Source organism: Schistocerca piceifrons, chromosome 1 (assembly GCF_021461385.2).
Source record: "Schistocerca piceifrons isolate TAMUIC-IGC-003096 chromosome 1, iqSchPice1.1, whole genome shotgun sequence".
NCBI classification, from domain to species: Eukaryota; Metazoa; Arthropoda; class Insecta; order Orthoptera; family Acrididae; genus Schistocerca; species Schistocerca piceifrons.
Window position 1 is genome coordinate 7,925,719 of NC_060138.1, and position 72,089 is coordinate 7,997,807.

At 41.6% G+C, this 72,089-nt stretch overlaps 2 long non-coding RNA genes across 2 annotated transcripts; both read left to right on the top strand.

Annotated features, from left to right (window-relative positions):
• The first annotated feature begins 1,546 nt into the window (after positions 1–1,546).
• LOC124796288 lies at positions 1,547–27,943 on the top strand. Its single transcript, XR_007016738.1, has 3 exons — positions 1,547–1,622; positions 26,014–26,167; positions 27,883–27,943. It is a non-coding gene; the product is annotated as an uncharacterized LOC124796288 (long non-coding RNA).
• On the top strand, positions 1,629–10,824 carry LOC124796294. Its single transcript, XR_007016740.1, has 3 exons — positions 1,629–1,926; positions 6,304–6,443; positions 10,764–10,824. It is a non-coding gene; the product is annotated as an uncharacterized LOC124796294 (long non-coding RNA).
• Positions 27,944–72,089: the final 44,146 nt, after the last annotated feature.

The window sequence follows — 72,089 nt, forward strand, 5'->3', positions numbered from 1 at the left end:
CCGCTACACCAACAAAAATCTGCAGGAATCGGACACTTCCCTTGAACAATATAGGTCAACTATAGGTGACCATACCAAAACACCAATACCCACAACTAACAGTACGAAAATTGGAATCAGACATTTCCCTTGACCTACATAGGTCAACCTCAGATGACGATACTAAAACATCAACACACACAACTATGAAAATGGGAATCGGTCATTTCCGGTGACCTATATAGGTCCATCACAGCTACTGATGCCAAAAAAACAACACCTACAACTGCGAAAAATAAAACCACAATCCCAAAAGTCCACAAATCAATCATCCCTACATAAATTAAATCACATTCAATACTTCATAAATACACAAAACATCACAGCTAGAAAAAAAAAATATTAATTACCACCAGCAAATTCCGGCACTGCAACCTAGATCGACAGCCCCCCCCCCCCCCCCCCCACACACACACACACACACAGACACACAAAAACCAACTCATAAACACCGTGCCGTAATGACATTCACACACCACAACACCTTTACGTCGAAGCAGACGGGTGGAATCAGACGCTTCCACTGACCCCTCCTTCTACTCTGTAGATGAATATCGTAACAGAGACTGATAGACCAGCTTAGGTAAAAATTCTGCTATATTTCAGTTTTGACAGCACTTGGTTGCAACAGTCAAGATCGGGTATTCTGTGCACGATAAATTTATTAAAAGTACGTAACTGTGTTTTATTCTGTCAGTGTACCAATTCTGTAAATATTAGCAGTTACTGTGATATATTCACATATTTTGACAATCTCCTGACAAATGATGAGGATAATAATTATTATATTCCACTGTATTATGTTATACTTTCTGACATGTTATTTGTCATTCGCGATGGCCAGCGGCCATTTCCGTAGCAGTACGAAAATATTTGTTCGCTCCAGTTACTATCCTCTCTGGAAATATCACCTGGAACTACGACCTTTAACTGGAGTCACCGAGTCAGGAACGTCTACACACACAGTTATTCCGTTACCAGCTGCCAGGTTATCTGTGGTGGTAGCCCGATAACTACCAGAGAACTAGAACTACGAGCCAATAACGATAACTGCCAGAGGAGAATACTGGTCTCTGACAGTTATTTCCATAGTCGCTCGAATTCCTAAGTAACTTTCCTTGTACTACCCGTCCAAGCTAAATTAACACGTAAGGCGGTGGCTTAAGGGAACGACCGTACTTGTTAATGCCTGTACTGCAGCTCCTATCAGCCACGGCTTGGACATTAACTTTATTTAATTGTTTATGCTAAAAGTAACGAAGGCCCACGAAATAGTACACAGTTCTTATCAACAGATGGCGCGCAGTCTCACAGTTATTCCCATGGTCTATAGAACGCCTTCCAAATGCGCAGTACAATCTTCGGTCAACAGATGGCGCGAGGCACTGTTGACACTAAACAGTTATTGAAATAACTGCCAGAATCAGAGGAACGGTTATCGCAGTAACCGTTACTTCTCAGTAACCGGCTATTTCTATCAGTTACGTTATTTTTTGCCACCTCTAGTCTTCATTTATTAAAATACAATCTCTGAAAAGCAGTTTGTTTGGAGGCGTATGAAATCCAGTGCTGTGTTTATCTAGGTTTGTTATTTTGAGTATGCGAATGGTGTCCATTGTCATGTAATCGTATCGGGTTAAGAAGTTATTTGTGTGTTCGAAGTTTGGTTGCGCGTTGCGCGATTACTTGCTAGTTGCAAGCAGTTATTTTTATCGGTGTACTGCTACAAATTATTCGATTGTTGTAAAAGACGTCTCCAGGGCTATTACGAGTCATAACATATCAAAATTGATGAAAATACGTCCTAAAATAATCTCCCTTCGTTGTCTCATACCATTATTATATATACTGTCTGATGTTTTGGAGCATTAGTAACATCCAGTACTGGTATGTAATTTCACTGATAAAATAAAACCATTACCGTCGCACCCCTCCAGTTCTGTAGGACTACGGTTTTGTTGAATACAGATTTTTTAATATTGAACTGTATTAATCATCCCTTTTATGTGTAATCATGCTTATTTCTAGACCTCGGTATATTTATTTTATTACGCATTGTATCGCAGTCATGTTTTACGTGAAGTTTCATTGCTCACATCGAAATAATTGTGACGCATTGGCATTATTTCACCTAAACCAAATATGTAAAGATCTGTATTGACGAATACCGGTACATGAAATGTGTAGATATTGTAATTGGAATTGTGAATAAGTTTTGTTTTAATTGTAGCGTAACTATGACTGTGTAGCTAATATCTAAACCCCAGAAAGCACCAAGTTGGTATTCTGAAGGGGGTGTGGAATCTGAGAAACAACCAGTATTCAAGAATATTGCTATCAAAAAGATGTTTTTGGGAGTTAATTTGACAAACTTAACCATGATAGCCTTATGATACTTATTCAAGAAACTGGACTAAGCAAAAAATGCTTGTGTGTGAAAAAATAAACGTGTTTGGAGTCCAGTGAACAACATGAGCCATAGGTAGCCTATATGAACTGTGATGTCATATGGCATCTATGATATTTTGTTTGTTTCAGTGAAATATTTTGAGTGTGTGTTTTGATCATAATATGAAGTTTATTTTTTGTGGCTGGTAGCTTAGACTGTATTGTTTGCTAGGTGTACTTTAAGTCTAGGCCTACTGGAGATGGTGTTCGACTGGGGGAATGCTTGTGGCATACAAGATGTATATATGTGTTCATTTACATTGACAGGCTGATCTGTAGACTAGTGTAAACATATATCTAGGGTAGGTTGGGTTGGTAGGTCATTCCACAGATACATTTAAGGTAGGTCATTCCATAGATACATTTAAGTACCTATGTGAGGCTCAATTTTCGAATTGTGGTCTGGTATTTTCAAGTTTTTAATATATTTGAAGGACTAATAGAAAGAACATCATGGGCCCAAAACTACCTTTTCTCACAGAGATCCTGTTAGTCTCTAGCATTTTATTTCGCTAATGTTTTCGTGTTATTAGTTATGTGAGCAGTTGATCAGTTCTGTGTCTTATATCTCCACCACGTTAAGGGTGTTGTCGTTCATAAGCTTGGTATCACATTTTTAACTAATCCTGTTGTTGGCATTTCAAAGATTGATTTGGACACAACAGTTCATAACCAGTTCTTTGTCTTGCCTTTCTCCAACCAGTCAGTTATAGAGAGGTCTGTGGTTTAACATGAACTCTAAAAACAGTGCAGTTTTTATATTAACAGATTGTTGCCAGAGGTTAAAGAGTGGTAAATGACAGAAGAAAGGGGTTGTGACATTTTGAAAACTTAAAGTAAGTGCAATTTTAGGGTATGCCTTCTTAGTCACTGTCCACGTTCTCAGACTAACATGTAAAAATCTTTTTATGTACCGTGATATCATGTCTTAGAGTTGAAGTTTGTTGTCTAGATAACAATAGGGGGAACAATCTTACACGTGAGGTGATATCAGTGCAAGAATCCAAATATTAAACAATGAAGTTATTAAGGAATTGTTTTATAAAGAAACAGTATGGCTGGTCACTACTGATAGTCAAGGAAGCAAGATCCCAGGAGGCCCTACTGCTGATTAACACTTTTAAAAGTGAAACACTAATCTTATTTTTCAGAACTATTCATTCTTGTCCTCACATCCTGTCTGTCTGCGTGAGGTAGGAACTAAGTTAAGGGGCCATTGGAAGTGTTCTGTTCCACCTGTCTCCTTTGACCCATGAGATAATGGTGTTGTGTGTGTGTTTTTGAATTGGTTTGTGTTTGTTGAGTTTAACATCTGATATTGGGTTCATTATCACTATGGTAACATGGGTTTATTTGAGTCTGGGTAGCCAGTGCTGCAATGTGGATTTGGAAATCTTCGTGTGTGTGTGTGTGTGTGTGTGTGTGTGTGTGTGTACGTACGTACGTACGTACGTACGTACGTACTGGTAGCGGCGGTCAACCTAGGTGATTTTGTTGCATGCTTTTGTTGGTAATAAACTTTTATTTTTGTTTTAATCTGTAGTAATTCTGATGTTCTGTCTGTTTTACATTTATCGTACTTTGGTTGGTTTTAATTGATCTGGTGTATATACAAGTTTTTGCGTTTTCGAGTTGTTGAAGGTTTTGGTTTTTGTGGTGTTTTTTGAGTTATGTTGGTGTGTGAAGTTTACATTGTTTTCATTATTATTATTATTATTATTATTATTATTATTATTATTATTATTATTATTGCTGGTAGGTATTGAGAGCTGCATTTGAGCTACATAGGTCAAGGGAAATGTCTGATTCCACTCTTCGGGTTGTAGCTATTGGTTCCTTGGTATCTGGGCTTCCTTTCAGCTGTATAGGTCGAGGGAAACATCTGATTCTGCTTTTCGTGGCACTTATGCAGTCTAGGGAGTACATGCGCTGATCACGAGAAAAGTACCTATTTTTGAAGGAAACACGTATTTCTGAAGATATAAGCATATATATGCGCTGAATACCAAAAATTTTTTTATTTCAAAACTTGAGTGTTACAGTCATATCTGACGCGCTCTTCACCAAAAAAGTACTTATTTTTCATTTGGATGCAAAAAAAAAATCAGTTAACTGTCTCAAAATTTTTTTTGTATCAAAAATGACATATTGCATATGTATGCACGGAATTTAATTTTTTTTTCCTCTCTCTCTCTCTCTCTCTCTCTCTCTCTCTCTCTTCAAGAAAGGTGGAATTAATAACAAAATTGTGGAATGGATTTTCCCAAAACATTGACGCCAGAGAAATTCCGCCAGGTAGTTATTCAGCATAGCACGGTGAGTTCTGAAAGGCCTTATAGGATTTTTTCTTTAGCTTTTTGCCAGACTGACTTCATGTGATTTGTGGTTGCGTTTGTAAAGGGATCGAGAAAATAAAGCGAATGATTAACAGCCAGATTATTGTAGCCCAAGTTACCTATGGTGTTGTAAGTTGCCACAAATCAGAAACTGCTGTGGTTCCAGTAGCAAAACATACTGTTGCAAAATTGGCAGCAAATGGGTAGCATCACGTTGTGGCACAGCAACCATAAAGCTTTGCTTTGTCTCAACGTCATAACCACCAAAGACCCATTGCTCTCGCACCTATGACTTCGATGGTGCTGACGAAGCAGCTCTCGTCTATTTCAACAGTATGGCCAGGGCCGCCCAAAACTATTGGCTCAATTAAGAAATATTCATGGCAGATATCTCTACAAAATTGGCACCAATCGACCACAGTGTGCTCACTGCCAATTTTGAGCTCCCTCATTAAAAACTTTTGCCTATTGGGTTCGAAAACCCACATGTAAGACAGTTGCAAAATTTTAGAAATGTCTAAATGACTGCCAGCAAAAAATGACATTTTCCTGATTGAACATTTCTTTCTACAGTCCCTGCGAATGGAGCAGCTCCAAATTTCGCCATCTTTCCCTGTAGTTTTCTCCAGCTTCATCTCGTTGTATCCAACACAATACCCATTTTCACACACCATATCGTTCTTCATAAGATCTTGTTGCCTAGCCCATTGTATTGAGCTTTGGGTGTTCTCCATAACATGGTATAAATCTTCCATTACAAAGTCGCTCAAATCTGGAAAATTTCTCGCCATTTTGGCACATGCAGTAATATACGATACTTCAAAACGGACAGCCTCAACAGAAAAATATAGGTTGTTGGGCGCACTGATCAAGATGCATAACTGTGAGCAACAGGGACATATACCATATGCAACAATATGCAAAGCCAACAATAGCTATCATGGTTAAGATGTATGAAACTGTAAGCATTACCTATGGCTAAAGAACTCTGTGAAGAAATATATTAAAGTGTCTGCAGCATATTGGCATAGCAACATGAATAAGCTGGTGAAAGCAGACAGTTAATCTTTTTTTTCCCCCACCTCCATATGAAAATAAGTACTTTTTTGGTATTCCGCGCATATATATGCTTATATCTTCAGAAATATATTTGCTTCAAAAATAGGTATTTTTCTCATGATCAGCGCATGTACCCCCTAAACTGCGTAAGTGCCATTTTCGTTATTGCAGATGTTGGTTTTTTGGTATTGTGGGCTTGGTTTGAGCTATATAGGTCGAGTGAACTGTATGATTCCTGCTGGCTTTGTGGCTGTAGCATTATGTCGTAGGTTGAGACTTTTTTAGGGGTGATGTGATGTGATGTTTTGTATTGTTAAAATTAGGTTGTCCTTGCCCTAGACCCCCTATTTCCCGCGGTTGTTCTGTAGTTTCATTTTATCATTGAAGTAAGATTACTTTCACTGTTTCTATTTTCCTGCAGGTTTGTTGGCATGTGTACATAGTGACAATATTGACGACATTTTGTATACTCTGGACGTAGGCGTTTCTGTCATATGGATGACGTCATGGGTCAAAGCAGATGGATTAAATCGGATGCTTCCCTAATGCCGAGTTCCGAAGGTTTGATTGGATCTACTGACACTGCCTTTGACTGGTAGCATGCTACTGATGATGTGGTGTCTGTGATATCCATGCACAAAACTTCCACACAAACACATGGGTCGTTTCACAATGCCGTAATTAGTTTCAACCAGTCAGTGGTAGTCTTCAGACGAAAGGCATATGCTGAAGCTGACGGTAGACAGAGATTAGTTTCTGTTGTGTTCAATGTTGTTGAGAACAGAATGGAAACCAGTATGTGCCTTTACCCTAAAGGCGCTAGTTGGCTTGTCAAAATTGGATACAGCGTTGTGAAGTGCTTGTGAGATTATGTCAAAAAATATATAAAAGAATTTTAGATCCCTTATCTCTAAAACAATATGTCATTTTTTTCCATATTTATATTGCTTCTGCATTATTTTTAAATGCAAGTTGGGGAGCCTATGATTGTTTCGTTATGAGAATAGATAAAATTGTCGTTGCAGTGTGTGGCTGATTTCGATGAGTGATTTATGTCCAGCATTTTGATTATGTGATAGGTGAAAGCAGACGGTTGGTATTGATAAAAATCAAAATTTCTGTTATGTAAGCTAGGACTAGTGGGCCAGGGAAAAAACTAACTAGTCGCTCGGTCATTTCAGAAAAAAATTGATATTTGCTGGATGAATTCCCGAATGTTTAATGGGTTTAAAGACATTTTTTAAAAAATTTTATTCTCAACATTTAGAAACAGTGGCTATTTTTTGCTTTTACAGGCAAATTATTCAGTACTGAGTTGAAGAATCATTAACTGGACTATAAATTAAAAACCATGATAACCATGCTGAATGTATTCCTTAATATAGGCCCTACTTTTAATGGCTCAAACTTGTTGATTGCAAGCTAAAAAAGCGTATTCTTTAAACTATTTAATTGGATAGATAAAAATTCTACTCATCAAGCAGCGGCAGAACACATACATAAAAGACAGCTGTAATTGGCAAGCGTTTGGAGCCAGTGGCTCCTTCTTCAGGCAGAAGGGTGGAAGGGGAAGTAATCGAGTGAAGGAGAAAGACTGGAGAGGTCTAGGAAAAGGGGTAGATATTGGTTAAGTCACCCAGAACCGCGGGTCAGAGGAGACTTACCGTACGGGATGAGAAGGAAAGACATTACTTACGGTAAGTCTCCTCTGACCCGCTGTTCTGGGTGACTTTCCCGATATCTACCAATTTTCCTAGACCTCTCCAGTTCTCTTCCTTCACCCCTCTTCCGTCTTTTATGTGCGAGTTCTGCTGCCACTTGGTGAGTAGATTTTTTATCAATCCTAATTGTATTTTTCCAAAGTAAGAGTAATTTCTCAGCCTTAATATTTATTGTGCTATTACACTATACAGTATAACTACTTCTTATAGTGAGAAGCTTACACAAAATGTACACTATTTTAAAAAATTGATTTTTTGAATTTTTTCATTCTTTGACCTACAATATCTTTGTAAGGAGAGCAGATAAAAGTCTGAAAATTACACACTTAATGGATCTTCATGATATCAAACTTAAATTGGAAGTAACAAACAGAAAATATTGTGGGGAAGGCTAACCAAAGACTGCAATTTATTGGCAGTACTAAGGAGATTGCCTACACTACGCTTGTCCGTCCTCTTTTAGAATTCTGTTGCGCGGTGTGGGATCCTTGCCACATAGGACTGACAGAAGTACATTGAAAAAGTTCAAAGAAGGGCAGCGCATTTTGTATTATTGCGAAATATGAGAGAGAGTGTCACAGAAATGATAATGGATTTGGGCTGGACATCATTAAAAGGAAGGCATTTTTTGTTGCAACAGAATCTTCTCATAAAATTCCAACCACCAACTTTCTCCTCTGAATGTGAAAATATTTTGTTGACACTGACCTACATAGGGAGAAACGATCACCACAATAGAATAAGGGAAATCAGAGCTCGAATGGAAAGATATAGGTGTTCCTTCTTTCTGCGCTCTATACGAGATTGGAATAATAGAGAACTGCGAAGGTGGTTCGATGAACCCTCTGCTAGGCACTTAAATGTGATTTGCAGAGTATCCATGTAGATGTAGACAAGCCTGTACAAATCTGTGTGTTGTCATCCCCCTTCCACCAACATCTGTTCACTCACACTTAGTTAATAATGAGCCCTTGAAGTGTGCAGTTGAACAATGGAGTCTCAAAATAACGAGAATAGTTTTTCTAAGTGTTGGTTACTAACCTTGAAAACTCAATAGTGTGTCATTTAATTGCCAAAGTCAGGATAAATTTCTGAAGGGCAAAAGCAAACCTTGGCAGTTGATGAATGTATAGTTCTTGCTGACTTTTCTGAAAACTATTCCTTTGTTGTTCAAGTGAAATACAAGGGCGCCACTGGGTAAACAAACAGGCCACAGTTTGTCCATTTGTGTTCTGTTATAAAGATCCAGATAGACTAGAGTTATAGTTTTTGTGTTGCAAATGATTACTTTGAGCACAAAGCTACAGCAGTGCATGCTTTTCACCTGCAGTTAACAAACTACGTAAAACAGCACGACAGTTCCATAAACAAACCGATGAACTTCTCTGATGGTGCTGCAGGCCAATATAAAAGCAAACAAATATTAATATCTCCTTTCTCAAAGAAAAAAAGACTGTTGGCTAGGTGCAGAATAGCACTTTTTTGCATCATGTCCTGGGAAGAATGAGTGTGATGGCATAAAGGGTACAACAAAGCGAGCTGTCACAAAAGCTAGTCTGCAACGGACCTGTGAGAACCAAATCTGGACACGTCAAGAAATGTTCAAATTCTGTAAAGAATAGGTAAAAGGGATTACGTATGTTTCATTAAATGTGAGGAAATATGAGAACTCTATGCCAATGTCTTGGAGGAAAGATTCAAAACTTGTCAGAAGATTAAAGGCACCCGATCTTTTCATTGTTTTATACCTCAGTCATACAACTTGCTCAACTGTAAGTTCACATCAACATCCTCTGATAGTGAATGTCATCACTGTGGAAAACTTGTACCACTGACACTTCAAAGTAAGGACATAGTGGCTTGTGTCTATGACGAACAGTGGTGGATTGCCAAAGTTGGTAACATTGCTCGTCAAAACCAAGATGTGGATGTTACATTTTACCAGCACCAAGAACCCCATTTAAAAAATTTGAAAAGGATCAACACGAGAGGCCCGTTAAAAATGCATTAAAGGAGTTGTCTTCTCCCCTGGAATTTATGACTGTGACTAGGCGAACATTTAACTCTGTGCCCAACATGAGTGAAGAAATATCTCTGTTGTTCAATAAACAATGTAGCAAAAACAAACAAGTTGAGAACGGGATAATGTAATGAATTGTCTCATTTTTTAAAGAGTTATCCTAGATATTTTTAAATTATGTAATTTATACACTGTTTCCATCAGCCCAGATATTGCAAACAGTAAGAAACATATTTTTGACTCATATTTGAAATTTTTTTTGTCCATGGAATCTCAAGGTTGAAATTTATACAGAAGTTTGATATCATAAAGGTCTATTAAATGTGTAATTTTCAGATTTATATCTGGTCCATTAACAAAGATTTGCAGACCAAAGAATGAAAAAATTCAAAAGATTTGTTTTTAAAGTGTTTCTAAGTATAAGCTTGTCATAATTGTTTCTCTAAAAAAAAAAGGTATCTGTACTGAGTAGTGTAATACCACAAAATGTATTAAGGCTAAGAAACTACTCTTTGGAAAGATAGTATTAAAAATGGGTTTTTAAAATTTACAACCAACAACTTTGAGACATTAAAAGTGTATTCCCTAATACATTCAGCAGGGTGATCATGGTTTTAATTTATAGTCCAGTGTCTGCTGAAATAAATACCTCTTATATGAAAGGTCTGGGGCAATCCATTACTGAATAATTTAAAAAACCACAGACGCTTATTAAAGTGTAAGAAAGCCTGAAACAAAAATGGCTGCTCTTTCTAAACGATAACCAATAAATGTTTTTAAAAAATATTTTTGAGTCCACCAAACATGAAGGAATTCACCCAGCGAATTCTTTCTACGAGAATGCGGTTGTGTCTCTTTGTAATTTTATGGCTTTCTCAAGTATGTTTTCCTTTGGATACAATTAATTGATAGTTTTATGGTTTGGATGGTGTACGATCTTCCACGGAATGCTTGTATTTACTTAATAGGCACACGTTTAAAAATCCAAATATTAGATCACTATTTCTCTGAAGGAAACATTGTTTCCAGTATAAATCCTAGATGCAGAATTGTATTGTTTACATTGTGACTGCAGCACTATTCTTCTCTCACCTGTTGTATATAAATATTTCTGGAATAATTTTAACATCTGTTTGACAGGACACTAATGACAGCAGCAGAGAAGCTTGCCGCTGTTCCTGATGTGGATATCGACCCAGAAGGAACATTTAAGTATGTTCTAATACGTGTCTTTGGTCCAGAGGGTCCTGATGGCAAAGAACCGAGCAAATTAGTGGTCAGTAACTGGTAAACTAATATTTGGTCAACTTTGTGATACATTATTATTTGAGAGACAGTCGTTAGCATCATTTTTCAATTTTCTCAGTTGAATTTTTCTTCTGATGTCGGTGACTTGCAATGGGGAATTGTAGCCTAAGGTTGGTTGTTATCTGCATAACATGGTGTTTCAGTGTTTACTGTTAAATTGGAAGTGAGATGGTGGATGGCGATACAACTGAAAACGCACAAAAGATTTTCACTGAAACACTGTTGAACTACAGTTATGGCCCTGTGTGCTATGGTATCTTTGCCAGATAGTGTTGACAGAAGACATAAAAAAGCATTCAAAGAAGAGCAACTTATGTTGTTTTATAGCTAAGAAGGGGGAGTGCGCCATGGACATGCAGGGTGTATATGACTCGGAAGTCCGGGGAAAAACCCGGGAAATTTTTCATTGTTTTTGTTTTCAGTTAAATTTTTGTAATTTTGATTGGTAAGAACCGATACTCTAACAAAGGATATTACTGTGTCTCAATACTGCAGCAATAAAACATGAACAAGTAAAAAAACGAAAATTAAACTTAAATTTCAAGGGAAATGCACCATATACAGCAACAAAACAGTGCTCATACAAGTGTCCGCCAACAGTAAAATGTGTCAAAGGCTTTAGGAAGACTGTGCAATGCTTCGTAACAGCAAATTGCCTCCGCTGAGCGTGACGTCACAACTGTTTACATTAAATTCATTTTAGCAGTTACGAGCTCAATCATGCGCATGCACAGTTGAGTAGTACCTTCTCCCGCTTCTGGCTACAGAAATTGTTGTCTGTGTAAGCAGTCGCAGCAAGCAGCTACATGCTACTGGGAAAAATTTTACTGGAGCGCCCAAGCTGCCAGATTTATACATGCGCAGGAGGTCCAAATCTAGGGGGGGGGGGGCAAATTCATATTCTTGAGGAGGGGGGGGGGGAGGGAACCTTGTTTCACAAAGCGACTCGCATCCAGCGCACGTTAGTTCGTTAGTTTATCGATTATTCATATTACTTTGAAACTCATCCCTGTCGGTTCTTGAACATTTTTAACACATTCTAAGTTGATTTTGAATGAATCGTAAGTTGATTTGTGAATGCGTGCGTAGTGTACATGTTTCCTCTGTCAGTGGAATCTGACAGAGCTGAGCGAAGTAAGGCTGAACGGATGAATACCAACCGCTGTCTGATTGTGTGGTTGATTGTGTTTGCGAATGATGAGCGTTGTTGTAATTACTAGCGGAATCCATAGATTCAGACTACAGGAGTGGAAATAAACGAATAACACGTAAGAATGATTACGTATTACTTTCGCGGTGTATACAAGAAAATGAAATTTTGACAAAAAATTTTTGGGCAGATCGCTATACTAGTTGCGAGTTGTACAGTCCCCAGCTAGCAGCTACTTTAAGTTCTGTTCTGGAAGAAGCACAGAAAATGTGTTGTACGACCATGTAACAACGCCTAACCGGAGAATAATCACGGGATAGCTAAACCGGTGATTCTGGTAGAGTTAATGAAGTTAACCTGCAAATAAGCTTTGGCATTGGCAGGAATAGTTACAGAATTAGCGATAACAAGACTGTTTGTTAGAATGATGAAGGAGAAGAAATGGGGGCATCACACAAATTATGGAACAATATGACGATTCCAAGTTCGTATAAAAATTTCATACTACTACTTTTCGACCTCGTGCTTGAGGAACTAGAGTGTATGAATGAAGTGTGAAACTATTTCCTAACGTAAAGCTTTTTGCTTGTAGTTGGCCTAATAGGCATTTGATATTGGTACTTTGTGAATTATTTTCTGTCCATACAAAACAGACCATTTGTGCCAAAACAGTCTCATTTATTTTGTGTGTATTACAATTGTTGTAGTATTAGAAAGGCCTATTTTGTTTTATCTAGCAGACAGTGACAAAATAGGTGTAATCAGATCGGGAAACAACACCAGTCTTGGGTCCTATTTGTATTAACAGCTTTTTCAGTATTAGACAACGACATTTCGACTTTTCGTGTAGCAAAATGTTTGACGAACTTTGATGAGGTAATAGATTCTTTCACAGAAGGAAAGCACTCCATGTAAAGCTGTACCAAGATTAGAGGGTAAAAAATTCTAGGAGCTAAGGATTGAAGAAACATGTATTGTCCTGCTTGTCTCATGTCTCATGTCATTGAAGAAACATGTATTGTTCTGCTTGTCTCATGTCTTTACTGGGTTTATATATCCTATATTTAATTTTATGTCACACAAAGCAGCAAGTTGTTAGCTGATAGGGAACAAAGAGTGCACATTTTCTGAAGAGTTCTTTTTTTAAAAAAAAGAGGGACAGAATGTCAAACCGGCCAACTGTAAACAGGAGAGGCACTACAGGACATTTTAATTTCCACTGTCCTGAATATGGTTTGATGGCATCCATTACAAAATATACACATTTCAATTCCACAGAGCGAAGTACAGTGACGTGCGATAGGAGAATGCTGTGTGAGGAGACGAGACACTGCACTTTGGCACACTTATGACATGTCTTACATTTCCCCAAACACACATGTTGCATGCATCAGACCCTTCAGAAAGACGTGCACTACAAAATGAACATATTTTTGGAGATATATATATATATATATATAAAAAAAAAACAAAGATGATGTGACTTACCAAATGAAAGTGCTGGCAGGTCGACAGACACACAAACATACACACAAAATTCAAGCTTTCGCAACAAACTGTTGCTTCATCAGGAAAGAGGGAAAGACGAAAGGATGTGGGTTTTAAGGGAGAGGGTAAGGAGTCATTCCAATCCCGGGAGCGGCAAGACTTACCTTAGGGGGAAAAAAGGACGGGTATACACTCACGCGCACACACACACATATCCACCCACACATATACAGACACAAGCAGACATATTACACGTTTTTTCGAAATTTTCCCGAATTTCTCCATCCTTTAACGTGTTTTAGCGGCAACACAACCACCTAACCTTGATGCACATCGCTGTCTACCAACCCAAGTTCACCACAGGATCAACTTAACCAACACTTTTTCGCCTTTTTTCATACCAGATCTCCAGTTGCTTTCTAGTTCACCTTTATCTCTCCCCATATATTTTTATCTTTCATTTTCATTTCAACCTCATGTTACACTTTCCACCTTCTAATACCATGTCACCCTCACAACACACCCACAAAAAAAAATGGTCTTTAAATATGTCTGCTTGTGTCTGTATATGTGTGGATGGATATGTGTGTGTGCGCGAGTGTATACCCGTCCTTTTTTCCCCCTAAGGTAAGTCTTTCCGCTCCCGGGATTGGAATGACTCCTTACCCTCTCCCTTAAAACCCACATCCTTTCGTCTTTCCCTCTCCTTCCCTCTTTCCTGATGAGGCAACAGTTTGTTGCGTAAGCTTGAATTTTGTGTGTATGTTTGTGTTTGTTTGTGTGTCTGTCGACCTGCCAGCACTTTCATTTGGTAAGTCACATCATCTTTGTTTTTAGATATATTTTTCCTACGTGGAATGTTTCCCTCTATTATAACCATATCATTAATTTGAACCCAACAATTACGTTTGTTATTGTCGCTGTTGCATTTCGAAATCTTTCCTGTCGTCTTATTTTCCTTTATTTTCTCTTTCTGTTTTTACCAGTAGTCTCACTTTGTATTCACCTTCCCCTTTTTACCGTAATCTACTATACAATTTTATCTCGCCTATATATACTCAATAATATGTAACCCACTTCCAAAACATAACAAAAAAAATTTTATTTTCCGCTTTCAACACTACCGCTGCTATAAAATCCACCGTTTCTAGTTCAATAACAGCTGCTTTCACGTATTAAACAACCATTTCGGCTAGTTCTAAGAACTTTCACTTTATTTCCACTTCCGTTTTTGCACATCACTGATCATTTTTAGCCGCTCCCCACAGGTTTTAACGTCATTATTTCTTCGTCAGACAATTGTTAGCCCCATTTTCGTAATCTTTCACCACAACACCACTCCTTTTAATACATTTACACGTTTTTTCGAAATTTTCCCGAATTTCTCCGTCCTTTAACGTGTTTTAGCGGCAACACAACCAACTAACCTTTATGCACATCGCTGTCTACCAACCTAAGTTCACCACAGGATCAACTTAACCAACACTTTTTCGCCTTTTTTCATACCAGATTTCCAGTTGCTTTCTAGTTCACCTTTATCTCTCCCCATATATTTTTATCTTTCATTTTCATTTCAACCTCATGTTACACTTTCCACCTTCTAATACCATGTCACCCTCACAACACCCCCACAAAATAGGTCTTTAAATATGTCTGCTTGTGTCTGTATATGTGTGGATGGATATGTGTGTGTGTGCGAGTGTATACCCATCCCTTTTTCCCCCTAGATCCGGGACTGATGCGCAGAACAGTCTGAATTACAGTTGGGAAGTGGGTAGTCTACACGTGACCCATTTTTACATTTAGTGTTTTTGCTGTTTCCTCTTCATTTACTGCTCCCACATCAAATGAAGACAAAACAGATTTCTGTGGCCGGGAGCTATCAAGTGAATTAAAATACATTCACATAATAATGGAAGGCTAAACTGTGTTATTAGTTGCAGATTTTATTTTATTTCCATCTTTCTGACAGTCAAGCATTAATTGCCTTTTAGAACAATGAAGTTATTTTTGTTGGTTTGCCAAAGAAATTTTCTTTCATTAATCTTTTCCACTAAGGCAGACAATATATTTGAGACAAAGTGTTTAATTCCACACACTGTGTTTGCTGCATTTCAAGTGCACATTTTCAACTTCTAGCACATTTGGCATTACGCCATAATAAAGAACCAAACATGAGACAGGACAGTACTGGTACTCCAAGAAAATTTACATCCCAAAAACCACATAGAAAAGCTTAATAACAGGTCGTGGGATTCTGGACATACAAATTTGCACTTTAAATGTGAACATTTTAGTATGGGTCACGAAATTCCGATTCTCTTGGAGTATCCTCTGATGTCTTGTTTCTTACATAATGTAAGATCTTTTAATGTTTCACACGTACGAACATGCGGGCTCCCTACGACATCGTAGCTGCGCTTGCGTGGTGACGCCTGTCATCTGGCGCTCTCTGGCAACTGCAGAAACGAACCTATTTCCAACAGGTCGTGGGAAAATATTTCGAATGGTGGGTTGAAACTCGTTACCATCAAAGTACCATTCTAGCAGTTACACCAGAACTATGTGAGATAATGTACGATGAATTTCTTAAATCACAAAGTGTTTGACTCTCATTTAAAAATCAACTCTTTGATGATGAGCCATTTAGATGAATTTTGAGCCTGGAAGATCAGACATTTATGTCGTTATTAAAAATTTTACTGGCACCTTTGTGTGATACATCTTAAATTGTAATACGCGCATAAAAGACCAACATTTTATGAGAAAGCTTAGCTTCTCTTGCAGCGTATTAATCTGATAGACCAATATTATATGTGAAGGCTTTGCGTTTCGTTTAGCAACACTATTTACATTAATTTGAGCCATTAACTTTTTCTGTTTGTGTGTTCGCGCTACTTAACAGTGATGTTGCTGTTGGTTGACTACATCACGTGTCCTAAGCTCTGAATACCTCTGTGATCGGCTGGCGAAATCGCATGAAATGAGCTATGACTAACTTACAAAAGCGCATCCCAATCTCAATTTCAATGCTTTGGAAAGTAACATGCTGTGTTTGGTGGAATTCGAGTTTATACTTTCCTAATACAAAAATATGCAGCATACATGTTGCTGCACATCAAAGATCTTTCCAAAATGCGCCAGGAAATTCTACGCCCGTGTATAAAACCATAATCAAAGGACTTATAAGTTATACAGTTCCAAGAGAAAATATACCGTCAGTTAACAGGGAAAAAGTATGTTTTCACTTGGGGGAAAGTGTATTTTTGACTGAGAAATCTGGGAATTTTTTTTCCTTGTCCGCATATACCCTGACATGATATACAAGTTGGGGTGACAGTCATTAAAACAAAGGTGTTTTTTGTTATGATGAGATGTTTTCAGGAAATTTCCTCTGAATGGCAAAATATTTTGTTGGCTTCCACCTACATAAGGAGAAATTATTATCGTGATAAAGTAAGAGAAATCAGAGCTCCCACAGAAGCTGTTGAAGAGTGGAATGTTACAGAAATAGTCTGAAGGCTTTTCGATGAATCCTCCGCCGAACACTTAGGATACAGGATACTTATAAATGGTGGAAAAATCAAAATTTTTTAAATGACTTTATTAAATTCTATAGTCTTTCCTGATTACATTGATATATACACTGTAGGGTTTGAAATGAAAAATGACCTATACATACCAAATTTTAAAGTTACGGTCATGTACGAGGTGCGACAATAAAGTAATGAGACTGATTTTCTTTGCAAGATGTGGCACCCCTGCAGGCTTGCGTAGGCACAATATCTGTGACCTTGGTCTATAAGCCGCTTCTAGTTCAAGCGGCATGTTGAAGCAACTGCTCAGTCATTAGTTGTGCTGTAATAAGTTAACACGTGTTAGTGTCTCCCATCACGGAAATGGAACTGCATAATATTGCGCAACAGTATGCCATTTCTTTTTGCGTTAAATTGAGTGAAAACGCGATGACAACTTACGGTAAGCTTAAGAAGGCTTTTGGAGAGGAGGTTATGTCAAAACCTCAAGTTTTTGATTGGCATAAAATGTTTAGTGAAGGCAGAACAAATGTTGAAGATGAAGACTGCAGTGGACGACTGTCAACCTCACGGACGGATGTCAACTTGGCCAGGGTGCATGAACTCATAAAATCTGATAGAAGGTTATCCATGAAAATGATTGCAGGAGAACTGCACATCAATCGAGGAACGGTTTGTCTAATAATAACATTGCTGATAATTGGATTCTGCATCACGATAATGCACCATCCCATACTGCTCTGTCAGTACAGTAATTTTTTACCTCAAAACAAATTTCGGTACTGCCAGAGCCACGTTATTCACCAAATATTGCTCCGTGCAACTTTTTTGTCTGTCCAAGAATCAAAATGGCGGTCAAGGACACCATTTTCAAACAACGCAAGATGTCCCAAAAGCTGTGACGAAGGTCTTGGAGGATATTACAGAAGATGAGTTCCAGAAATGTTACCATCAATGGCAGAAGTGCTAAAAAAAGTGTGTGCAATCAGAAGGGAACTTTGAAGGAGACAACACGAAAATTGACTAAAACTGTAAGCAACATTTTTTTTCACATCAGTGTCATTACTTTACATTCGCACCTTGTATACTGCCATGCCCCCTTTATTTCTGTTACAGAAACCAGTATTATTTTGAAAAGAACTGTGCACTTTCTTTCTGTTTCCAGCGATTATATGTATGATACATTGTATATGTTGGTAACAGTGCAGGTTTCTAGCGTCTGTAAATGATTATCTTTGCAAGTATTTACTTTTGTGTTCTGAAGCAGTTTGTTCACATGTTAATAAACGTTTGTTTCCCAAGCGCTACATATATTTGTGAAAATACATATTTTTTAGTGTGCCACACATCAAGAAATTCAATAAAAGGAAATTCTGTGGTAACCAGTTCACAAACAAAACAAGCCACACTGTTGAAAGTAACCTACGTGTCAGTTCTTCAGTGAAGAAATTCGCACATGGCATGCCTCCTGGTGATTCAAATTTTTGTGTTAAAAATGACGCTGTTTGTAGTGGATTTGTTGTTGTTGGTGTGGGTATCTTATCTTCTTTGATAAAGGAAGTGGAAAAATGTAAACAATGTGATGGTGTAGGCTGTCTGGAAATAACTGAACAACAAAGTAGCAGGAAGGGTTTAGCGTCAAAATTAGTTGGTCTGTGTAGATCCTGCAATAAATCTACCTCGAAAATGACTTTGAACATTGTGCATAATTCATATGATGTGAATTTGAGGTTAGTGTATGCAATGCGTGCAATAGGAAAAGGAAAAAAAAAAGGCTGCACAAACGTTTTGTCATTTGATTGACCTTCCTCCTCCCAGTAGGTTCAGCAAGCACATAAGAATACTTTTAGGTGCCTTGACGGTTGTGTCTAAAGCATCTATGAAATGTGCAGTAGAAAAAACGGTTAATATTAGTGAAACAAGGGACATTGCTGTTGCACTTGATGGGACATGGCAACATCGAGGACATCGTTCCTTGAATGGTGTTTTAAGTGCTACTTCTGTGGAGAATGGAAAAGTTGTTGATGTTGAGTGCTTATCTAATTATTGCCACATCTGACATAGTAACACTGAAGGACATATTGAACATCAGTGTTATAATAATTATGATGGTTACAGTAGAGGTATGGAGTGTGATGGAGCTCTAAAATTATTTCAGAGGTCAGTGCCCGTTTATAACGTTAGATATACAAAGTACCTAGGTGATGGGTGCTCTAAAGCTTTCAATAAAATTAATGAGTTCAATGTTTATGGTGATAGCTTCGTAACAAAACTGGAGTGTTGTGGACATGTGCAAAAGAGGATGGTTGCTAGATTGAGGAAGCTAAGAAGAGAAATGAAAGGAAAATTGCTATCTGATTGAAAATCTCTGTCTGGCTGAGACAGATTGACAGAAACTGAAATAGACCTCCTTCAGAGGTATTAAGGACTGGCCATTAGACAAAATGCACCTCTGAATGATGATACAGCAATGAGGAAAGCTGTATGGGCCACCTACTTTCATAAGTTGTCCACAGATGACCACACTGTTCATGGACTTTGCCCTAAAGGAGCAGATTCTTAGGTGTGGTTACCAAAAAGCAAAGGAAAGTGGTCAAATATACTATCAAAATATCATAAGCATTATCTTCTTGAGCCTGTTATGAATGAAATAAAACCAATTTTTAGAGACCTGAGTGGACCCCGTTTTGCTTAGTACCACATTTACTCGAATCTAAGACGCACCTGAAAAATGAGACTCGAAATCCAGGAAAAAAAATTTTCCCAAATCTAAGCCGCACCTGAAATTTGAGACTTGAAATTCAAGGGGAGAGAAAAGTTTTATTCCGCACCTCCAAATCGAAACAAACTTGGTCCATTGTAATATGAGACACAATTTAGGTCAAATGAATGATGATACAGCTACAGTAGTTTGGTTCGAGTCGTAAGCTCAGTAGTTAAGCTTTACCAGGTAGCCATTGCTATGCGTCAGGCGCTCCGTCCGTATTATACGGGTACCCTTCCTCTTTCGCGTACTTCGTTAGCGAAACAATGGCAAGAGACTGCTATTTGCTGTTACCTACACTCCTGCTTTCTTTGAGAATGATCAACAAGAACCAAATAATAGACAGCGTATGATAGAAGATATTCTGAACGGGAGTTTAGCGAAAATTTTTCTCCGTTTGAAAATCTTTGCAGGCACCTCTTTAGTACATTACATTCTGCACTGAAATTAGTCATCTTAGATTTAAAAATCTAGTCAATTGCCGTGCTTCATTTCTGACTGTATCACTATTAGGCATAAGAATAATACAAATATAAACATGGGATGATATCTATATTTTTCCGCGTTTGCTGTTGTCTCACTCTAGTTTCGTAGTTTATTAGGCAGACAGGATTTAAATGAGTTAGCAGCAAACATGAAAGAATACATGGCAAAATGTTTATATTCTAATTATTCTTATGTGAAGAGAATACTGCATGCTATTCACAATTCATAAAAGTTCCTATAAGGAACCATCTCTTCTCACAGTTAGGAAAAAATTCAGAACGTAGAGTTGGCCATATTGACAAACATTCCAAACAGTCTTGCCAGTCTGATTTTCGAAGTGCATTGAAATGCTGCTACATTCAAAGGTGCACAATACGGAATTTGTATTTACTTCGTTGGATAATGTATGAAAATGCAGTGGTCGAAACTCGAGACGGAGGAAAAACTTGTCTGCCACCCCCCCCCCCCCCTTTTTTTTTTTTTTTAAATGCACTCATGCAGAGGGTTTGGCGCCAGTATTTATCTTTGTGCCTGCAAAGCATGCCTGTGTAGTGCTACATATATTCGACAGCAGAAGTTAGTTGTGGCGGCACCTACCAACATTTTCCAGAACTTCCGCTTACTTTGCACTCGATTCTAAGCCACAGGCTGTTTTTTGGATTACAAAAACCGGAAAATAAGTGCGGCTCAGATTCGAGTAAATACGGTAAATGTCTTCATGGGGGCACTCAGAATACAAATGAAAGTTTCAACCATTCCATACGGGAAAGATTACTCAAGAATGTTTTTGTAGGACTAAATACATTAAAAGTTGGTGTACTAGATGGTGTGCTATGTTTCAATGACGGAGTGATAGGAAGGTAGGAAGTCCTGAGAAATTTGGGCATAAAATGTGGCTCTAATATGAAAGATCAATTTCTTCTGTGTGACAGACAACGGGTGCATGAAGCTGAAAGATTCGCTCTTCAAGTTACCAAAGAAGCAAGAAGTGCTAAAAGGAATGCCAAGAGGAAGCTTGAAGATGAAGAAAGGCTGCAGGATGTAGACTATGCTTCAGGAATGTTCTGAGGCACAGTTTAATTGGACTCATATGTTCATTCGCAATTTCCCGCTAGTTGTTTTCTTCAGAATTCAGGTACAAATATTTCCTAAAGTTTATAAAGCATTGCTATAATTTTTTCTGTAACTTTTGCAGAATCAGCTAAATCATAGAAAAAATAACATTTTTATTTGGAAAAAATTATAAATATTAAAATGTAAGATGTGATACTTTTTTATCCTTGTAATATACGTAATAGGTGGAATTAAATAGGTCTAGTATCTCAGCCATGTCATGCATGTCTGGTAAAAATTTGGTCTCCTTCAAATGTATAACATTGGATTAAATGGTACCTCAGTTTGAGGAAGAATTTCCTTGTTACTTTTTTTAAATAACTCTAAGCAGGTTCAAAAATATTCAAAATACTTCTAATTTGTTTAAAAAGTGTGCTCTATTGCCTGATATCAACAAAAAATCTTAAAACATATACATTATAAACAGTGCCTGAAAGAAATATAATATTGAGCTGGAAAAATGCCCTGTATCCTTAAGTGTGAACTGCCAGATAGCCGTGTAGATTTACACGAGAAATATCGTCTGGTTTGCACTGATGATGTGAGGGGGCTGAATGCAAATTTTTTTTTTTTTTTTTTTACGCCTGCTTTGGTGACGGAAGCAATGCATTCAACTTCCAGACAGAAATTATCTCACAAAACAGGCCTTTGACTAAACTTCATAAAGTGCCGTACTGTGCTGGTTTATGGTATAGAGCAGATGTTACCAACAAGTATTCCATTGGTTCCCCATCATTTGAAAAAACGTCGTTTTCACTAAAACACAGCTACTTTTACAACTCCATTTTTCCTGTACAGTGTTCTATAATACATACAATTGTGACTTTAAATGACAGCTTTGAATTATCAAGGGCATCAGTTTTTTTTTTTTCCAAATTTAATGTGCCATTATCAACAGAATGATTGCATGCAGATCATTATATTGGCGTGTGAGGTTTTGGGATTGACATTTATTTTTTTTATCGCGTATCTTGAGACTTTGAGCCAAAGCTCGTGGGATGAGGTGGTACCTAGTTTACAGAAAGCTGAATATAAAATTTATAAACAAAAAATTACAGAATTAATAAAATATGAAATTAAGAGAAATTAGGATAAATTACATGTTGCATAGAGAAGTTCTCATGTATTGTGAGGGTCTCTTGTGCAGAATTGTAGCATACCACAAGGTAACCTTTGTGTGTGGATTTGAATACTTACGTGTATCACTCTTTTTTTCTGCCCTGCTGGGAAATTTGGAAAAAAAAACCTGGAGAAATCTTGTTTTTTGTCTCAGTACATGAAACAGTTTGTTTACTGGGATTTCCTGCATCGTCGCTGGCTGGATGCAGCTTAATACATGCACCGCTTCCCTACTCCCTCATTCTTACTGCTTCTCCACTTCCTACCACTCCCCTCAGCTTGCAGTCGGTGCTGCCACCACTTCTTGCCACTAGCCTAGTAGCTGCCGATGGGAGGCGTGAGGGGTGGTTTGTTTTGATATGATTCTTGGAGATTGTTGACCCAGTGGCTGGAGACAACGGTCATATGTGCACGAGTTGTGTCTGAGTGATTGTGTGTGAATGTGTGTGTGTGTGTGTGTGTGTGTGTGTGTGTGTGTGTGTGTTATTTTCTAAGAAAGGCTATGGCCGAAAATTTAGTTGTGAGAGTGTGATTGTCTTTTCTACGTGTCTGTCCATGGTTCAGCGATCATCTTTACGGTGAGTTGCTACCTATCTTCATTAGCATTAATTCTCAGAGTATTTGCACAAATTGATGGATTTATCACCACCATCTCATTTCGTCAACATAATGTCAGTGACTTGTGTAAAGCTGGCCACATGAATGGACTTCCATGATGGGCCAAAACCACAGGCCATTTCTGTGGGTGTCTCTAACGGATTGGGGCTGCCGATTTGAAGCCCATCGTTTCCCAATAATGTGCAAGCCCTGCCCATCGGATCTAGTCTCGCCGATCTGCTCCCAGGCCGGCTCTGTTTGTGTGTGGTATAATGCAGTGGGTTTTCGTGATTTATCCGAGGACTCAGGACTGTGGTGCTCCTCGGCAGGCCAGAGGCCACGGGCGATGGAGTTCAGGAATTGTGACTTTCTCACTGCAAGTACATTATGCGGTACATTGTTTTATAAACATTTTATTTATTCTAGTACATTTTGGGGCTTAGAAAATAATTTATACAGGATGTACATATCTTTTTTTTTTTACGAACATTCAGTACGCGAAACATGAGTGACCCGGCAGACATCAATACAGTAATCGAATTCGTGTCATACCTGTCCCAGCATGGCATCGTCAATTGTGATATTTGTTTCTCGTATTCTCTCCCGGAGCTCCGCTACATCACGTGGTAGAGACCATACATACACCGGATCTTTAATGTGTCCCCACAGAAAAAAAGTCACACGGAGTGAGATCTGGTGATCAGGGAGGTCATTTCATGAAACAGCTGTTCCCTTCTGTAGCACGGCCAGTTCATCGATGCGGCAGCTCCGTATTCAGGTACCCACAAACTTCACGATGAAAATGGGGTGGAGCCCCATCCTGCTAAAAGATGAACGGAGAGCCCAATTGCATCTGAGGCATCAGCCATTGCTGCAACATATCCGAGTAGGAATATCCAGTGACAATGCTCTTGGCGAAGAAGAATGACCCGTACAGTTTTCGACACGACAAAGCACAAAAAAACATTTACATTTAGCGAACGAATCACACCCAAATTCAATGCATTCGTGTGGATGCTTTGTACCCCAGATTCGACAATTATGCCTGTACACTTTCCCATTAGTGTCAAAAGTGGCTTCATTGCTAAAACTTAAGCGATCAAAATTCCATCCCCGTCCTTATTCAATTGTTGCAACTGTGAACAAAACTCAAAACACTTGTCTTTGTCGTCGTTATTGACCTTCTACCCTAGCTGGAATTTGAATGGTTTCATAGACAACTTCTGTCGCATGACTTTCCACAGTCAGTGGAGCCATTTCGAGTTCATGGGATGCACGACGCACCAATTTCTTTGGACTCCTTATGAATGTCTCTCGTATGCAATCCAAATTCACTTCACTCACACTGGGGTGTCTGGTTCTCTGTGCTGGGCACAAGCAACCCGTCATAATAAATTTGTTGTGCCTTCCTTGTTGGTGGTTTCTTACCGTACTTTGTTCTAAACATCCATTGATCAGCTATAGCACACACTTTTTTTGTCGAACTCCAATACACAGAAAGTTCGCTCCGCACCTGAACTTGCCATATTTATGACTGGTGCTATCGGCAAATCACCAAAGTATGCTGTGGTGGTATACATGAAAAAGAACTTTCAGGGTTTCTCTTCAAAATGACATATGTGTGATATCTGTGCTATGTTTGGTTCTTGTGCAATAAATAATTGAAAGTGTTCCCAGATGTAATGTACACCCTGTATATTAGAAAGTATGAGCGATAGGCAGTCACAGGCGGTTTGTATGCTATGTACCTGTATATTTTGGCCTGCCTTATATACTTCTTTCAATAGGCCTACTTTTTTCTGAGGTTATTTCTGAAATCAGTGTAGGTATTTTAAATCTGTCTTGAGACTCCAAGGAAATGCGTATTTGTGTCACCAAATATGTTTAGTTTTATTGAAATAAAATAACATCAGTGGTCTTAATGGAATATTATATACCATTGTCTTTCTTTCTCCATCTAAAAACTGTTCATTACAAATGATGCTGAAATTAGTACTTAAGATTTTTGCTCATGAGGGGAAGAAATACAGAAGTCCTTACATTTTTTTTTTTTTGTTTTGTGAACTTGTCTTTACTTGCCCTTGAGACCTCGAAATTTGTCAGGGAAAAATGCTAAAACTTGCTGGAAATCGGGGAACGTCACTTGGGGAAACTTGCGGCAACCCTGAATGTTCACAAGCTGACACTGCAGAGTTTGCTGACTGCATTTTTCAGGGATGAGAATATTCTTGCCAAGTGCACAGAATTGCCCCAAACTATAACACCATATGAGATAACAGAGCAAAAGTAAACAAGCTTTTGTGTTTGTGTCCAAGACATAGTGTATAGTGAAGACAGAAGTGTTCATTTTCTGCTTAAGGTGTTGAACATGATACTTCTGAGAGAGCTTTTCATCTATCTTCAGTCTTAAGAATTTAAAATGTCTGTTCGACCAGCTCAGGACAAGACTATTTCTATTTTACAAGAGTTCAGTTGTTGGCAGTGAAGTATTAATCCGTTCTCCAAAAGCCATGTGCTGATGTTGCCAACTACCTTGTCAGCTAGATGATCTACGTTGTGTTCAGTGTTTTCCGAGAGAACACATGTCTGAATATACAAAAGCTTTCATTTGCATTTGCAGTAGGTATGGGGGAAAAAAAAAAGAAGAAACAGAAGCTCCTGTGTGTGTTTCCTATAGATAGTGGATATAACAACAGCTCCTTTAAGTTATGTTTTCAGATTATTTTTTGATGCCACAATTTCCACTCACGTTGCTACTTTTGTGTTTTCTTCTTGCTTAGTACTCTTGATACATTTTGTTCAAAGTTTGACTATGGTTCCTGTTACTAGGTGCGAGGATACAAGTGAGTTGGCTTCCATTCGGACGTCTACGATGAGACGATGGACAGGGTGAGGCCTCGGCGTTGATACAGAGTGCACTGGTGGTGGCAGAATACAGCACGACCCCAGTGCCAAGGTCATCAAAGTGTACAGCTACTCACAGGTAGTACCAAAAGCAGTGAGTTGTAGAAATGACAGTATGTGTCATCTTGAGCTGTTATTCAACTTAATTTTTTACTGTGTGACTGGTTTCAGTTGAAGACCATAATGGTTTTAGTTGAAGACCATTTTCAGGCACCTGTTGTATATACATCGCGGATACGGGAAAATTTGGGATGAAAAGAATGTTTGAAAATTGTAGTAACAATACAAGCAACACTTACAGAATTTGATTACCAGCAAAAACTATATATATCAAAAGAATACAATGTCAGAAATATAAATTAAATATCCACAAGCATTGTATGTATTGTTACTACAATTTTGAAATATCCTTTTTGCCTGAATTTTTCCTGTTTCTATGCTGTGGGAACAACAGGTGCTCGAAAATGGTCTTTGATCAAAACTGGTTGCATCGTAAAAAAAAATTATCAACAGCTTAAAGTGTTACATGATGTCATTTCTACAATTCGTATAAGCTGCAGACCACAGTTAAGAACAGTGAAGTTTCTGTTCATACGTTGTGTGCCCTATAATTCAAGTATTTTTAAAGCTTTTAAGAATGTTATACGCCAAGCTCCTCCATGGGAAAGCAGTTTCTGCTTTGGTTACATGGCACAAATTATAGAATACCTTGTTAGATGGTCAGAAGTAAATGTCACCAGATGTTAATACCTGTAAATCATCATCATGCTTCTTACAACCGTGTACAATAATTTGGGTGTGGTGTTGTGGACAAGTGTTATGCTTGAAATGGCTACTGTTGTTCTGGGTAGCAGCCATGATTATGAAACTTCCTGACAAATTAAAACTATGTGCCGGCCCAGGACTACATCCTGAAACCTTGCCTTCCGTGGACAATGCTGATACCAACTGTGCTGTTCAATCTGATTCAGGATTTTTTCTTACACCTTTCAGATTACTTTTGAGGCCACAATCCTTGCTTCCACTTGTATATTTAGCGAGAGAGAGTTGTATATGTAGCGAGAGAGAGAGAGAGAGAGAGAGAGAGAGAGAGAGAGAGAGAGAGAGAGAGGATCTTCTGTCCCATAATTTTATGACATTATTATTATTATTATTATTATTATTATTATTACCAGCTTCTGTATCTTTTGATTGAGTATAGTTACGGCAGCACATGAGTTGTGGTGAGCCTGGTGTTTTTACAAGACTTTTTCCAGTTGCCAGGACAGTTGTCATAATTACTCAAATCAACAATTCCTTGCACTTGGAGCAGACCAAATGATTCCTCTGTACCCTTCGCACCTATTTTATACTTTTCAGACTGTGTTTCACACATTTTGTGACCTACCTGTTTCATTTAACACAGTTAATACAGTTGCAGATTGTGGGTACGTGTTTAATTTTTTTGCACGGTTACTGCTGCTTGTGTTTCAGTGTTGTGTACAATGCCAGACCCATCAATAGAAAAATTAATTCTGATGCTGCATCTTGCACATCTGTTCTGAAGGTCTTTACACACTCCCTTTTTCTGCTGCTTTTGTGTTGTGATGTGTGGTGTAGAAAATTTCAGATTGCTTTACGGTTTCATGTGCTCTGTATTAGATGCAGTTTTAGTGTACGTACAAGCACATTGTTTACTTATGATGTAGTTGTAGTTAAGAGTTCTCGTTTTAGTGTTTAATTATTATTGTGATATGTAGCACACTGTTTAATTGTACTTTAGTTTTAAAATACCCAAGGACTGCTTCATTTCAGGGGTTTGGGAAGGCAGACCACAGCAAGACTGTAGAAATTCTGAAGACTGCATATCCTGTTTACAACATTACTTGGAGTGATGAAGGATACTGATCTGCTCAGGTAATTAAATTTACATGTGTGTGATACATTCAAAATGTCTCTGACATTACGACAACCTTCATAATGAATGAAGGTGATATTTTTTCCATTTAAGCTGTTGTATTTTAATAAGACCTCTCCTTAATTATACAGGGTGATTCAAAAAGAATACCACAACTTTAGGAATTTAAAACTCTGCAACGACAAAAGGCAGAGCTAAGCACTATCTGTCGGCGAATTAAGGGAGCTATAAAGTTTCATTTAATTGTACATTTGTTCGCTTGAGGCGCTGTTGACTAGGCGTCAGCGTCAGTTGATGCTAAGATGGCGACCGCTCAACAGAAAGCTTTTTGTGTTATTGAGTACGGCAGAAGTGAATCGACGACAGTTGTTCAGCGTGCATTTTGAACGAAGTATGGTGTTAAACCTCCTGATAGGTGGTGTATTAAACGTTGGTATAAACAGTTTACAGAGAATGGGTGTTTGTACAAAGGGAAAAGTTCTGGACGGCCGAGAATGAGTGATGAAAATGTAGCACGCATCCAGCAAGCATTTGTTCGCAGCCCAGGAAAATAGACTTGCAGAGCTAGCAGAGAGCTGCAAATTCCACATTCAACTGTATGGAGAGTCCTACGAAAAAGGTTAGTTATGAAACCTTATCGTCTGAAATTGGTTCAAGCACTGTCTGCAGCTGATAAGATTAAAAGAATCGATTTCTGTGATTTTATCCTTGCTCAAATGGAAACAGATGAATCTTTCATTTCAAAGATTGTGTTTAGTGATGAAGCAACTTTCCACACTAACGGGAAAGTCAACCGTCACAATGTCTGTATATGGGGCACTGAGAATCCGCGGGAAACAACTCAGTATGAACGTGACTCGCCTAAGGTGAACGTTTTCTGTGCCATTTCAGCCAATAAAGATTTTGGTCCCTTTTTCTTCGAAGGTGCTACTGTAACTGGACTACAGTATCTGGAGATGTTAGAGAATTGGCTGTTTTTTTTTTTTTTTTGGGGGGGTATGTTAAGGATATGGTGTTTCGGCCACCTCTCCCAGCCACCATTGATGATTTGAAACGAGAAATAACAGCAGCTATCCAAACTGTTACGCCTGATATGCTACAGAGAGTGTGGAACGAGTTGGAGTATCGGGTTGATATTGCTCGAGTGTCTGGAGGGGGCCATATTGAACATCTCTGAACTCGTTTTTGAGTGAAAAAAAACCTTTTTAAATACTCTTTGTAATGATGTATAACAGAAGGTTATATTATGTTTCTTTCATTAAATACACGTTTTTAAAGTTGTGGTATTCTTTTTGAATCACCCTGTACAGTTAGTTCTGGCCCAAAAAGCCATTTTAAATGTTTTTAAAGTACAACAAACAGTAGCATTTCTACTGTAATTTGTAAGCCATGATGAACAGTAGCACATAGTGTGAGTTTGCTGTCTTTTTATTTCTGTGAGACCTCGCTATGTGTGTAAACCAAAAAATGGCTTTTCGAGCTGAAACTAGTTGCTTAACTAAAAATATTTTTAGTAACTATATTATCTTAAGTTGAAAAGTATCATTTTCATCCAATGACATTAATAATTTTTGTGTCCTCTTTTTCACTTTTGCCATATGAGTGTGTTCTGAGAAGGTCTATCACATGTTTGTTTCTAAGATTGGTACAGTTGTTTTCTGTCATTAGTTATTGTATGCTGCTTTTGACCACTGAGAATCAAATTTTTCAACTGTTTAATATCAGGATTTAGCAGCAAGTTTTTTTACTCAAGTGTTAAAAGGTGTTGTATCTAACAACTATTTTTCTGATCTTCACAACTGTTTTTCTGATCTGAAGATTGCCATGCAGGAACTCAACAAACTAGCTCTGATCTGATTCAAAGATTGCATTCATTTTGTTGGTAGAGACAGTGGGGAGCTGTCCTCTTCAGTCATCATTATCCAGAGGTGAAGCTAGTTTCCTTCAGTAGTGGCTGTCATTATTGACTTCAGTCTTCAAGAGTCTGTCTCAGAAATCATTACATCAGCAGCAGACTGTTGGTTTATTGCATGAAGAGATTCCAAATACTGCTTTAAATTCACTTCTATCTTAAATTCAGTGCCATGTATGAATGTCTTCTTTTAAACTCCATTGCTACCTCAGTCTAACTGATGTGTGTACAAAAGGAGTGAACAAGTGGCCCGTGTAATATGCCTAGTGTGTTAACAGTGTACACCACTACACTGTCTATTTTAGAAAATGAATCAGTCTGCAGCAACCCAGAATGTCTCAGAATTCCCACACTATGCAGTACAGTATCCAAAGATTGTTATTCTGTGAAAAGAAATCCATTGGTGTTAATTAGATGTGTACTGTACTCTCCATTTAATGTACAAAAGCAGTTGTCCAGTAGCAATCCATTGCAAGAGGAGGGACAATTTCCAGTTTTGTTATTTATTTTATTTACCCATTTAAATAAAGCTGACTTAGGAATTTTCCCTTATGTGGGGACTGTTTGTACTAGATAATGTGTCTATTTGAAGTTCTATATTAGTATATTTTGCTGTTCATGTCACTTCTGCGTAATTTTTCATTGATTGTATCGATACTTGTTTGAATTCTGATATGTTGTGAAATTTCAAACATTTGGGAATCCCGTGATAAACTAGTACTATTAGCGTCAATTGTAGGCTTAAACTAAATTGTGCTCTTTCAAAAATTTTTAGAACAGTATGCCTATCATCCTCATTCAAAATAGTCTGTCTCTTATTTTGTTGTCCAATTATGTGAGAAATAGTTTAGTTTCAGAATTTTGAGATGCCTGCAAAACTATACTTTGTAAGTTAGTGCTACCAGTGTTTTGTATACGTAATTTACGCAGCAAATCAATGCTTTGTGGTTCACAGCTCAGCCAAAGTATACATCACCCCTGAATTTCATTGTATATCAATGCAAATAAATGTGTATTTTTGAGAATTTTCGGAAGTTACCATTGTCCTTTGCATAATCTGTGAGCAGTCGGGGTTTGTGATGTAGTTCCTGTAGCAGATTTTCTGCCAGACATTTTGTGTTACATCTGGTTTTCCCTTAACGCTCTACCGGCCAGAACTCTATTGGATCTTTTTTTTGCAAACTTTTATACATAAATATGTTACATTGAGTGATAAATTGAATAAAAAGTTGTTTTGAAAAGTTTCAGTTTATTAGAACAAAAACTACAGACGTCCCATTTTTGGGACATTGGCCAAATGCGCTATCCAAATTCACAATCTTATTCTCCATGCATAATATTGTAAGAAGCAACACAAACATTAAATAAAGAATATTTTAATATTATGGAATGTATATTCAGTATGAAATGAAGCAAAACACTTGTCATGTACACCAACATTGCACCTATCACAAATTTTTGTTGTTTTTTTCTTGCAGTAAGCACATCTCTTCTGTGTTTTACTTGGCACAGAGAAATGATTTCCTGGATCTAGTCGTACATCTGTGCTCACCCGTCCTCCCATCAATTTGCTTCCTTGTGGTCCTCTTTGTTTTGGTACTGATCCTTTTTTCTTTGATAGAAAAAACATCACTATTCTCTGTCGGACATCCAAAAGTAAGAGCTTCTCATTAGAGTTAGCAATTTTGTATGCAAACCATGTGTTTACTACGCAGATATATATCATCTGTGTGAATAATGGCCACCACCATTTCTTTGACCTTATCCTCGTCCTATAAAGTGATATCTGCTTGTCCAGTAGATATATGCCACCCATATGGGCATTGTATTCTTCAATGATATGTGGCAGTGTAACAGATATTTCCTTTTTCTTTGCCCGTGAGTATCTTTTAGTAGAACTCGAGGAATAATAGTACTGTTATTTGTCACTACACATACTGGTTTGTTGTCACTCCATTTCACAACCAGAACTTCATTCTCTTTGTCAAATATGTAGTCATAGAATCCTCGTTCCTTCCTTTTGCCATTCTTTTTGAGTCACTCAAAGGACATGCATTAGTTCGGATCTCTGTTATTGTTCCTGCAGCTTTCATTTTACTCTTTCCGAGTGTGATCAGTGTGTCAACACTGGTGAAAAAAGTCGTCAAAGAAAAGCTTATAATTCGGATACTCTGATTCTGGAATCATGCTGGTTAGTTCATTTATTACCCTTGCACCTAAAGGCTCCTGTTTGTTGTCAGTCTTGCCACAGTATGGTGAAAAATTATAAAGAAAGCCATTGGAACTTGTAAGACACCAAATTTTATATCCAAATTTGATAGGCTTTCCCCTCAGAAACATTTTAGCTGAATGTTTGCCATAATAATGTACCATTATTTCATCAGTTGAGAGTTCTGAACGAAATACGCCAAATTTACCAAATTCCTATTTCAGCATTTCAAATTATAACCTCAGTTTGTACATCTTGTCGTTTCTGTCTATTTTGGAGTTGTCATTGAGATGAATGAATCTCTTTATTTCCCAAAACCTATTTCTTGACCCGGAGTTGAAGACTAAAGGAACACCGACATCAGGAACCTGTTCCCAGTACTTATTCTTGTGGGGAAGCTTATGATAACCACTCAGAAGTAGTACGCCAATAAATAATTTTAGTTGTTCTTTGGTTAGCAGAAAATTTATTCTGTTATGTTGGCAAGCATAAATTTCGCTTTGTTCAATAATAGTATCCATTAGTTTCTCAGAAAAAAAAAATCCTCAAACACCTGGGACACTGTGTTATTTGCTAGACATTCCGCATCATAATGTTTGTTGCTCTTCCCTGGTTCACTATTGTTTGTGTACGTTGTTGACATTTATACCACTTACATATATATTTTTTGTAGATAACATACCACTTTCTCCTCCACCTCCCAACACTTTCCTTCTTTTGGCTTCTGGATGTACAACTGTAGCATTAACTTCATCTCAGCTGGTTGTGAGCTCTAAAGTACCGGCGTCATCTTGTACAACAGTACATTTTCGTCAGTGTCTTCTTCATCTGTTATTACATCTGCATCGGGTGGAATAATCGCCAATTCTATATATCATCTTCATCGTCACTCTCTTGATGGTTCTCTAGTTCTGCTAGTATTTCTTCAAATGTAAGTTCACACGGCATGTTTTTATCCTGTTGGAATCGTAAAATTCGACGCAACAAACTGTTGCCTCATCAGGAAAGAGGGAAGGAGAGGGAAAGACGAAAGGATGTGGGTTTTAAGGGAGAGGGTAAGGAGTCATTCCAATCCCGGGAGCGGAAAGACTTACCTTAGGGGGAAAAAAGGACGGGTATACACTCGCGCACACACACACACACATACACACACACACACACACACACACCCATCCACACATGTACAGACACAAGCAGACATATTTAAAGACAAAGAGTTTGGGCAGAGATGTCAGTCGAGGCAGAGGCAAAGATGTTGTTGAATGACAGGTGAGGTATGAGTGGCGGCAACTTGAAATTAGCGGAGATTGAGGCCTGGTGGATAACGGGAAGAGAGGATGTATTGAAGAGCAAGTTCCCATCTCCGGAGTTCGGATAGGTTGGTGTTAGTGGGAAGTATCCAGATAACCCGGACGGTGTAACACTGTGCCAAGATGTGCTGGCCGTGCACCAAGGCATGTTTAGCCACAGGGTGATCCTCATTACCAACAAACACTGTCTGCCTGTGTCCATTCATGCGAATGGACAGTTTGTTGCTGGTCATTCCCACATAGAATGCGTCACAGTGTAGGCAGGTCAGTTGGTAGATCACGTGGGTGCTTTCACACGTGGCTCTGCCTTTGATCGTGTACACCTTCCGGGTTACAGGACTGGAGTAGGTGGTGGTGGGAGGGTGCATGGGACAGGTTTTACACCGGGGGCGGTTACAAGGGTAGGAGCCAGAGGGTAGGGAAGGTGGTTTGGGGATTTCATAGGGATGAACTAAGAGGTTACGAAGGTTAGGTGGACGGCGGAAAGACATGCTTGGTGGAGTGGGGAGGATTTCATGAAGGATGGATCTCATTTCAGGGCAGGATTTGAGGAAGTCGTATCCCTGCTGGAGAGCCACATTCAGAATCTGATCCAGTCCCGGAAAGTATCCTGTCACAACTGGGGCACTTTTGTGGTTCTTCTGTGGGAGGTTCTGGGTTTGAGAGGATGAGGAAGTGGCTCTGGTTACTTGCTTCTGTACCAGGTCGGGAGGGTAGTTGCGGGATGCGAAAGCTGTTGTCAGGTTGTTGGTGTAATGCTTCAGGGATTCCGGACTGGAGCAGATTCGTTTGCCACGAAGACCTAGGCTGTAGGGAAGGGACCGTTTGATGTGGAATGGGTGGCAGCTGTGGTAATGGAGGTACTGTTGCTTGTTGGTGGGTTTGATGTGGACGGACGTGTGAAGCTGGCCATTGGACAGGTGGAGGTCAACATCAAGGAAAGTGGCATGGGATTTGGAGTAGGACCAGGTGAATCTGACGGAACCAAAGGAGTTGAGGTTGGAGAGGAAATTCTGGAGTTCTTCTTCACTGTGAGTCCAGATCATGAAGATGTCATCAATAAATCTGTACCAAACTTTGGGTTGGCAGGCCTGGGTAACCAAGAAGGCTTCCTCTAAGCGACCCATGAATAGGTTAGCGTACAAGGGGGCCATCCTGGTACCCATGGCTGTTCCCTTTAATTGTTGGTATGTCTGGCCTTCAAAAGTGAAGAAGTTGTGGGTCAGGATGAAGCTGGCTAAGGTAATGAGGAAAGAGGTTTTAGGTAGGGTGGCAGGTGATCGGCGTGAAAGGAAGTGCTCCATCGCAGCGAGGCCCTGGACGTGCGGGATATTTGTGTATAAGGAAGTGGCATCAATGGTTACAAAGATGGTTTCTGGGGGTAATGGATTGGGTAAGGATTCCAGGCGTTCGAGAAAGTGGTTGGTGTCTTTGATGAAGGATGGGAGACTGCACGTAACGGGTTGAAGGTGTTGATCTACGTAGGCAGAGATACGTTCTGTGGGGGCTTGGTAACCAGCTACAATGGGGCGGCCGGGATGATTGGGTTTGTGAATTTTAGGAAGAAGGTAGAAGGTAGGGGTGCGGGGTGTCGGTGGGGTCAGGAGGTGGATGGAGTCAGGTGAAAGGTTTTGTATGGGGCCTAAGGTTCTGAGGATTCCTTGAAGCTCCGCCTGGACTTCAGGAATGGGATTACCTTGGCAAACTTTGTATGTGGTGTTGTCTGAAAGCTGACGCAGTCCCTCAGCCACATACTCCCGACGATAAAGTACTATGCTCGTGGAACCCTTGTCCACCGGAAGAATGACGATGGACCGGTCAGCCTTCAGATCACGGATAGCCCGGGCTTCAGCAGTGGTGATGTTGGGAGTAGGATTAAGGTTTTTTAAGAAGGATTGAGAGGCAAGGCTGGAAGTCAGAAGTTCCTGGAAGGTTTGGAGAGGGTGATTTTGAGGAAGAGGAGGTGGGTCCCGCTGTGACGGAGGACGGAACTGTTCCAGGCAGGGTTCAATTTGGATAGTGTCTTGGGGAGTTGGATCATTAGGGGTAGGATTAGGATCATTTTTCAGTAGTTAACCTTTCCTCCAAACCTCTCTCCCAATCCGAAACCTCTGCCCTATCCAAAGGCCTCACCTTCAGCCCCACTCCCAGATTGAACCAAACAGCCCTTGTCAAAGATTTACTGTCCTACACTTGTACTCTCTGCTGGAAGTATCACTTTGCCACGAAGAAAAATGATCCTAATTCTACCCCTAATGATCCAACTCCCCAAGACACTATCCAAATTGAACCCTGCCTGGAACAGTTCCGTCCTCCGTCACAGCGGGTCCCACCTCCTCTTCCTCAAAATCACCCTCTCCAAACCTTCCAGGAACTTCTGACTTCCAGCCTTGCCTCTCAATCCTTCTTAAAAAACCTTAATCCTACTCCCAACATCACCACTGCTGAAGCCCAGGCTATCCGTGATCTGAAGGCTGACCGGTCCATCGTCATTCTTCCGGCGGACAAGGGTTCCACGACCATGGTACTTTATCGTCGGGAGTATGTGGCTGAGGGACTGCGTCAGCTTTCAGACAACACCACATACAAAGTTTGCCAAGGTAATCCCATTCCTGAAGTCCAGGCGGAGCTTCAAGGAATCCTCAGAACCTTAGGCCCCATACAAAACCTTTCACCTGACTCCATCCACCTCCTGACCCCACCGACACCCCGCACCCCTACCTTCTACCTTCTTCCTAAAGTTCACAAACCCAATCATCCTGGCCGCCCCATTGTAGCTGGTTACCAAGCCCCCACAGAACGTATCTCTGCCTACGTAGATCAACACCTTCAACCCGTTACGTGCAGTCTCCCATCCTTCATCAAAGACACCAACCACTTTCTCGAACGCCTGGAATCCTTACCCAATCCGTTACCCCCAGAAACCATCTTTGTAACCATTGATGCCACTTCCTTATACACAAATATCCCGCACGTCCAGGGCCTCGCTGCGATGGAGCATTTCCTTTCACGCCGATCACCTGCCACCCTACCTAAAACCTCTTTCCTCATTACCTTAGCCAGCTTCATCCTGACCCACAACTTCTTCACTTTTGAAGGCCAGACATACCAACAATTAAAGGGAACAGCCATGGGTACCAGGATGGCCCCTTCGTACGCCAACCTATTCATGGGTCGCTTAGAGGAAGCCTTCTTGGTTACCCAGGCCTGCCAACCCAAAGTTTGGTACAGATTTATTGATGACATCTTCATGATCTGGACTCACAGTGAAGAAGAACTCCAGAATTTCCTCTCCAACCTCAACTCCTTTGGTTCCGTCAGATTCACCTGGTCCTACTCCAAATCCCATGCCACTTTTCTTGATGTTGACCTCCACCTGTCCAATGGCCAGCTTCACACATCCGTCCACATCAAACCCACCAACAAGCAACAGTACCTCCATTACCACAGCTGCCACCCATTCCACATCAAACGGTCCCTTCCGTACAGCCTAGGTCTTCGTGGCAAACGAATCTGCTCCAGTCCGGAATCCCTGAAGCATTACACCGACAACCTGACAACAGCTTTCGCAACCCGCAACTACCCTCCCGACCTGGTACAGAAGCAAATAACCAGAGCCACTTCCTCATCCTCTCAAACCCAGAACCTCCCACAGAAGAACCACAAAAGTGCCCCACTTGTGACAGGATACTTTCCGGGACTGGATCAGATTCTGAATGTGGCTCTCCAGCAGGGATACGACTTCCTCAAATCCTGCCCTGAAATGAGATCCATCCTTCATGAAATCCTCCCCACTCCACCAAGAGTGTCTTTCCGCCGTCCACCTAACCTTCGTAACCTCTTAGTTCATCCCTATGAAATCCCCAAACCACCTTCCCTACCCTCTGGCTCCTACCCTTGTAACCGCCCCCCGGTGTAAAACCTGTCCCATGCACCCTCCCACCACCACCTACTCCAGTCCTGTAACCCGGAAGGTGTACACGATCAAAGGCAGAGCCACGTGTGAAAGCACCCACGTGATCTACCAACTGACCTGCCTACACTGTGACGCATTCTATGTGGGAATGACCAGCAACAAACTGTCCATTCGCATGAATGGACACAGGCAGACAGTGTTTGTTGGTAATGAGGATCACCCTGTGGCTAAACATGCCTTGGTGCACGGCCAGCACATCTTGGCACAGTGTTACACCGTCCGGGTTATCTGGATACTTCCCACTAACACCAACCTATCCGAACTCCGGAGATGGGAACTTGCTCTTCAATGCATCCTCTCTTCCCCTTATCCACCAGGCCTCAATCTCCGCTAATTTCAAGTTGCCGCCACTCATACCTCACCTGTCATTCAACAACATCTTTGCCTCTGCCTCGACTGACATCTCTGCCCAAACTCTTTGTCTTTAAATATGTCTACTTGTGTCTGTATATGTGTGGATGGATATGTGTGTGTGTGCGAGTGTATACCCGTCCTTTTTTCCCCCTAAGGTAAGTCTTTCCGCTCCCGGGATTGGAATGACTCCTTACCCTCTCCCTTAAAACCCACATCCTTTCGTCTTTCCCTCTCCTTCCCTCTTTCCTGATGAGGCAACAGTTTGTTGCGAAAGCTTGAATTTCGTGTGTATGTTTGTGTGTCTTTTGACCTGCCAGCACTTTCATTTGGTAAGTCACTACATCTTTGTGTGTGTGTGTGTGTGTGTGTGTGTGTGTGTGTGTATACAGCCAACGGTTGCTTCATCAGGAAAGAGGGAAGGAGAGGGAAAGACGAAGAGATGTGGGTTTTAAGGGAGAGGGTAAGGAGTCATTCCAATCCCAGGAGCGGAAAGACTTACCTTAGGGGGAAAAAGAACAGGTATACACTTGCACACACACCCATATCCAACCACACATACACAGACACAAGCAGACATTTGTAAAGGCAAAGAGATTCGGCAGAGATGTCAGTCGAGGCAGAAGTACAGAAGCAAAAATGATGTTGAAAGACAGGTGAGGTACGAGTGGTGGCAACTTGAAATTAGCGGAGGTTGAGGCCTGGCGGATAACGAGAAGAGAGGATATACTGAAGGGCAAGTTCCCATCTCCGGAGTTCTGACAGGTTGGTGTTAGTGGGAAGTATCCAGATAACCCGGACGGTGTAACACTGTGCCAAGATGTGCTGGCCGTGCACCAAGGCATGTTTAGCCACAGGGTGATCCTCATTACCAACAATCACTGTCTGCCTGTGTCCATTTCCCCCATGCGGGTTCGGGGGTTAGAATAGGCCCGCGGTATTCCTGCCTGTCGTAAGAGGCGACTAAAAGGAGTCTCAACTGTTTCGGCCTTTAATGTGATGGTCCCCATTAGGGTTTGACCTCCATTTTTCCAAATTCAACAGAAGTAAGAGCCTTTTGGGGAAGGACCCCTTACGTGGTGCACCATCAGTCCTCTGTGCCCTAAGACCTTGGCACTCTTTATCGTCTGGGTGTAGTAACTGCACCCTCCATCCCTCATTTTGGGCATACACACCTGATGGATTGTGTAAGTTACGCCCTTAGTGCATCATAATCTGCACCCACGATCACTATGGACTACCCATGGCACCCAAAATCCAGCACGGTAGCCAACCCGTTGTGGTGGGGTCGTCATGTACCCTCTAGGTTGTAGCCCCTGACAACACAAGTATCTTACTGCCGATGCCTGCGCTGCCGCCTCCTCACGTAAGCCAAGGAGTAGATGCCGGTCTCTCCGGGGCATCAGGACTCCCGGCAACGGCCATCCTGCTAGGTGGCCTTTGCTGTGGCTGGATGGCACCCGTGGGGAGAGCCCCTGGTCGGAGTGGGTGGCATCGGGGCGGATACCCCGCAATGAAGCGGGTACAATCTCAATCCGGTGGTAGCACGACCACCAACGTCTCTAAGCGCGGTAAAGTAGACTTTAACGCTGTGGCATATAACCCCAAATCGTTCCCTTCCCTAGCCACGCCCTGGGAGGGACGCAGGGCTGCGGACAGACAGGAGCCATATTCACCGCAATATCTTGTGTGCAGCAGAACTGATGGGGATTCATTTTTGGGGACTAAGCCTCTGTTCTTTGTGACCCATCTTGAAGATAAGTTCGGGGAAGTGGCCTCTCTTTCCAAAATGCAGAGCGGGGCCATTTTGATACAAGCACCTTCCTCTGCACAGTCAAGGGCGTTGCTCGCCTGTGAGAAGCTTGGTGACATACCTGTTAACGTCACTCCCCATAAGTCACTAAATTTGGTCCAGGGGATTATCTTTCATAAAGATCTTCTGCTACCGTCTGATGACGAGCTACGGGAGAACCTGGCACGACGAGGTGCACACTTCGTTCGTCGTGTCTTTAGGGGACCCAAGGATAATAGGATCGCTACCGGTGCTTTCATCCTGGCCTTCGAGGGCGACTGCTTGCCTGAGAAGGTCAAGGTCATGATCTACCGGTGCGATTTCAAGCCCTATGTCCCGCCCCCTATGCGATGCTTCCAGTGCTGGAAATTCGGACACGTGTCCTCCAGATGCACTGCCAGCCCCACGTGTCGCGATTGTGGACGACCTTCGCATCCAAATGCTCCGTGTGCTCCACCTCCCACCTGCGTTAACTGTGGGGAGCATCATTCTCCCTGCTCGCCAGACTGTGCAGCCTACCAACGAGAGCGGAAGATACAAGAAATTAAGACCCTGGACCGTTTAACTTACCAAGAGGCGAGGAAGAAATTAGAATGGCTCAACCCTACACCTATGTTGAAGAGTTATGCTGCTGTAACACTGCAGCCACCAGTTCCTGCAAAGACTCCTTTCACAGTTGGCCCACCGAACAGTCATGTTTCGCCTGCCCCACCACCGGTGGGGGCCACTCTCTCTTCCACTGCTCCCAAAACACCCAGTTTGGGAGCAGTGCGCCCCAAGCAACCGGGGACGTCGGTCCCCACCTCTCAGCCGGAGTGGCGACAGCCCTCTCCGGCTCCTCAGCCGGGGAAGCGACAGCTCTCTCCGGCTGCTCAGCCGGAGACGCAACAGCCTCCTCCGGCCTCACTTGTTCAGAAGGGATCCCTTGGGGGAGTCCCTTCCGAGGACTTCCCCAGTGTCTCACAAGACACTAGCCAGTGGCTGAAGAAGCCACCAGCTCCTGGTCGAAGGGCTTCACGCTCTTCCTCTGTTCCTGATAATGCGTCAGGAAAGCCCTCCCAGCATGCCAACCCTCCTCCCAAAGACAAGAGAGAGAAGAGGAAGCTCTCCAAGAAGGATAAGGACCCAGTGGTTCCTGCACCAACACTTCCTGTCAGCTCAGCCTCTGAGGATGAGGTCGAGCTCTTTGCGTCCCCTGATGACCTGGGTCTCGCCGTCTCCTCAGAAATGATGGCCGTAGCGACGTCCGTCATTCAGTCGGTGGCAGCATGTGACCCTGCCCAGTAATTTGCATTTTCAGTGCCTGAATGCTTCTACAGGACACGCTTTGTACAATCCTCCAGTGGAATTGTGGTGCTTATTTTAGCCATCTACCTGAGCTATGTCAGCTTGTAAGCATGACACCTGCTTTATGCATTGCTCTCCAGGAAACCTGGTTCCCGGCAATGCGGACCCCTGTCCTCTGTGGATACAGGGGTTATTACTGCAACCGTAGCACTTACAATAGTGTGTCAGGTGGAGCCTGCGTGTATGTCCTTACCTCTGTATATAGTGCTCCTGTGCCCCTTCAAACATCTTTGGAAGCTGTGGCTGTCCGCATAAGGACTACCCAGGACATAACCGTCTGCAGTGTCTATCTCCCTCCAGGTGGTACAGTCTCCCTGACCGAATTGGCTGCACTTGTCGCCCAACTTCCCACGCCTTTTCTTCTCCTTGGGGATTTTAACGCCCACAATCCCCTGGGGGGGTGGATCGAAGATTACTGGCTGAGGCAGAGATGTCGAGAATCTCATCTCCCAACTCGACCTCTGCCTCTTAAACACTGGCGCTGCCACGCATTTCAGTGTGGCGCATGGCACGTTCTAGGCCATAGATCTGTCGTTGGGCAGCCCAGGGCTTGTACCATCGGTCCACTGGAGAGTCCATGACGACTTGTGTGGTAGTGACCATTTTCCCATCTTCCTTTCACTACCCCAGTGTCGATCCCATGAACGCCTGCCTAGATGGGCATTTAGCAAGGCAAACTGGAAAACATTCTCCTCTGCTGCCACTGTTGCATCTCTCCCCCACGGTACCATCGATGTGGCGGTTGAGACACTGACTGCAGCGATTGTTTCCGCTGCGGAACGTACCATTCCTCGTTTGTTAGGGTGCCCCCGGCGAAAGGCAGTGCCTTGGTGGTCTCCGGAGGTCGCTGAAGCCATTAAAGAACGTCGGCGGGCTCTTCAGTGACATAAGCGGCACCCGTCTTTGGAGAACCTCATTTTCTTCAAACGTCTCCGTGCTCAGGCACGGCGGCTCATCAAGAGGCGGAAACAGGAGTGCTGGGAGAGGTACGTTCCCACCATTGGTTCCCGTACTTCACCCTCCCAGGTGTGGATGAAGATTCGGCGCATCTTTGGAGTGCAGCACTCTACAGGTGTCCCAGGGCTTACCATCAACGGGGCGGTATCCACCGATGCTGATGCAATCGCCAAGCATTTCGCACAGCACTATGTTCGGGCCTCTGCGTCGGGGAATTACCCACCTGCGTTTCGCGCGCTTAAACGCCGGGAGGAAGGCAAACGGCTTTCTTTTGCTTCTCGCCACCCTGAGACGTATAACGCCCCATTTAGTTTGTGGGAACTCCAAAGTGCCCTGGCACAGTGCCCCGATACAGCCTCTGGGCCAGATGGCGTCAACAATCAGATGCTCAAACACCTGTCCCCGGACTGTCAGCGATGTGTTCTTGTCATCTTCAACCGCATATGGGGCGATGGTGTCTTTCCGTCGCAGTGGCGAGAAAGTACCATCATTCCGATGCTGAAGCCTGGTAAGGACCCGCTTACTGTGGATAGCTATCGGCCCATCAGCTTAACAAATACTCTGTGCAAGCTACTGGAACGTATGGTGAGTCAACGGCTGTGTTGGCTGCTCGAGTCTCGGGTCTTCTGGCTCAGTGCCAGAGCGGCTTCCGTCAGGGCCGTTCCACCGCCGATACTTTGGTCTTTCTTGAGTCTGCAATCCGCACTGCTTTTTCCAGGCGCCAACACCTTGTCTCCATCTTTTTCGACCTCTCCAGAACATATGACACGACGTGGCAGCACCATATACTCGCCACGTTGCACGGGTGGGGTCTCCGGGGCTCTCTCCCCATTTTTATTCAGAATCTATTATCTGTTCGGACATTCTGCGTTTTTATTGGCACATCCCATAGTTCACTTCATATCCAGGAGAACGGCGTTCCACAGGGCTCAGTATTGAGCGTGCCCCTTTTCCTTGTGGCCATTAATGGCCTTGCACTAGCAGTAGGGTCGTCTGTCTCACCCACGTTATATGCTGACGATTTCTGCATCTTGTTCAGCTCCTCCACCATTAGTGTTGCAGAACGTAGGTTGCAGGGAGCCATACGCAAGGTGCAAGCATGGGCCCTAGCTCATGGGTTTCAATTTTCTCCTGCGAAGACTTGTTTTATGCACTTTTGTCGGTGTCGAACTGTCCATCCCCACCCTGAGCTCTATCTTCAGGATGCCATGCTCAGGGTTGTTGACACTTACCATTTTCTGGGATTGCTGTTTGATGCCCGGCTTACTTGGCTTCCACATATTCGTCAGCTCAAGCGTCAGTGCTGGCAGCGTCTGAATGCCCTTCGCTGCCTCAGCAAAACAACTTGGGGTGCCGATCGTAATACACTGCTGCAGCTCTACAAAGCCCTTGTGCTGTCCCGGCTTGATTATGAGAGTGTGGCGCATGGCTCAGCGTCGCCCTCAGCGTTGCAACTGCTGGACCCCGTTCACCACTGTGGGGTTCGACAGGCGACAGGAGCATTCCGCACCAGCCCTGTGGACAGCATACTTGTGGAGGCAGGTGTCCCTCCACTGCGATTGAGGCGCCAACATTTACTGGTCTCTTATGCTGCCCATGTTTTTAGCTTGCCTGGGCATCCAAACTATCGACTCCTGTTCCCGCAATCGGTTGTCAATCTTCCTGAACATCGGCCCCGGTTAGGTTGTACGATTGCGGTCCGCGTCAAAGAGCTTCTCTTCGGGCTTAGGGTTATTACAGTTCCACCTCCTTTCCGGGCCACTTCGCGGACACCCCCATGGTGTGTTCCTCGCCCTTGCCTTCGGCTCGACTTGGCACAGGGCCCAAAGGACTCCGTCCCTCCAGAGGCCTTCCGCCGCTGTTTTTATTCCATCTTGGCCACGTATCAGGGCTCTGGCGTTGTATACACTGATGGTTCGATGGTTGCTGGTCGTGTCGGATATGCGCTTACTCTAGGGGACCGTTCTGAACAACGTTCCTTGCTGGATGGCTGCAGCGTTTACACAGCTGAGCTGGTCGCCATCTTTTGTGCCCTAGAGTATATCCGCTCCTGCTCAGGTGAGTCCTTCATTATCTGTAGCAATTCCCTGAGCAGTTTACGAGTTCTCGACCAGTATTTCCCTCGTTTTCGTCTGGTGATGGCTGTCCATGAGTCCCTGCATACTCTTGCACGTAGCGGCCGCTCTGTGGTCTTTGTGTGGACTCCAGGCCATGTTGGGATCCCCGGCAATGAGAATGTTGACCGCCTGGCGAAAGAGGCCACCAGTAAACCACCTCTGGAGATTGGCCTCCCGGCGACTGATTTGCGGGCACTATTACGCCGCAAAGTTTTCGATTTCTGGGACACTGAATGGCGCAACCTGCCCGTGCCAAACAAACTCCGTCGTATCAAGGAGACGACGACTGTTTGGCGGTCATCCCTGCGAGCCACCTACAGGGACTCATTCGTCGTTTGTCGGCTCCGCATTGGCCACATTCGACTGACGCACAGTTATTTACTGTGTCGTGAGGATCCACCTCTTTGTCGTTGTGGGGCATCCTTGACGGTGGTCCATATTCTGTTGGAGTGCACCCTTTTAACTGTGCTCAGGCAGACTTTCGCGCTTCCTGATAGGCTCCCTGCGCTTTTAACTGACGACTCTGCCATAGCGGACTTAGTTTTGCGTTTTATTCAGGCAGGGGGATTTTATTGCTTAATATAAATGCGTGTGTTTTATTTGTTGCTTTTGGCCTTTGGCCTACGGTTTTAAACTCAGTTTTTAATGTGTTTTCGGTGGTTGACTTTTCCTTTTTTTTGTTCCTATGGTCGGCTGACCACCGTCGCACTCCGTGTGATTTTATTTCGTTTTGTCTGGTCCTTGTCTACTTTTCTTTTGTTCTGTGTCGTCTGTCTCCTATTCTGTTGAACATTTTTTAATCTCTGTGGGTATTTTTAGTATTTTGGAAAAAGGGACCGATGACCTCTGCAGTTTGGTCCCTTTCATCCTTAAACCAACCAACCTGTGGCCATTCATGCGAATGGACAGTTTTGTTGGTAAATCACGTGTGTGCTTTCACACGTGGCTCTGCCTTTGATCGTGTACACCTTCCGGGGTACAGGACTGGAGGAGGTGGTGGTGGGAGGGTGCATGGGACAGGTTTTACACCGGGGGCGGTTACAAGGGTAGGAGCCAGAGGGTAGGGAAGGTGGTTTGGGGATTTCATAGGGATGAACTAAGAGGTTACGAAGGTTAGGTGGACGGCGGAAAGACATGCTTGGTGGAGTGGGGAGGATTTCATGAAGGATGGATCTCATTTCAGGGCAAGATTTGAGGAAGTCGTATCCCTGCTGGAGAGCCACATTCAGAGTCTGATCCAGTCCCAGAAAGTATCCTGTTACAAGTGGGGCACTTTTGTGGTTCTTCTGTGGGAGGTTCTGGGTTTGAGGGGATGAGGAAGTGGCTCTGGTTATTTGCTTCTGTACCAGGTCGGGAGGGTAGTTGCGGGATGCGAAAGCTGTTTTCAGGTTGTTGGTGTAATGGTTCAGGGATTCAGGACTGGAGCAGATTCATTTGCCACGAAGACCTAGGCTGTAGGGAAGGGACTGTTTGATGTGGAATGGGTGGCAGCTGTCATAATGGAGGTACTGTTGCTTGTTGGTGGGTTTGATGTGGACGGACGTGTGAAGCTGGCCATTGGACAGATGGAGGTCAACGTCAAGGAAAGTGGCATGGGATTTGGAGTAGGACCAGGTGAATCTGATGAAACCAAAGGAGTTGAGGTTGGAGAGGAAATTCTGTAGTTCTTCACTGTGAGTCCAGATCATGAAGATGTCATCAATAAATCTGTACCAAACTTTGGGTTGGCAGGCCTGGGTAACCAAGAAGGCTTCCTCTAAGCGACCCATGAATAGGTTAGCGTACAAGGGGGCCATCCTGGTACCCATGGCTGTTCCCTTTAATTGTTGGTGTGTCTGGCCTTCAAAAGTGAAGAAGTTGTGAGTCAGGATGAAGCTGTCTAAGGTAATGAGGAAAGAGGTTTTAGGAAGGGCGGCAGGTGATCGGCGTGAAAGGAAGTGCTCCATCGCAGCGAGGCCCTGGACGTGCGGAATATTTGTGTATAAGGAAGTGGCATCAATGGTTACAAGGATCATCCCAGCCACCCCATTGTAGCTGGTTACCAAGCCCCCACAGAACGTATCTCTGCATACGTAGATCAACACCTTCAACCCATTACATGCAGTCTCCCATCCTTCATCAAAGACACCAACCACTTTCTCGAACGCCTGGAATCCTTACCCAATCTGTTACCCCTGGAAACCATCCTTGTAACCATTGATGCCACTTCCTTATACACAAATATCCCGCACGTCCAGGGCCGCACTGCGATGGAGCACTTCATTTCACGCCGATCACCTGCCGCCCTACCTAAAACCTCTTTCCTCATTACCTTAGCCAGCTTCATCCTGACTCACAACTTCTTCACTTTTGAGGGCCAGACATACTAACAATTAAAGGGAACAGCCATGGGTACCAGAATGGCCCCCTTGTACACTAACCTGTTCATGGGTCGCTTAGAGGAAGCCTTCTTCGTTACCCAGGCCTGCCAACCCAAAGTTTGGTACAGATTTATTGATGACATCTTCATGATCTGGACTCTCAGTGATGAACTACAGAATTTCCTATCCAACCTCAACTCCTTTGGTTCCATCAGATTCACCTGGTCCTACTCCAAATCCCATGCCACTTTCCTTGATGTTGACCTCCATCTGTCCAATGGCCAGCTTCACACGTCCGTCCACATCAAACCCACCAACAAGCAACAGTACCTCCATTATGACAGCTGCCACCCATTCCACATCAAACAGTCCCTTCCCTACAGCCTAGGTCTTCGTGGCAAACGAATCTGCTCCAGTCCGGAATCCTTGAACCATTACACCAACAACCTGAAAACAGCTTTCGCATCCCGCAATACCCTCCCGACCTGGTACAGAAGCAAATAACCAGAGCCACTTCCTCATCCCCTCAGACCCAGAACCTCCCACAGAAGAACCACAAAAGTGCACCACTTGTGACAGGATACTTTCCGGGACTGGATCAGATTCTGAATGTGGCTCTCCAGCAGGGATACGACTTCCTCAAATCCTGCCCTGAAATGAGATCCATCCTTCATGAAATCCTCCCCACTCCACCAAGAGTGTCTTTCCGCCGTCCACCTAACCTTCGTAACCTCTTAGTTCATCCCTATGAAATCCCCAAACCACCTTCCCTACCCTCTGGCTCCTACTCTTGTAACTGCCCCCGGTGTAAAACCTGTCCCATGCACCCTCCCACCACCACCTACTCCAGTCCTGTAATTCGAAGGTGTACATGATCAAAGACAGAGCCACGTGTGAAGGCACCCACGTGATTTACCAACTGACCTGCCTACACTGTGAAGCTTTCTATGTGGGAATGACCAGCAACAAACTGTCCATTCGCATGAATGGACACAGGCAGACAGTGTTTGTTGGTAATGAGGATCACCCTGTGGCTAAACATGCGTTGGTGCACGGCCAGCACATCTTGGCACAGTGTTACACCCTCCGGGTTGTCTGGATACTTCCCACTAACACGAACCTGACAGAACTCCGGAGATGGGAACTTGCCCTTCAGTATATTCTCTCTTCTCGTTATCCGCCAGGCCTCAACCTCTGCTAATTTCAAGTTGCCGCTGCTCATAGCTCACCTGTCATTCAACAACATCTTTGCCGCTGTACTTCTGCCTTGACTGACATCTCTGCCGAATCTCTTTGCCTTTACAAATGTCTGCTTGTGTCTGTGTATGTGTGGTTGGATATGGGTGTGTGTGCAAGTGTATACCTGTTCTTTTTCCCCCCTAAGGTAAGTCAAGAGGATGTCGTTATCAGGAGAAAGAAAACTGGTGTTCTACGGATCGGAGCGTGGAATGTCAGATCCCTTAATCGGGCAGGTAGGTTAGAAAATTTAAAAAGGGAAATGGATAGGTTGAATTTAGATATAGTGGGAATTAGTGAAGTTCGGTGGCAGGAGGAACAAGACTTCTGGTCAGGTGACTACAGGGTTATAAACACAAAATCAAATAGGGGTAATGCAGGAGTAGGTTTAATAATGAATAGGATAATAGGAATGCGGGTAAGCTACTACAAACAGCATAGTGAACGCATTATTGTGGCCAAGATAGATACGAAGCCCACGCCTACTACAGTAGTACAAGTTTATATGCCAACTAGCTCTGCAGATGACGAAGAAATTGAAGAAATGTATGATGAAATAAAAGAAATTATTCAGATTGTGAAGGGAGACGAAAATTTAATAGTCATGGGTGACTGGAATTCGAGTGTAGGAAAAGGGAGAGAAGGAAACATAGTAGGTGAATATGGATTGGGGGACAGAAATGAAAGAGGAAGCCGCCTGGTCGAATTTTGCACAGAGCACAACATAATCATAACTAACACTTGGTTTAAGAATCATGAAAGAAGGTTGTATACATGGAAGAACCCTGGAGATACTAAAAGGTATCAGATAGATTATATAATGGTAAGACAGAGATTTAGGAACCAGGTTTTAAATTGTAAGACATTTCCAGGGACAGATGTGGACTCTGACCACAATCTATTGGTTATGACCTGTAGATTAAAACTGAAGAAACTGCAAAAAGATGGGAATTTAAGGAGATGGGACCTGGATAAACTAAAAGAACCAGAGGTTGTACAGAGATTCAGGGAGAGCATAAGGGAGCAATTGACAGAAATGGGGGAAATAAATACAGTAGAAGAAGAATGGGTAGCTTTGAGGGATGAAGTAGTGAAGGCAGCAGAGGATCAAGTAGGTAAAAAGACGAGGGCTAGTAGAAATCCTTGGGTAACAGAAGAAATATTGAATTTAATTGATGAAAGGAGAAAATATAAAAATGCAGTAAGTGAAACAGGCAAAAAGGAATACAAACGTCTCAAAAATGAGATCGACAGGAAGTGCAAAATGGCTAAGCAGGGATGGCTAGAGGACAAATGTAAGGATGTAGAGGCCTATCTCACTAGGGGTAAGGTAGATACTGCCTACAGGAAAATTAGAGAGACCTTTGGAGATAAGAGAACGACTTGTATGAATATCAAGAGCTCAGATGGAAACCCAGTTCTAAGCAAAGAAGGGAAAGCAGAAAGGTGGAAGGAGTATATAGAGGGCCTATACAAGGGCGATGTACTTGAGGACAATATTATGGAAATGGAAGAGGATGTAGATGAAGATGAAATGGGAGATATGATACTGCGTGAAGAGTTTGACAGAGCACTGAAAGACCTGAGTCGAAACAAGGCCCCCGGAGTAGACAATATTCCATTGGAACTACTGACGGCCGTGGGAGAGCCAGTCCTGACAAAACTCTACCATCTGGTGAGCAAGATGTATGAAACAGGCGAAATACCCTCAGACTTCAAGAAGAATATAATAATTCCAATCCCAAAGAAAGCAGGTGTTGACAGGTGTGAAAATTACCGAACTATCAGCTTAATAAGTCACAGTTGCAAAATACTAACACGAATTCTTTACAGACGAATGGAAAAACTAGTAGAAGCCAACCTCGGGGAAGATCAGTTTGGATTCCATTGAAACACTGGAACACGTGAGGCAATACTGACCTTACGACTTATCTTAGAAGAAAGATTAAGGAAAGGCAAACCTACGTTTCTAGCATTTGTAGACTTAGAGAAAGCTTTTGACAATGTTGACTGGAATACTCTCTTTCAAATTCTAAAGGTGGCAGGGGTAAAATACAGGGAGCGAAAGGCTATTTACAATTTGTACAGAAACCAGATGGCAGTTATAAGAGTCGAGGGACATGAAAGGGAAGCAGTGGTTGGGAAGGGAGTAAGACAGGGTTGTAGCCTGTCCCCGATGTTGTTCAATCTGTATATTGAGCAAGCAGTAAAGGAAACAAAAGAAAAATTCGGAGTAGGTATTAAAATTCATGGAGAAGAAATAAAAACTTTGAGGTTCGCCGATGACATTGTAATTCTGTCAGAGACAGCAAAGGACTTGGAAGAGCAGTTGAATGGAATGGACAGTGTCTTGAAAGGAGGATATAAGATGTACATCAACAAAAGCAAAACAAGGATAATGGAATGTAGTCTAATTAAGTCGGGTGATGCTGAGGGAATTAGATTAGGAAATGAGGCACTTAAAGTAGTAAAGGAGTTTTGCTATTTGGGGAGCAAAATAACTGATGATGGTCGAAGTAGAGAGGATATAAAATGTAGGCTGGCAATGGCAAGGAAATCGTTTCTGAAGAAGAGAAATTTGTTAACATCCAGTATTGATTTAAGTGTCAGGAAGTCATTTCTGAAAGTATTTGTATGGAGTGTAGCCATGTATGGAAGTGAAACATGGACGATAAATAGTTTGGACAAGAAGAGAATAGAAGCTTTCGAAATGTGGTGCTACAGAAGAATGCTGAAGATTAGATGGGTAGATCACATAACTAATGAGGAAGTATTGAATAGGATTGGGGAGAAGAGAAGTTTGTGGCACAACTTGACCAGAAGAAGGGATCGGTTGGTAGGACATGTTCTGAGGCATCAAGGGATCACTAATTTAGTATTGGAGGGCAGCGTGGAGGGTAAAAATCGTAGAGGGAGACCAAGAGATGAATACACTAAGCAGATTCAGAAGGATGTAGGTTGCAGTAGGTACTGGGAGATGAAAAAGCTTGCACAGGATAGAGTAGCATGGAGAGATGCATCAAACCAGTCTCAGGACTGAAGACCACAACAACAACAAGGTAAGTCTTTCCGCTCCCGGGATTGGAATGACTCCTTACCCTCTCCCTTAAAACCCACATCCTTTCGTCTTTCCCTCTTTCCTGATGAAGCAACCGTTGGTTGCGAAAGCTAGAATTTTGTGTGTATGTTTGTGTTTGTTCGTGTGTCTATCGACCTGCCAGCGCTTTCGTATGGTAAGTCACATCATTTTTGTTTTTAGATATATTTTCCTGCGTGGAATGTTTCCCTCTTATTATGGGTTCAGTTAACTAAGTAGAAATCAGTAATATCTTATCTCAGTGAGGAACTTGAAACTTTCAGCACAGGTCAGGAGCATGTAGAGGTGCTCTTCCTCTACTTGAAAAGAACAGTTGACCATGCACTGAGTAGATAGGTTCCTAGTAGAACAGTTCATAATGGGATGGAACCTCCGTGGTATACAGTCACTGTAAAGAAAACTTCTAAAGGAACAGAGATTACTGCATAATAGGTGTAAAACAAAGTGTAGGATTATAGATTGAGAGACGCTGGATGAAACATGTTTGGCTGTCAAGAGAGCAATGCATGAAGCCTTCAATGACTACTGTAGCAGAATATTGTCAAATGACATTTCACAAAATCCAAATAAATTCTGGTCATATGTAAGGGCTGTTAGTGGCACAAAAGTTAGTGTCCAGTCCCTAGCAAGTGAGACAGGAACTGAAATTGAGGGTAGCAAAGTAAAAGCTGAAATTCTGAACTCGATTTTCAAATGTTCCTTTGCAAATAAAAACCCAGAACTGCCCCAGTTCAATCCTCGTACACTGAAAAAATGAACGAAATAGGTATTAATGTCAGTTGTGTTGAGAAACAGTTGAAATCATTAAACAAAACTCCAGACCCCGATGGAATCGCAGTCAGATTCAATATTGAATTTGTGGCTGAGTTATCCTCTCTTCTCACTGTAATCTATCCAAAAAACCTTACCCAGTTTTTGGAAAAAGTTACAGATCACACCTGTCTGCAAGAAGGGTTGTAGGAGTGACAAAACTACCATCCAGTAGCCTTGACATCGATTTGTTGTAGATTCTTAGAAAATATTTTGAGCTCAAACATAATGAGGTATCTCGAACGGAACTACCTTCTCAATATCAACCAGCATGGTTTTCAAAAACATAGATGATATGAAATCCAACTCTCACTTTTCTCACATAACTTGCTGAAAGCGTTGGATCAAGGCAACAGGTAGATAGTGTTTCTTGATTTCCTAACAGTATTTGATTCTGTTCCACACCTACACTGTCTGTGAAAAGTATGGTCATATGGTGTATCAAGTGAAATTCGTGACTGGATTGAGGACTTTTTGATAGGAAGGACACAGCATGTTACCTTGGATGGAGAGTCATCATCAGATGTAGAAGTAACTTCAGGTGTGCCCCAGGGAAGTGTGTTGGGGCCCTTGCAGTTCTTGTCCATTAATGACCTTGCTGTAAATCAGGATTTTTGCAGATGATGCAGTTATCTGTAATGGAGTGCTATTTCATAGAAGCTGCATATATATATATTCAGTCAGATCTTGATGAGATTTCAACATGGTGCAGTGATTGGCAACTTGCTCTGAATGTTTAGAAATGTGTAAACTTAGTATCCTGTGACTATAATATTGGTGAGTCACTGTCGGAATCTGCCAACTCGCACAAATACCTGTGTGTAACACTTTGTAGGAATATGAAATGGCATGATGACATAGGTTCAGTTGTGGGTAAAGCAGGTTGTAGACTTTGGTTTATTGGTATAATAATGGGGAAGTGCAATCAGTCTACTAAAGAGATGCTTACAAGTCATTCGTGTGACCCCCCCCCTAGACTATTGCTAAAGTGTGTGGGGACTTGTACCAGATAAGACTAGCAGGAGACATTGAATGTATACAAAGAAAGGCAGCATGGTCACAGGTTTGCTTAATCCATGGGAGAGTGTCACAGAGATACTGAAGGAACTGAAATGGCAGACTGTTGAAGACAGTTGTAAACTATCCCAAGAAAGTGTATTAGCAAAGTTTCAAGAACTGTCTTTAAATGATTACTCTAGGGATATACTACAACCCCCCACATATTGCTCTCACAGAGGTCGTGAAGATAAGATTAGAATGATTACTGCTCACACAGAGGCATTCAGACAATCATTCTTCCACGCTCCATACATGAATGAAACAGCAAGAAACCCTGATAACTGGTACAATGGGACTTACCCTGTACCATGCACCTCCTGGTGGATTGCAGATTATAAACGTAGATGTGAACTGACAGTCTCTTACATGTGCATGAGGGAAACATCTAATCACCTTTATTTTACCAAGACAAAAATTATGATTTACTAAAGTTTCAAACCTTGACAGGAAATAATGGATTAGGCTGTCCATAAATTATAAACTAACATTATTGTGATGATGGAAAATCTCATATAAAGACGTGAAACAAATACTAACAAAGAGATAGAGGGGCTGGCCAGTACATCCAATAGATACACAAAACATAACAGAAAATTTACGTATCCTAGCTTTTGGAACTTTGTTCCTTCATCAGGGAGGAGAGAGGGGAAAGAAGGGGAAGAAGAGAAAGTGGATTCAGTTACTCACAACCCAGGTTATGAAGCAACAGGGTAGAGGTAAACAGGGAGGGTAGCAAAGATGGAGGCATGGGTGTATACTCTACAGTATGTCAACATGTTGCCTTGACCTGTTTGATCACCAGGTCTGGCTCCAATTCAGTGCACACGGGACATCATCAAAGAACTCCAGTGTCTCCCAAAAACAGCATTAACCATCCCTGTTTTGATGACAATGTGAAACAGGCATGGAACTTCATCCCACAAACTCATATCCAGCACAATGCATGTACGTTTGCATCCTTACATTCGGGCAGTTACACTGGATTTCAATGTATTAGTGTATCACATTTGCAATGGTGTATCTCGCACTTATATTATCCTGTGATCTTGCAACGTTAATCACTTAAATAAGTTACTTAGACATATATGTTCCTGAAATTTCATTACTCTACGTTAATTACTTTTTGGTGTTGCAATTTTTTTTTTTTTTTTTTTTTTCAGTGTACATGATGACTACAATAATACATTATAATGTTTCTCCAGTGGTTTCAACATTAACTTTTTAACAGAAAAGATTTTGCTTACAGTTCATTTTCAAGTTAACATTCTAAACTTTTTAACAATCCATATTAAAGCTAGCAATAGTAACTATATTAATAATTGCTACTGTAAACAGTTACACATATGGACATCAGTTTTGAATAATGGGTTTTGAGTGTAAATAATGTTTTATGTAAGTGTTTGTATTGATACTTAAAATTAAATGTCATGTAATGAATGTCCAGATACTCATATGAAAAGTTTTGTTGGATCAAGTTATTTACGAACGCGATGTACTGTGTTCTTCCATTAGAGAATGAGACTGTATTGTTTGTCGGTTTGATTACAAAATGCTAATAAGCTTTTAGTTAGAAAACCTTCTATAACTAGAATTATTAATATGAGAAAAATAGGAACAATGAAAGAACGGAAGATCAGTTGCAGAAACAAGAGTAGCTCTGAGTTGCAAGAGTGGTTGCTTTTCCCACACATGTCATTAACTGGCATTATCGCCACTATTAACTTACCGTGGTTTCACATCTCATCTGTTCATTGTTCCCCATGTCCTGCCCTTCTGTTCCCCCTTCCTATTAGACCATATATGCCTCTGTTACTGTAATCGATATGTAAACAATATTTATCACATGACCTTTTTTTGTTACAGGTTGTAATATTTGACATTGCAGCGTTTGAAAATGGAGCAGGATGTTGTGCCCTCTTTCCTATTGGAGTGTTTCTCTGTGATCAAAATTGGAGGCAGACAATTCACTTGAACTTCCAATGCTGTTGTTGATGTCTTTGAATCATGTTGTTTCTTTGTGATTAATAAAAAAATTATACAATCCAATGGTTTCTTCACCTTGTCTTTAAAAATTCCAGACAAATTGTTCAAACACATATTTTGAGAGTTATGCATCTGAGCATTTTTGTGGAAAGTGCGTTTCACACATACTTTCAAGATAAATTGAATAATGACCCCCATTTTGTGTGTTGGGGAAGATAATTTGATACAGCTAAACGCATATACGGGTACACACATTTGCTCGCGCCTGAGACAAAGTGAGAGTGATTCAAAGGAAGAATTCACTACTTCTTACCTACTTTCTGAATAACTCGCACTTTCGTCAGAAATGTCACACTGCAAAGTTGATTAGATAAAGGGACAAAAATGAGAGTAAAATATAATTTGAATATCAGAAAAAATAACCACTTAGTGTTTGTGTAATACTTTACGGCAAGCCTAAAATTAATTTTTAAGCATTGGGAAATCTGGGATGGAATAACAATAATATGAAATAGGATAGCTTTCTGCTCCCCACCTAGAGGAGACACTGAGTGGCAGACTGGCACATTGAAGGAAGATTTTTAGATATTAGAAAGTATGGGACAGTCCTCATCAAGCAGGTGTGGTGGTGTGAGGCTGGGGTGGGAGCAGGTAAAGGCCTAGATATGTGAGACAGAGAGACTAGCAAAGGTTTAGGTAACAGGGTTTACAGGAGTGAAGAATATGTCGCAGCTAGAGTTTCTAGGCTTCGTTCCTGTGGCCCCACACCTCAATGCCCTCCCCTGCTCCCATTCCAACCTCACACACTGTTACTGTCCCCCTAGTACACCTCTCTCTGTCTGTCCACCTCCACACTCCCAACCAGCAGAGACTCCCTATGCTGAGGTGGGCTCTGTCCATTAGATTACACTCGTAAGATGAAAATAAACATTATGCAGCATGAAAGAATTATCTGTGTGGGATGGAAATATGTAGATGTGATGTACGTGCACAGACAAAAAAAAAAAAAAAAAAATTACAACGTCAGAAAAATTGAATCATTTATTCAAGAGAAATACTGAGGGACATCAAGCCAAATTCTATCCAAGTGGCCCATTGTATTGTCTAAATCATGAGCTGGTTGGGTGGCCCTGCCCATAATGCCCCAGACATACTCAGTTGGGGAGAGATCCCGTGACCTTGCTGGCAAAGATAACGTGTGGCAAGTATGAAGACGAATTGTGTGTGGGCAGGCATTATCTTGCTGAAATGTAAGCAAATGATGGCTTGTCATGAAGAGAAACAAAATGGGGTTTATAATATCGTCAACAGATATCTGTGTTGTAATGGTGACACAGATGACAACCAAAGGGGTCCTGTTATGAAAAGAAATGGCACAGTAGACCATCAGTCCTCGTTTGGCTGTATGGCAGCCAGCACCCGGGTTGGTATCGCACTGCTATCTGGTGTGTCCCCAGGCACGTCCCTGGTCTGGAATTGCATTGACTGGAATATAATTGGCTTCAGTGATGAATCCCACTATGAACTGAGCCCCAATGATCAGCACAGATGTGTCTGAAGACGCCCCAGACGGTGGGATACCACCGTGAATGTCACATCCCATACGGTCCAACTACCAGGACTGATGATCTGGGGTGCGATTTCTTTTCGTAACAGATCCCTTTTGGTCAACAGACGACTATGCTGTAGGGGTGACATGGATGTCACCCCTACAGCATAGTCGTCTGTTGACAATACTGTACATCCTATTTTGTTTCCCTTCTTGGCAAGCCATACATTGCTTACATTTCAGCAAGATAATGCCTGTCCGCACTCAGCTTGTCCTTGTGCTTGCCAAACCCTACCTTGGCCAGCAAAGTTGCTGGATCTCTCCCCAATTGAGAATGTAAGGAGCATTATGGGCAGGGCCGTTAGACCACCTCGAGATTTTGACTATCTACCATGACATTTGAATAGAATTTGGCATGATGTCCCTCTGTTGGACATCCAACAACTCAATCAGCCAGAGCCAAGCTTGTATAAGGGCCAGAGGTGGACCATCTCATCCAATTTGTGATGCTCTTTCTCTTGAATAAATCGTCCAGTTTTTTCTGAAACTGTAATGTCACATTTACTGATTTCAGCCCTATTTGGTATTTGGATAATTCCTTCAGTACCTAAGTGTTTTTTTGAGTATATAGTATCTGACAGTTTCTTTTTTTTTCAGTATGCTTGTCTGCTGCCCATTGCCTGCTCTAACTGGTGAGTAGCAATCTGTCCTATTTCATATTGTTAGAATTAACTTTTGACACTCAATATTTATGATGCAAGCAAACTGTTATTGCCACTTGACATGATCGTGAATGGTACTCTGTTAGCCATTGGCACAAATGGATTGACATGATAAAACAAGAGTCCACAGCTTTTACAACCTTTTTGAATGTGATAAATACAGCTTACTGCTGTCAATACTTTTGTTAATTAAAATATTGATCGTTTGTTATTTTCAAGCATACATGTCAGGTGCCAAGACACCTTTGAATTACTGCAAATGGACAAAGATGACCAGACTCATTTCTCTTCAGTAGAAACAACTATCGACAAGAGAAGAAACTTGATGTCATTCAAATCTACTTTTTCATTGGTAGAGATATTTCACTCATGGGATTAGCAGCAGAGATTAAAAAGAAGCAGCAGCAAACAGATCCAGGGCATCCATTGTTTGGAACTCATGTTCTTCCATCACAACTCCTTATAATAGTATCAGCTCTGGAGAACTAAGTCCCGATTCATTTTCTTGTAACAAAATAGACTGGCATTACCTTGCAGTTAAAAATGGGAAGCTTTACATGAATGTCCTACATGCAGTTTTTTTGTACTTGTGCTCTTTGAGTTCCTGTCCTAGAATACATTAAAATATTAAAAAATGTGTAAATTAATCTTTGAAACAATCCAAACCTTTCAATGGAAACCAGGAAAGACTTAGAAACATTATCATTTAAAAAAAAAAAAAAAAATCAAGGAAAGGTAATGTAAGGAACTATCAGGGAAAGTCTGCTGTACCCTTCCTGTTGTGTACTGTGTTATTGTTATTCTTAATTTTTTAAAATTTGATAATGGCCATTAAAGACCACGCAGAATAGCAATTGCACATTACTAGAAGCTGCCTTTGCATTCTTCCTCCAACAGTCCGTTGTATTTGCTCAGCGTAGAAGCCTTTAAAGTTGTAACTCTGGTCGGTCTGAGACGCCGCCTAGATTTAATCCAGCCTGTCAAAGATCCCTTTGTCATTCCCCTGAACTACGTCAGAAACTTTAGGGTTGTTTCCAAGAGTATTAAAAATCTGTTTTGTCAACCTGACCTTAAAACTTTCGTCTTCCTGACTCGACAGGTGCAGGCAGTATTTCTCGATTTCTGAACAGCTTTTGACTTAGTGCCAGATCGATGCTTATTATCAAAATTGCTACCGTGAGGGGTATCGAGTGAAATTTGTCACTGGAATTGAGGATACTTTGGTAGGAATGACTTACATGTTATCTTGGCTGGGGAGTCATCATCTGATGTAGAAGTAACCTCAGATGTGTCATAGAGAGGTATGTTGTGACCATTGCTGTTCGTGTTCATGTAATTTAATGACTTTGCAGACAATATTAATAGTAAAGCACTATTTTCACAGATAGGGCATTTATCTAGAATAAAGTACAGTCTGAAAGAAATTGTACAAACATTCGTCAGATCTTGATAATTTCAAACTTTCTTTTAAATGTTCAGACATGTGAAATCGTGCATTTTGCAAAATGAAGAAAACGCAGTGTGGTATGACTACAGTATCAGGGTGTCTTGCATGGATTAAGTCTATTCATACAATTACCTGGGTGAAGCACTTTGTAGGGATATGAAATGGAACAGTTATATGGGCCAACTCAGGGGTAAGGCAGGCGAAAGAGTTAGATTTTTTTTTGGTAGAATACCATAGAAATGCAGTCATTCTACAAATCGTTTGTATGATCCATCCTAGAATATTGCTCAAATGTGTGGGACCTGTATCAAAATGGATTAATGGGGGATTTGAATGCATGCAGAGAAGGGCAGATCAAATGGTCACAGGTTTGTTTGACCCAAGGGAGAGTGTCACAGAGATGCTGAAATAACTGAATTGGCAGACGCTTCAAGATAAAATGTACACTATCCTAAGAAAGTATGCTTACCAAAAGACGACTCTAGGAATATGCTACAACCTTGTAACTATTGCTCCCATAGGAACCGTGAGGACAATATTAGATTAATTACAGCATGCAGAGAAAGAGTTAAATGGTCTTGAAACATGAACAAGCTTTAATATCTGGTACAGTGAGATGTACCCTCTGTCATACTCTTCATAGTGGTTTGCAGAGTGTGGATGAACATGTAGATAGCATCATCAAGAACGCAATCAACGTGTATCTGAAACTTGAGCTTCTCCTAGTGTGTAGTGTCACAAACGTTTTGACATTATTATACATACTTCTGCCACTGGGGCAATCATAGGTAATGACTAATTTGGCAGTAATATGCAGTGCTAGATTTGTTAAAAGAAAAAAAAAATAGACTTCTTAACATGTATTTATGGTAAGTAGCACTCTATCATTTCCTATATTTCTAAGTTCCTACTGAGAGTTTCCATAGTTTGATTTAGACTTCTGAAAAAGTTATAACACTTTTCTGAGCTTTTTAAAAGTGTGAATACAACATTTGCATCTTACCGCTTCAACTAGAGCAAAAGTTCTATTGTACCACATCTCAAAATCTTTGGGTCCAATTTTTTTTGTCATCAGTGGTATACTGTCACAAATCAAGCCTTGGTTATGTGTATTGTTAGATTTTGTTTATTATTATTTATGTGGGGTGCATGAGCAATGCAGCTGACTGGGATTCACCTACTGCAAGTCATAGACTGACCACTGCTGTGTTCACTGCCTGGGTCAAAGGTGCTGAAAGGATGTGCTCATTGATGCTATGGAGACACTGTTCTGTGTTTTATTTTAATGACAATTATTGTCATTTTTTTCTTGTTTTGTTTATAAGAAAGGAATGAGGACATCATTAGATCTTTTGAAGAGTACACAACATAAATCACAAAATGTTATTTCTGTATTAGCAAAAAATTGGACTACATTGTATGATAGAGATTTAAAAGAAACTGTGATTAAATTCTTTCTGTGTTAGATTCCTGAACCTGCCGATCTTTGAGAGAGAGAGAGAGAGAGAGGGAGAGAGAGAGAGAGAGAGAGAGAGAGAGAGAGAGAGGGGGGGGGGATGGGATTTAATTGTATCTCCCCATGCAGCCGTAGCATTTTGGCATGTCGTACATTGGTCCGATCATCAGTAGCTTGGAGGACTCGTATGTAGGGCATAAGCAACACACACAAACACACACACTTAATAATAGTCAAGAAAATTTGCAACCGCAAAATATTGCCTCGGTACAGGTCATAGAATCTAATATACAACACAGATATTTCAATACGCATATCCAGTTACTGGAATAGTGTTATTAAGAAAGCTGTTGAGAGACAGAAGTTTTTGCTTAAATTCTTATAATTTACACCAGATGATGTACAAAATAAACTCCAAATTACTGTAACAACATAGTGCACAAGGCACACATTCATTTTCTAATTACAACAATCATACCCCAAACTATAACAATTTAAGTATTGAAGACCAGCATTTAATTTTAGCTGCTACAAAATTATGTCACAGGTAACAATTATTTAATTCACTTCTTAAACATAACAATTTAATTTAAAAAAGACAACAAATAACATTTTTAAGTACAGTATTCAAGTTTAACTGCTGCAAAGATGCATAACAATCATCTATATTTCAACATTCTTATAAAAAATACAACATAAAAAGGAAGACCTGATTGTAGATCATGGGTGGGCTACGTAAAATAAATGACAAAAATCAGCAGCTGTAAAAGGCAGATTTTTTTTCCAACTACAACCAATTCCTCCATTTTACAACAGCATAAATGAATGCAGCTCTTTTTCCCCAAATTTACTGCTTCAGAGTATTAGTGTCATAATGAAGTCTTTTAAGAATTAGGGGCACAAACAGATTAATAAATACAAACAAAAGCAGGAATATTCAATTTGCTCGAGGCTACCAAATGAAAGAAGAAAGGGGGCTAGGGAGGAGAAAAAAGATCACGTAAGAAAGAAATAAACTACTGATTGTTTGCATCATTTCTAGACTCAAAACCCTAAGCAAAAGAAACAGTGATGATAGCATTGATTTAAAATCATGTCAGAAAAGACGGCAGCTAATTCTAGGTGATGCTCCATAAAGCCATGCTCTCACGTTGTCAAACCCCTGCAGGATTGTTTGAGGGACAATGATTTGACACTGCTTGTTAAGTCAAAAAGGCAATTGCATTGGGACTGAATACATAATGACCATGCCGACTTAAGTACAAGAAGAGTGAATCTTCTAAGAGACTGTACTTTGAGCGTCTCCAGGGAGACCAGTATTAGATTCCGATGCACCAGTGCTGGTTTACTGTATCCCTCGGACCTTCACATTGACCATGAAACACAGAAATTGCTTCGGGATTGAATACAAAAGGTACAATGCCGACTTAAGTGCAAGAAGTGTGTATCTTCTAAGAGTTAGTGCTTAGAGCGGCTCCTGGGAGACCAGTATTAGATTCCGATGCACCAGTGCAGGTTTACTGTATCCCTTGGACCATGACCATGACCATTGACCATGAAACACAGAATTTGCATCGGGATTGAATACAAAAGGGACAATCCCGACTTACATATAAGAAGAGTGAATCTTCTAGGAATTTGTGCTTTGAGCGACTCCTGGGAGACCAGTTTTAGATTCCGATACACCAGTGCAGGTTTACTGTATCCCTTGGACCTTCACATTCACCATGAGACACAGAAATTGCATCGGGACTGAATACAAAAAGGACAATGCCGACTTAAGTACAAGAAGAGTGAATCCTCTAAGAGTTTGTGGTTTGAGCGGCTCCTGGGGGACCAGTATTAGATTCCGATGCACCAGTGCAGGTTTACTGTATCCCTTGGACCTTCCCATTGACCATGAAACACAGAAATTGCATTGGGATTGAATACAAAAGGGACAATGCCGACTTAAGTAGAAGAAGCGTGAATCTCCCAAGAGTTTGTGGTCTGAGCGGCTAATTTGAGACCTGCATCAGATTCCGATGCACCAGTGTAGGTTTACTGTATCCCTTGGACCTTCACATTGACCATGAAACACAGAAATTGCATCGGGATTGAATACAAAAGGGACAATGCCGACTTAAGTTGAAGAAGCGTGAATCTCCCAAGAGTTTGTGGTTTGAGCGGCTCCTGGGAGACCAGTATTAGATACCGATGCACCAGTCCAGGTTTGCTGTATACCTTGGACCTTCACATTGATCGTGAAACACAGAAATCGCATCGGGATTGAATACTAATGTACATCTTGTAAGAGTTTGTGCTATGAGCGGCTCCTGGGAGACCAGTATTAGATTCCGATGCACCAGTTTAGGTTTACTGTATCCCTTGGACCTTCACATTGACAATGAAACACAGAATTCGCATCGGGATTGAATACAAGAGGCACAATGTCGACTTAAGGACAAGAAGATTGAATCTTCTAAGATTTTCTGCTTTGAGTGGCTCCTGGGAGACCAGTATTAGATTTCGATGCACCAGTGGAATTTTACTGTATCCCTTGGTCCTTCACATTGACTATGAAACACAGAAATTGCATCGGGATTGATTACAAAAGGGTCAATTCCAACTTAAGTACAAGAGGAGTGAATCTTCTAAGAATTTGTGCTTTGATCGGCTCTTGGGAGACCAGTATTAGATTCCAATGCATCGGTGCAGGAGTACTGTATCCCTTGTACCTTCACATTGACCATTAAACACAAAAATTACATCGGGGTTGAATACAAAAGGGACAATGCCGACTTAAGTACAAGAAGAGTGAATCTTCTAAGAGTTTATGATTTGAGCGGCTCCTGGGAGACCAGTATTAGATTCCGATGCACCAGCGCAATTTTACTGTATCCCCTGTCCCTTCACATTGACCATGAAACACAGAAATCGCAACGGGATAGAATACGAAAGGCACAATGCCGACTTAAGTACAAGAAGAGTGAATTTTCTAAGAGTTCGTAATTTAAGCGGCTCCTGGGAGACCAGAATTAGATTCCGATGCACCGGTGCAGGTTTACTGTATCCCTTGGACCTTCACATTGACCATGAAACACAGAAATTGCATCGGCATTGAAAACAAAAGGGACAATGCCGACTTAATTACAGGAAGAGTGAATCTTCCAAGAGTTTGCGGTTTGATCGGCTCCTGGGAGACCAATATTAGATTCCGATGCACCAGTGCAGGTTTACTGTATCCCTAGGACCTTCACATTGACCTTGAAATACCGAAATCGCATTGGGATTGAATACAAGAGGCACAAAGTCGACTTAAGTACAAGCAGATAAAATCTTCTAAGATTTTCTGCTTTGAGCGGCTCCTGGGAGACTAGTATTAGATTCCGATGAACCAGTGCAGGTGTACTGTATCCGTTGGAATTTCACATTGACCATGAAACACAGAAATTGCATCGGGAGTGAATACAAAATCGTCAATGCCAACTTAAGTACTAGAGGAGTGAATCTTCTAAGAGTTTGTGCTTTGATCGGCTCCTGGGAGACCAGTATTAGATTCTGATGCACCAGTACAGGTTTACTGTATCCCTAGGACCTTCACATTGACCCTAAAACACAGAAATTGCATCGGGATTTAATACAAAAGGGACAATGTAGACTTAAGTATAAGAAGAGCGAATCTTCTAAGAGATTGTGTTTTCAGCGTCTCCTAGGAATCCAGCATTATATTCAAATGCACCAGTGCAGGTTTACTGTATCCCTTGGACCTTCACATTGACCATGAAACACAGAAATTGCATCGGGATTGAATACAAAAGGTACAATGCCGACCTAAGTACAAGAAGAGTGTATCTTCTAAGACTTAGTGGTTAGAGCGGCAACTGGGAGACCAGTATTAGATTCCGATGCACCAGTGCAGGTTTGCTGTATCCCTTAAACCTTAACATTGATCGTGAAACACAGAAATTGCATCGGGATTGAATACTAATGTACATCTTCTAAGAGTTTGTGGTTTGAGCGGCTCCTGGGAGACCAGTATTAGATTCCGATGCATCCGTTTAGGTTTACTGTATCCCTTGGACCTTCACATTTACCATGAAACACAGAATTTGCAGCGGGATTGAATACAAAAGGGACAATCCCGACTTAAGTACAAGAAGAGTGAATCTTCTCAGAGTTTGTGGTTTGATCGGCTCCTGGGAGACCAGTACTAGATTCCGATGCACCAGTGCAGGTTTACTGTATCCCTTGGACTTTCACATTGACCATGAAACACAGAAATTGCATCGGGATTGAATACAAAAGGTACAATGCCGACTTATGTACAAGAAGATAGAATCTTTTAAGAGTATGTGCTCTGAGCGGCTCCTGGGAGACCAGTATTAGATTCCGAATCACCAGTGCAGGTTTACTGTATACCTTGGACCTTCACATTGACAATGAAACACAGAAATTGCTTCGGGATTGAATACAAAAGGGACAATGCCGACTTAAGTACAAGAAGAGTGAATCTTCTAATAGTTTGTGCTTTGAGCGGCCTCTGGGAAACCACTATTAGATTCCGATGCCCCAGTGCAGGTTTACTGTATCCCTTAGACCTTCACATTGACCACTGAACCGAGAAATTGCTTCGGGATTGAATACAAGTGGGACACTGCCGATTTAAGTACAAGAGGAGTGTATCTTCTAAGAGTTTGTGCCTTGATCGTCTCCTGGGAGACCAGTACTAGATTCCGATGCACCAGGGCAGGTCTACTGTACCCCTAGGACCTTCACATTGACCATGAAACACAGAAAACGCATTGGGATTGAATACAAGAGGCACAATGCCGACTTATGTACAAGAAGAGTGAATCTTCTAAGATTATCTGCTTTAAGAGGCTCCTGGGTGACCAGTATTAGATTCCGATGCACCAGTTCAGGTTTACTGTATCCCTTGGACCTTCACATTGACCATGAAACACAGAAATTGCATCGGGATTGAATACAAAAGGGACAATGCCGACTTTAGTACAAGAAGAGTGTATCTTCTAAGAGTTGCGGCTCGAGCGGCAACTGGGACACCAGTAATAGATTCCGATGCATTGGTGCAGGTTTACTGTATCCCTTGGACCTTCACATTGACCATGAAACACAGAAATCGCATCGGGATTGATTACAAAAGGCACTATGCCGGCATAAGTACAAGAAGAGTGAATCTTCCAAGAGTTTGTGGTTTGAGCGGCACCTGGGAGACCTGAATTAGATTCTGATGCAACAGTGCAGGTTTACTGTATCCCCTGGACCTTCAGATTGACCATGAAACACAGAATTTGTATGGGGATTGAATACAAAAGGGACAATCCCAACTTAAGTACAAGAAGAGTGAATTTTTTAAGAGTTTGTGGTTTGAACGGCTCCTGGGAGACCAGTATCTGATTCCGATGCACCAGTGCAGGTTTACCGAATCCCTTGGAACTTCACATTCACCATGAAACACAGAAATTGCATCGGCATTGAATTCAAAAGGGACAATGCCGACTTTAGTACAAGAAGAGTGTATCTTCTAAGAGTTGCGGCTCGAGCGGCAACTGGGACACCAGTAATAGATTCCGATGCATTGGTGCAGGTTTACTGTATCCCTTGGACCTTCACATTGACCATGAAACACAGAAATCGCATCGGGATTGATTACAAAAGGCACTATGCCGGCATAAGTACAAGAAGAGTGAATCTTCTAAGAGTTTGTGTTTTTAGCGGCTCCTGGGAGACCAGTATTAGATTCCGATGCACCAGTGGAGGTTAATGTATCCCTTGGATAATTCGCATTGACCATAAAACACAGAAATTGCATCGGAACTGAATACAAAAGAGGCAATGCTGACCTAAGTACAAGAAGAGTGTATCATCTAAGATTTTCCGGTTAGAGCGGATCCTGGGACACCAGTATTAGACACCAATGCACCAGTGCAGGTTTACTGTATCCCTTGGACCTTCACATTGACCATGAAACACAGAAATTGCTGCGCGATTAAATATAAAAGGGACAATGAACGACTTAAGAACAAGAAGAGTGAATCGTTTAAGAGTTTGTGGTTTGAACGGCTCCTGGGAGACCAGTATCTGATTCAGATGCACCCGTGCAGGTTTACTGTATCCCTTGGACCTTCAGATTGACCATGAAACACCGAATTTGTATGGGGATTGAATACAAAAATGACAATGCCGACTTAAGTACAAGAAGAGTGAGTCTTCTAAGATTTTGTGGTTTGATCGTCTCCTGGGAGACCAGTACTAGATTCCGATGCACCAGGGCAGGTTTGCTGTATCCCTAGGACCTCCACATTCCCATGAAACACAGAAATCGTATCGGGATTGAATACAAGAGGCACAATGCCGACTTAAGTACAAGAAGAGTGAATCTTCTAAGATAATCCGCTTTACGCGGCTCCTGGGAGACCAGTATTAGATTCCGATGCACCAGTTCAGGTTTACTGTATCCCTTGGACCTTCACATGGACCACGAAACACAGAAATTGCATCGGCATTGAATAGAAAAGGGACAATGGCGACTTAAGTACATGAAGAGTGAAACTTCTAAGATTTTGTGCTTTGTGCGGCTCCTGTGTGACCTGAATTAGATTCCGATGCACCAGTGCAGGTTTACTGTATCCCTTGGACCTTCACATTGATCATGAAACACAGAAATTGCAACGGGATAGAATACTAAAGGCACAATGCCAACTTAAGTACAAGAAGAGTGAATCTACTAAGAGTTCGTGGTTTGAGTGGCTCCTGGGATACGAGTATTAGAATCCGATGCAGCAGTGCAGGTTTACCGTATATCTTGGACCTTCACATTGACCATGAAACACAGAAAATGCATCGGTATTGAATACAAAGTGGACAACGCCGACTTAATTACAAGAAGAGTAAATCTTCTAAGAGTTTGTGGTTTGAGCGGCGGGAGGCCTGAATTAGAATCCGTTGCACCAGTGCGGGTTTAGTGTATCCCCTGGACCTTCAGATTGACCGTGAAACACAGAATTTGTATGGGGATTGAATACAAAAGGGACAATCCCAACTTAACTACAAGAAGAGTGAATCTTCTAAGAGTTTGTGCTATGAGCGGCTCCTGGGAGAGCTGTATTAGATTCCGTTGCACCAGTGCAGGTGTACTCCATCCCTTGGACCTTCCCATTGACCATGAAACACAGAAAATGCTTCGGGATTGAATACAAAAGGGACACTGCCGATTTATGTAAAAGAAGAGTGAATCTTCTAAGAGTCTGTGGTTTCAGCGGCTCATGGGAGACCAGTATTTGATTCTGATGGACCAGTGCAGGTATACTGTATCCCTCGGACCTTCACATTGACCATGAAACACAGAAATTGCATCGGGATTGAAAACAAAAGTGACGATGCCGACTTAAGTACAAGAAGAAAGATTCTTTTAAGAGTTTGTGGTTTGAGAGGCTCCTGGGAGACCAGCATTAGATTCCGATACACCAGTGCAGGTTTAGTTTATCCCTTGGACCTTCAGATTGACCATGAAACACAGAATTTGCATCGGGATTGAATACAAAACGATCAATGCCGACTTAAGTACAAGAGGAGTGAATCTTCTAAGAGTTTGTGCTTTGATCAGCTCCTGGGAGACCAGTATTAGATTCCGATACACCAGTTCAGGTTTACTGTATCCCTTGGAATTTCACATTGACCATGAAACACAGAAATTGCATCGGGATAGAATACAAAAGTGTCAATGCCAACTTAAGTACAAGAAGAGTGAACGCCCTAAGACTGTGTGCTTTGATCGGCTCGTGGGAGAACAGAATTAGATTCCGACGCACTGGTGCAGGATTACTGTATCCCTTGGACTTCCACATTGACCATGAAATACAGAAATTGCATCGGGATTGAATACAAAAGGGACAATGCCGACCTAAGTACAAGAAGAGTGTATTTCCTAAGAGTTTGCGGTTAGAGCGAATCCTGGGACACCAGTATTAGACACCGATGCATCAGTGTAAGTTTACTGTATCCCTTGGACCTTCACATTGACCATGAAACACAGAAATCGAACGAGATAGAAAACAAAAGCACAATGCCGACTTAAGTACAAGAAGAGTGAATCTTCTAAGAGTTCGTGATTTGGGCGGCTCCTGGGAGACCAGTATTAGATTCCGATGCACCAGTGCAGGTTTACTGTATCCCTTGGTCCTTCACATGGACCATGAAACACAGAAATTGCATCGCCATTGAATACAAAAGGGACAATGCCGACTTAAGTACACGAAGAGTGAATCTTGTAAGAATTTGTGCTTTGAGCGGCTCCTGGGTGACCTGAATTAGATTACGATGCACCAGTGCAGGTTTACTGTATTCCATGGACCTTCACATTGATCATGAAGCATAGAAATTGCAACGGGATAGAATACAAAAGGCACAATGTTGACTTAAGTACAAAAAGAGTGAATCTTCTAAGGGTTCGTGGTTTGAGAGGCTCCTGGGAGACCAGTATTAGATACAGATGCACCAGTGCAGGTTTACTGTATCCCTTGGACCTTCACATTGACCATTAAACACAGAAATTACATCGGGGTTGAAAATAAAAGGGACAGTGCCGACTTAAGTACAAGAAGAGTGTATCTTCTAAGAGTTTGCGGTTAGAGGGAATCCTGGGACACCAGTATTAGACACCGATGCACCAGTATAGGTTTACTGTATCCCTTGGACCTTCACATTGACCATGAAACACAGAAATCGGAACGAGATAGAATACAAAAGGCACAATGCCGACTTAAGTACAAGAGGAGTGAATCTTCTAAAAGTTTGTGACTTGAGCGTCTACTGGGAGACCAGTATTAGATTCCGATGCACCAGTGCAGGTTTACTGTATCCCTTGGACCTTCACATAGACCATTAAACCAAAAACTACATCGGAGTTGAATACAAAAGAGACAATGCCGACTTAGGTACAAGAAGAGTGAATCTTCAAAGAGTTTGTGGTTTGAGCGGCTCCTGGGAGACCATTATTAGATTGCGATGCACAAGTGCAGGTTTACTGTATCCCTTGGACCATCACATTGGCCATGAAACAAAAAATTGCTTTGGAATTGAATACAAAAGGGACGCTGCCGATTGAAGTACAAGAAGAGTGAATCTTCTAAGAGTATGTGGTTTGATCGTCTCCTGGGAGACCAGTACTAGATTCCGATGCACCAGGGCAGGTTTACTGTATCCCTAGGACCTTCACATTGAATATGAAACACAGAAATCGTATCGGGATTGAATACAAGAGGCACAATGCTTTTTTAAGTACAAGAAGAGTGAATCTTCTATGATTATCTGCTCTACGCGGCACTTGGGAGAACAGTATTAGATTCCGATGCACCAGTTCAGGTTACTGTATCCTTTGGACCGTCACATTGACCATGAAACACAGAAATTGCATCGGGATTGAATACAAAAGGGACAATGGCGACTTCAGTACAAGAAGAGTGTATCTTCTAAGAGCTTGCGGATTGAGCGGCTCCTGGGACACCAGTATTAGTTTCCGATGCACCGGTACAGGTTTACAGTATCTCTTGGACCTTCACATTGACGATGAAACACAGAAATTGCATCGGGATTGAAAACAAAAGGGTCAATGCCGACTTAAGTACAAGAAGAGTGAATCTTCTAAGAGTTTGTGATTTGAGTGGCTCCTGGGAGACCAGTATTAGATTGCGATGCACCAGTGCAAGTTTACTGTATCCCTTGGACCTTCACATTGACCATTAAACTAAAAACTACATCGGGGTTGAATACAAAAGGGACAATGCCGACTTAGGTACAAGAAGTGTGAATTTTCAAAGAGTTTGTGGTTTGAGCGGCTCCTGGGAGACAATTATTAGATTGCGATGCACCAGTGCAGGTTTACTGTATCCCTTGGACCATCGCATTGATCATCAAACACAAAAATTGCTTCGGGATTGAATACAAAAGGGACATTGCCGACTTAAGTACAAGAAGAGTTAATCTTCAAAGAGTTTGTGGTTGTATCGTCCATGAAACACAGAAATCGAATCGGGATTGGATACAAAAGGCTTAATGTCGACTTCAGTACAAGAAGATAGAATCTTCTAAGATTTTCTGCTTTGAGCGGCTCCTGGGAGACTAGTATTAGATTCTGATGCACCAGTGCAGGTTCACTGTATCCCTTGGAATTTTACATTAACCATGAAACACAGAAGTTGCATCGGGTTTGAATTCAAAAGGGTCAATGCCAACTTAAGTACTAGAGGAGTCAATCTTCTAAGAGTTTGTGCTTTGATCGGCTCCTGGGAGACCAGTATTTGATTCTGATGGACCAGTGCAGGTATACTGTATCCCTTGGACCTTCACATTGACCATGAAACACAGAAATTGCATCGCGATTAAATATAAAAGGGACAATGAACGACTTAAGTACAAGAAGAGTGAATCTTTTAAGAGTTTGTGGTTTGAGCGGCTCTTGGGAGACCAGAATTTGATTCCGATGCACCAGTGCAGGTTTACTGTATCCCTTGGACCTTCACATTCACCATGAAATACAGAAATTGCATTGGCACTGAATACAAAGGGACAATGCCGACTTAAGTACAAGGAGAGTGAATCTTCTAAGAATTTGTGTTTTGAGCGGCTCCTGGGAGACCAGTATTAGATTCCGATGCACCAGTTCAGGTTTACTGTATCCCTTGGACCTTCACATTGACCATGAAACACAGAATTTGCATCGGGATTGAATACAAAAGGATCAATGCCGACTTAAGTACAAGAGGAATGAATCTTCTAAGAGTTTGTGCTTTGATCAACTCCTGGGAGACCAGTATTAGATTCCGATACACCAGTTCAGGTTTACTGTACCCCTTGGAATTTCACATTGACCATGAAACACAGAAATTGCATCGGGATAGAATACAAAAGTGTCAATGCCAACTTAAGTACAAGAAGAGTGAACGCCCTAAGACTGTGTGCTTTGATCGGCTCGTGGGAGAACAGAATTAGATTCCGACGCACCGGTGCAGGATTACTGTATCGCTTGGACTTCCACATTGACCATGAAACACAGAAATTGCATCGGGATTGAATACAAAAGGGACAATGCCGACCTAAGTACAAGAAGAGTGTATTTCCTAAGAGTTTGCGGTTAGAGCGAATCCTGGGACACCAGTATTAGACACCGATGCACCAGTGTAAGTTTACTGTATCCCTTGGACCTTCACATTGACCATGAAACACAGAAATCGGAACGAGATAGAATACAAAAGCACAATGCCGACTTACGTACAAGAAGAGTGAATCTTCTAAGAGTTCGTGATTTGGGCGGCTCCTGGGAGACCAGTATTAGATTCCGATGCACCAGTGCAGGTTTACTGTATCCCTTGGTCCTTCACATGGACCATGAAACACAGAAATTGCATCGGCATTGAATACAAAAGGGACAATGCCGACTTAAGTACACGAAGAGTGAATCTTGTAAGAATTTGTGCTTTGAGCGGCTCCTGGGAGACCTGAATTAGATTCCGATGCACCAGTGCAGGTTTACTGTATTCCATGGACCTTCACATTGATCATGAAGCATAGAAATTGCAACGGGATAGAATACAAAAGGCACAATGTTGACTTAAGTACAAAAAGAGTGAATCTTCTAAGGGTTCGTGGTTTGAGAGGCTCCTGGGAGACCAGTATTAGATACAGATGCACCAGTGCAGGTTTACTGTATCCCTTGGACCTTCACATTGACCATTAAACACAGAAATTACATCGGGGTTGAAAATAAAAGGGACAGTGCCGACTTAAGTACAAGAAGAATGTATCTTCTAAGAGTTTGCGGTTAGAGGGAATCCTGGGACACCAGTATTAGACACCGATGCACCAGTATAGGTTTACTGTATCCCTTGGACCTTCACATTGACCATGAAACACAGAAATCGGAACGAGATAGAATACAAAAGGCACAATGCCGACTTAAGTACAAGAAGAGTGAATCTTCTAAAAGTTTGTGACTTGAGCGTCTACTGGGAGACCAGTATTAGATTCCGATGCACCAGTGCAGGTTTACTGTATCCCTTGGACCTTCACATAGACCATTAAACCAAAAACTACATCGCAGTTGAATACAAAAGAGACAATGCCGACTTAGGTACAAGAAGAGTGAATCTTCAAAGAGTTTGTGGTTTGAGCGGCTCCTGGGAGACCATTATTAGATTGCGATGCACAAGTGCAGGTTTACTGTATCCCTTGGACCATCACATTGGCCATGAAACAAAAAATTGCTTTGGGATTGAATACAAAAGGGACGCTGCCGATTGAAGGACAAGAAGAGTGAATCTTCTAAGAGTATGTGGTTTGATCGTCTCCTGGGAGACCAGTACTAGATTCCGATGCACCAGCGCAGGTTTACTGTATCCCTAGGACCTTCACATT